General features: G+C 41.9%; 8 protein-coding genes across 12 annotated transcripts in view; 1 reads left to right on the forward strand and 7 right to left on the reverse strand.

Annotated features, from left to right (window-relative positions):
• Window positions 1-5,798: 5,798 nt before the first annotated feature.
• Window positions 5,799-11,945, reverse strand: LOC138623289 (B-cell receptor CD22-like). Its single transcript, XM_069702722.1, has 9 exons — window positions 11,768-11,945; window positions 10,570-10,917; window positions 10,210-10,470; window positions 8,608-8,844; window positions 8,313-8,400; window positions 8,129-8,183; window positions 7,706-7,833; window positions 7,560-7,613; window positions 5,799-5,908 (listed from the first exon to the last, which is right to left on the reverse strand). Exons 1-9 carry the CDS (start codon window positions 11,943-11,945, stop codon window positions 5,875-5,877), a joined length of 1,383 nt encoding a protein of 460 aa, XP_069558823.1. The 3' UTR covers window positions 5,799-5,874.
• On the forward strand, window positions 11,718-13,723 carry LOC138623280 (neuropeptide B-like). Its single transcript, XM_069702713.1, has 2 exons — window positions 11,718-12,201; window positions 13,187-13,723. The coding sequence occupies exons 1-2, from the start codon at window positions 11,944-11,946 to the stop codon at window positions 13,313-13,315; spliced, it is 387 nt and encodes a 128-aa protein (XP_069558814.1). The 5' UTR covers window positions 11,718-11,943; the 3' UTR covers window positions 13,316-13,723.
• A 329-nt stretch (window positions 13,724-14,052) lies between these two features.
• On the reverse strand, window positions 14,053-24,042 carry LOC138623281 (guanine nucleotide-binding protein G(o) subunit alpha-like). The gene is made up of 10 exons (XM_069702714.1): window positions 24,004-24,042; window positions 23,457-23,592; window positions 23,282-23,373; window positions 23,052-23,144; window positions 22,379-22,539; window positions 19,212-19,340; window positions 16,347-16,476; window positions 16,146-16,217; window positions 14,858-14,945; window positions 14,053-14,243 (listed from the first exon to the last, which is right to left on the reverse strand). Exons 1-10 carry the CDS (start codon window positions 24,040-24,042, stop codon window positions 14,053-14,055), a joined length of 1,131 nt encoding a protein of 376 aa, XP_069558815.1.
• Window positions 24,043-24,490: 448 nt separating this feature from the next.
• Window positions 24,491-34,855, reverse strand: LOC138623372 (ethanolamine-phosphate cytidylyltransferase-like). 2 transcript variants are annotated; one of them, XM_069702853.1, is made up of 13 exons: window positions 34,546-34,855; window positions 29,869-29,957; window positions 29,152-29,313; window positions 28,062-28,128; window positions 27,772-27,856; window positions 27,653-27,694; window positions 26,954-27,086; window positions 26,663-26,745; window positions 26,495-26,572; window positions 26,322-26,387; window positions 26,169-26,234; window positions 25,993-26,081; window positions 24,491-25,848 (listed from the first exon to the last, which is right to left on the reverse strand). In XM_069702853.1, exons 1-13 carry the CDS (start codon window positions 34,674-34,676, stop codon window positions 25,734-25,736), a joined length of 1,206 nt encoding a protein of 401 aa, XP_069558954.1. In that variant the 5' UTR covers window positions 34,677-34,855; the 3' UTR covers window positions 24,491-25,733. The 2 variants fall into 2 exon arrangements, with proteins under 2 accessions (XP_069558954.1, XP_069558953.1); XM_069702852.1 differs by having other exon boundaries at window positions 26,954-27,100; window positions 27,652-27,694.
• Window positions 34,856-41,774: 6,919 nt separating this feature from the next.
• mafga (v-maf avian musculoaponeurotic fibrosarcoma oncogene homolog Ga) lies at window positions 41,775-53,825 on the reverse strand. 4 transcript variants are annotated; one of them, XM_069702857.1, is made up of 3 exons: window positions 53,656-53,825; window positions 42,560-42,632; window positions 41,775-42,451 (listed from the first exon to the last, which is right to left on the reverse strand). In XM_069702857.1, the coding sequence occupies exons 2-3, from the start codon at window positions 42,593-42,595 to the stop codon at window positions 41,999-42,001; spliced, it is 489 nt and encodes a 162-aa protein (XP_069558958.1). In that variant the 5' UTR covers window positions 42,596-42,632; window positions 53,656-53,825; the 3' UTR covers window positions 41,775-41,998. The 4 variants fall into 4 exon arrangements, with proteins under 4 accessions (XP_069558958.1, XP_069558955.1, XP_069558957.1 ...); XM_069702854.1 differs by lacking the exon at window positions 53,656-53,825 and adding an exon at window positions 52,689-52,851; XM_069702856.1 differs by lacking the exon at window positions 53,656-53,825 and adding an exon at window positions 52,004-52,100.
• A 174-nt stretch (window positions 53,826-53,999) lies between these two features.
• Window positions 54,000-59,640, reverse strand: pycr1a (pyrroline-5-carboxylate reductase 1a). The gene is made up of 8 exons (XM_069702858.1): window positions 59,533-59,640; window positions 59,198-59,269; window positions 59,012-59,082; window positions 58,683-58,862; window positions 57,249-57,470; window positions 57,008-57,100; window positions 56,306-56,469; window positions 54,000-56,015 (listed from the first exon to the last, which is right to left on the reverse strand). The coding sequence occupies exons 2-8, from the start codon at window positions 59,262-59,264 to the stop codon at window positions 55,847-55,849; spliced, it is 966 nt and encodes a 321-aa protein (XP_069558959.1). The 5' UTR covers window positions 59,265-59,269; window positions 59,533-59,640; the 3' UTR covers window positions 54,000-55,846.
• Window positions 59,641-60,229: 589 nt separating this feature from the next.
• On the reverse strand, window positions 60,230-62,687 carry LOC138623286 (myeloid-associated differentiation marker-like protein 2). Its single transcript, XM_069702719.1, has one exon. It carries the CDS (start codon window positions 61,915-61,917, stop codon window positions 61,006-61,008), a length of 912 nt encoding a protein of 303 aa, XP_069558820.1. The 5' UTR covers window positions 61,918-62,687; the 3' UTR covers window positions 60,230-61,005.
• Window positions 62,688-64,618: 1,931 nt separating this feature from the next.
• notum1a (notum, palmitoleoyl-protein carboxylesterase a) overlaps window positions 64,619-69,080 on the reverse strand; it is a 7,574-nt gene continuing 3,112 nt past the window's right edge. The window contains exons 2-11 of the mRNA XM_069702859.1: window positions 68,534-68,586; window positions 68,297-68,392; window positions 67,873-67,933; window positions 67,722-67,780; window positions 67,518-67,620; window positions 67,206-67,397; window positions 67,011-67,108; window positions 66,757-66,904; window positions 66,619-66,666; window positions 64,619-66,509 (exon numbers count right to left, since the gene is read on the reverse strand). Coding sequence (XP_069558960.1) covers window positions 66,206-66,509; window positions 66,619-66,666; window positions 66,757-66,904; window positions 67,011-67,108; window positions 67,206-67,397; window positions 67,518-67,620; window positions 67,722-67,780; window positions 67,873-67,933; window positions 68,297-68,392; window positions 68,534-68,586 — 1,162 coding nt within the window. The 3' untranslated portion in view covers window positions 64,619-66,205. The remainder of the gene's footprint in view (window positions 66,510-66,618; window positions 66,667-66,756; window positions 66,905-67,010; window positions 67,109-67,205; window positions 67,398-67,517; window positions 67,621-67,721; window positions 67,781-67,872; window positions 67,934-68,296; window positions 68,393-68,533; window positions 68,587-69,080) is intronic.

Raw genomic sequence — 69,080 nt, forward strand, 5'->3', positions numbered from 1 at the left:
TTGTGTTTTATTATGAAACGTGTATTTTCAGTATTCCTGCCAAGCAAAGCAATGTCGGAAGAAGTATTTAGGTGTTTTGCTTCAGTAAAAAAAAAAAAAAAAAAAAAAAAAACCTGATACCGCACAGTGAATGGTACTCCATTACAAGTGAAAACGTTACCTAAGTAAATATGCAAGATTCATTTCAGCAAGATGTACTTAGAATATCAAAAGGAAAAGTACATATTATTTATTCTGTGATCTGTGTCAGTGCTTTACTGTCATATACGACATTTATGGATCAATATTACTGTTGCATTAGTGCACATTTTGATGATGTAGTTGGGCTGTGCTTATTTTAACTATGTATACTGTTGGTTAGTTTATTCAACAGTAAGTAATGTATCATTTTCTATGAGATTATCATATATTTGAACCGTCTCTGTTCTTATACGATTCACATCTCTAAAAAGTCAACAAGCACAGAGAAACAATCTATATTCACAGCAAATTCAAGTAGGTTTTAAAATGTATCCATTTTTAAAAAAGTAGGAACATATTCTGAAACACTAAGGGACATCTAATCCCTAAATTTATTTAAAAAAAAAAAAAAATCAACAAATTTGGAGATACATGTTTCTTTTAGGAAGGGTATGAAAAACAGTAGGCTACTATTCTGACCTTTAAGATAAGGCTATAGTAACTAAAGCTTTCAGACAAGTGGAATAAAATGTCCCACATTGAGATTTAGTGGAGTCATTGTATAAAGTTGCACGCAAAAGAAACACTCAAGTGTAAATATCTCAAATTTGTACTGAAGTACAGTACTTGAGTGAATGTACTCAGTTACATTCCACCACTGCAAGCAATAAAGTCTGTATTGTACTCTCTTCAGAAGAGTTTTCCTAAAGAGTATTTGTCATTGAGTTTGATGGTTTGTGTTGCATAAAAACACAGTGTTTGCTGCAGTTATTATACATGTTTGTATTTTAAATTTTTGCCATTTTCCAGATCTTTCTTTAACTTAACTAGGGTTGTGGGAAAAGTGAGAAAAAAAAACTATTCAACAATACATACAGAAATCCATTTAAACATTCATTGTTCAGTGCAATCACTAGTTAGACAGCATATTACATTTTACTTTACCTTTTACTTTGAGAAAACAGAGCGTTGTTCGATAGCCAACAGCAGCACATCACTGTAGGCTACTGGAATTACCCTCATGACGTGTAAAAGTGAGGGACTAAGGCATCTCTTTAAAAAAACAATAAATGCAAGGAAAAGTAAAACACTGGCAAACTTGGACAGTTGTGTGTATGACTCTTACAACAAAAAGAATGTGCAGTGAAACATGTGTTGTGTGGTTTCCTGTATAAAATTTGTTCTAAAAGGAGATCCACACCCTACTGTTCCTGTACATGTTCAACAAAGCGTAACACTCAACCTGCAGAAGTTTATTGTTGGGCATCCTGTTATGTGGCATGACCTTTTAATCCTGTAATGAACTGTGCCTCTCTATAGCTCTCATACAACACCCACTCATCTACATGAGAGTTGTATTTTGCATTTATAAGAGCGATGGAGGCTCAATACTCATTCAAATTCAATGCCATGCTCTTCAATTTTCAACAGAGGGCAGCATAATCAAGAATTTGACCAAGTGTGTAACTATGTATCATTGGGTTGTTTTTTCTTTTTCTTTTTCTTTTTTTTTTACCAGCTACTGTGGTCATTAAAAAAAAATTTTTTTTTAAAAACTCACCCAAGTTATCTTGCCAGAAACACCAATCTTGGGTGTCTCAGCAAGATAACTCCCCTTTGGCTTTTCAGTTTCACTCTGCAGGTAAATTACCATGGTAACCCGGACTGCCCCCCTCCAAGTAAGGCTACATTCAGGCTCCCACATTCAATTGTATAAGAACCTGTCTTATGCAACTTGTATAAAATATTAAATAGTGGCCCTATTAGCAAATAATAATACTAATTTTAGAAAACATGCACTGAATAAACTGCATGTATTAATCAAGTTTAAAAAATAAAACAGGAGTGAAAACTACTGAAAACAGAGGAGCAAAACTGTGGCAATTAGAGGTGCGCAGTAGAGCTGCTGCTTCCCCTGGCGGATAGTAGAGGACCTGCAAGCCCACAACTATACATAAAAAAAAAAGAAGCAATAATAATTTAAATGATGGTATTTATTTGTCCAAAAGAGCACTTCGTCGCCTTCATTAAATTAAGCTTTAAAAACATGCTGTATTCAGGAAAAAAAAATAATTGGTGGATACAGTAGGTAGTTGGGGGGCAGAGTGTCGGCCAGTTTTCTGCGCAAGCTGATTGGTTAAAATTAACCACAAGTATAGCCTACGCCCAATAGGAAGGAACTTCTCCAAACGATTCTCTATGGACCATGGCAGGACCCATATATTTACGAATAAAATTCACACCAGGCTAAGTGCAACATGGACAGGATGAAGATATCGCTAACATGGCAAGGTACGTTTATTTGTGTTGCACATTTAATACACAATTGCAATTCAAGGTTTACTTCAGGCATAAAGTGACATTTAACCCTCAGGTACCTCCCAGAACCTTCCCAATTCACACATAATGTGTCATCCCCATAACACCCCCACTAGAAACATGTTCCCTCAGCCATGAGGAGAGGGTGTTTGCAGGGTTTTTCTTCTTTTTTGAACTCTGATACAGACTAAGAAGCATTGATAACACCATTATTCCGACTTGGTGAGGTGTTACACTGCGGAACTTGCACACATTCTTGCACATGCAACACTTGTTTTGTTGCAGTTGTATGTTCTTGAAATTAATAATAAGATATCTCTAAATGTTTTCGTCCAGAATGTCATTATTACAGAAATACCCTGTAATATAGTGACATTATTTTCGGACCATGTTGCCCACCCCCTGTATCAAATCATGAATTGTTTGACCAGCATGTTGACGATTTGCATCACCTTTAAAGAACGAGCAGAAATAAAATGGGATCAGAGTTGAGGCCGATAACATACTTCCAAAAATGTGCTTTAAATCTCTTAATGTTTTTATTTCTATTAAAGTTTCAGTTATGTATCTTTAGTGCCAAAAAAATAAAGGTCTTTTAAGATTCTGCTTAATTCTGTTATGGTCGGTAACTCTTGGTGGGTTTTTTGTCTTTAGAATAACAAGTATAACTGTTGAGGAATATATGTTTGTTGTTTTTGATATTTCCTGGCTTCCTGCATTATACTCGTTATCGTCACTGCAATGTGTGAATAATACATCTTACAGATTTGTAAAAAGGAAAAAAAATAAAACAGATATAACAACATGTAACAGATATATCTTCAATTCAAATTCAAATCTACATTGTGTGTGTGTGTGTGTGTGTGTGTGTGTGTGTGTGTGTGTGTGTGTGTGTGTGTGTGTGTGTGTGTGTGTGTGTGTGTGTGTGTGTGTGTGTGTGTGTGTGTGTGTGTGTGTGTGCATTTATTATTGAGAAATGATGTTGGTTGGTGTCTGAGGTTTAGGACATGAAGGGTTTCGCAGTTATTTCCTGAAAAAGAAAAAAAAACAACAACATGTTTGCACTTTAGCTTATGTGAGCTATGAGAATATGTGTTATTCATAAAATATGTGGGTTGTTGAACCTTACCTGCACACTGTGCTGTAAATCACACTGTCTTCATTCTTAGGGGAGTCCATCTGCTGCAGCCTGCAGGTGATCCAGTTTATGAGTGACTCTAATGCGGCATAAATTATTCTATGAAAAATATGTTACAGCTGTAAAAGTTTCTCACGTGTCTGACTTTCTGTTACTGTGGAAGTCAACAGTAGCATAGCAGAGTTCTTCTGATTGGCTGGCATCAAGCACGGGCCAGTTGAGGTATGGATTCTAGACACGATCATGAAAACATATAACAAGAGAAGAACATACATCAATTTTGAGCAACTGCTTGGTGGTTTTAGCTACAACCCTGCAACAAAAACATCTGCCCTTTTATCTGATGTCAATAATATCAGAGAACCTGGATATGGCTTTTGTTTTGCTTCTGCTAACCTACTTAACAGAAAACCTCTAACAGCTTGATCCTGTTTTACAACAGCGACAATATTTGACTAACTGAAAACAATAGAAGCAGAGTTACTTGAGGCAGTAACGATAGTACCACCTGTATGTCCCCCTCACAGTCGGTATCCAGTGACTGCGTCTCTTTTTTTCTGAGTCTGGAACATATAAACAGGCTTTGTAACATCATTACATGATTGTTGTGTATGAGATGTAACAGTGTAAATAAGGTTTACCTTCTGATGGGAACAACAGCGGCCAGAATAAGAAGCGTAGCAACAGAGAAGCCTATGATAAGTCCATCTCTGGTAGCTGTTGTCTGACGTGCTGAGGATCAAAGGCACTGCATTAGCTTTGTTCGTGCACCGGGTTATTAGGATATTTTTAATGTCTCACTTCTTTTTAATCCAACTCAAAACATATAGCATAATATATTTTATTTTGCTTTATAAAAAGTGATCATTTCAAATGAACTTCTAGGTTTCTGAGTGTTCACTTTATGATGAACATCTATACATTCATATACAGTCCAATGCAGCTGTTCTCTTTCAGGATCTGCTTAAGAACTACTTTATGATGCCTTTAAAAAAAAAAAAAAAATTGTCATAAATGTATCGATTCTTATCAAATGTATCAATTTAAGATATTACTATTTTTCTTTAACATTAAGGTCACAGTGATGCATTGCACTGGACTGCATTATATTCAGAGTTGTTTCTAATATTCTGCCCCTTGATTTATGTTAAAGATAAGAACAAAAATAAGATATAATCTGTACAACGCCACCATTTACTATGACCTTAGGAAAAACTACGAAAAAATAGAATTACATTTCCTACAATGGCAACAAAACTACCATTTCAATGCTATAAAAGTACACGTTATGGCCTATGTTTTGTATTAAATCACCATTGTGTTTAAACTATAAAACCAACGTTTCAAGCAACTTTCATAGTTGTCAAGTTTCATAGTTTAATCACTGAACAACTAGTAATATAAATATGTTAATGTTCCTGTTCAATACTCACATTCAACATCAATATGTACGACTCTGGAGGTAGTTCCTGTCTGTGATTTTAGAGAACACGTGTAGTTTCCAGAGTTTGTGGCGGACATGTTTCCTAAATAAAGCACAAGTCCTTCATCTACTGGTTCTCCATTCTTAAACCAGGTGAACGCAGATGAGAGGTTATCATCGTCACAGCTGTTCACGCAGGTAAGATTCACAGAGTCGCCTTCCTTCAGTGTTTCATTTCCATCAGGTTTGATCACTGAAATGTTCAAATCTAGAAGAGCAAAGAGCAACTAATGTCTCCAACTTTGCAGGTTAAAGTCCAGATAAGATTCACTCAATCCAAAGAAAAAAACTTACCAACAATATTTACTGTTGAGCCAGAGATACCAGTCCATTTGCCACTCGTGTGGTTAGTTGTAAACCTGAAGGTGTATTTTCCTCTATCATTATGCTCCACTTGTTGCATGTTAAATGAACAGTTGTGATCTTTGTCACCAATGTACTGAAATCTTGAGGAGATATTATTAAATTGGCTGTCAAAAATAAAAGGACCATTATAAATATCAGAGCTTTCATGAGCCCACATGACTCTTTCTACTTTCCTGTCGCGTGGATGTAAAAATGAACAAAGAATGACAACAGAAGATCCTTTCACTGCGCAGATGTGTTTCTGTTGATAGTCCACTCTCCACTCACTGCAGAGAGCACCTGAAAAATATGTATTAATCTTTACTTCACGTCATTATTTTAACGTTAGCTTAAAATGAGAGATTACTGTTGTACTCACCACACAGAAACATCAGCGTCAGTGTCCATTTCAGGTTTCTGTGTTTGCCGCACATGTTGAATTTCTGTTCAAAATACATTGAAAATAAGTTGAAGACAGATTTACTGTGATTGTTCTCGTCTTCCTCTACTAAGCACTGCTCTCTGTTAAGTTTTTGATCGTGCTGAAATGAGGTCTCGCACACACACACACACACCACAGACTCAGTACAGGCTAAATTTGAATAAAGATTGTATACATGTGAAACCAAGCCCTGTTCACGAGAAACGGTGTCGCTCTTGTGTGGGCAACAGAGAATAGGAAATGTGGTGTTATGATGGTTTTTTTTTTCAATAACAACCACTTCTGTGTTCCAAATGGCTTGCTTTACCGACTACCGCTGAATATTTTGAGTGCATAGGTGCTTTCACACTGTCAAGTATGGAAACACGCAGCGCACTACAAGGACCCAGATGGTGTACTGAAGACAGGTTACTAACAGAGTGTGAAACAACGGAAACTTCTCACCCTCAATGGCCACCATTATGGTAACGTAGCGGAAACGGGGCAACTGCCGACCAAATATTATCAAATTAAGATGACTTAGTTGTTGCAGAACACAGCAAAAAAGTGTTTATTTTTTCGCTGTCCTATAAAACTGCTGCTGGACACGTTAATTTCTGGTTAAAATAATTCAAACCGGCAGATTTGTTTGTAGGTGATGGATTATAACGCCACACTTATTTTCTGTAAGTGCACAACAACAGTGTGCAGTTTGATACAACACTTACCTGTCAAAATACAAGTACTACACAAGTATGTGCACTCACATGTAAGAGTGAGAGTGTTCTAAGGGAAGTACGTCATTTGAAATACAGCCTATGTGTTACTATAGCCACTATGGGGAGTAACCGTTGTTTAAGCTTATTTATGTCTTACTCATTTTCATATATAGATAAATAAGAAATGCTTTGTTTTTGGAAACATTGTAAGGACCTCAAGTTAAACCCATCACGGTTGCAGTCACAGCTTCATGTCTTAAAATACCCAAAGTCCCAGCAGTGCTGGTTGAGTAGCTCGTTCGTGACAGAGATGATGTGACTCCACCGTTCAGGGATGGTGAGTTGCCCACACGCTCCCTTAAGTCTGACGGTGGAAACAAAGACATCCGATGATGTGTCAGTGGAGTCTCCAGCTCATCGTTGTCAGGACTGAATCAGGCGCGAGGAGAACAATTATTGGAAGTGTCGCCCTCTACGTAGAAGACGTGTTCATTATTCTCAAAGTCCACCAGCAGCAAAGTAGAATTATTGCAACAGTGGAGAAATTATGCATTTCAAAACATGTATTGCACATCTGGCATATTGAACTACATTTACCATGAGATCGTCTTTGAATGCCATATGACAGCTAACGGCGGGTTTTCTTTGATGTGCTCCAAAAAAAAAATGTGTCAGTCCTCTTAATTTACATAAAATTTCCTGTTGATTTGTCCTTAAGATGATATAATAAATTGTCGACTGCAACCTTCAGCAGTCATTGAGACAGTGTTGATCTTTTTTTGGTGATTCTTAGCGGTGGCTTTTCTCTTGTGTCACAAATAACGCACATCAGAAATTATTTATGTTTACTGCATAGCATGATTGCTGTCAAATTAGGACATACTTTTTTTTTTAATTAAACTGTACAAATTACATTAATATTCATGAATTGTGCAAGTGCTCTTTGAGCTTTACCTGTGCACTGTGCTGTAAATGACATCTTCATTTTGGGAGTCCTTCTGCTGCTCGCTGTAGGTGATATACAGTCTATTAGTATATGAGCCTCCAATGCAACATCAATTATTGTTTAAGATTTGAAAACAATCTTCAAATTATCTCACGTGTTTGACCTTCTTCGGCTGTGGAAGGAAACGGCTGTGTAGGTGATTTCGGTGGTTAATCCCTCATCCTGATCTCTCTCGTTTGATTGGTTAGTGTCACACATGAGCCAATTGACATAGTCTGTGTCCTGAATGAGAGAAATAACACAATAATGTCCTCCTCTTTTATTTCTATTATGAGCTTCTACACAATCCTGTTACCTGCAACCACGCAACAAAAACAACGCCTGCGTTCTCTTATGTTACGGGCCCACTGTAGTATCTGGTTACCACTTAGATTAAGTCCAACATGCCGTTTAAACTCACTTGCCGATAACCTCCGTACATCTGACGGCCCTGACTGTAATATAGACTAGAGTATAGTTGTGTGCCACAAAACAAAGTCACGTAACGGAATGCGGAATTGAAATTTGAGAGTGCCACCTGCACGTCTTCCTCACGGTCTGACTCTGGTGCCTTCATCCTCTTTTTGCTCAGTCTGAAATAGATAAAACAGAATTACTTTAAGATGGTTGCGGTTTGACTGTTTTAAGACACAATCATAATCATTTATTTTGACAGTCACTGATGACGTACAGTATATATACATACAGTACATACAGCTTACCTTCTGACAGCAAAGATAGGGGTCACAATTAGAATCACTGCAACGGCAGCGATGATGATAATTTCTCTTGGAAATGTTGCCCAGTATTCTGTGAAACAAAGGTAGTTTGTTGGAATTGGAAGGAAGTAGACCTTTAATGAACACTTTTTTTTTTTTTTTTTTTAAATCCATCTCAAAACATGGTTGATTTAGAAATGATTATTCTGGTTATTGTTACACATCGAGCAGTGGAACCCTGTATGCAACACAAAGCTATGAAACAAGTGGTAATTGCACCCACACTAACCAGACCTACCTTTGTCGTGTAAAGTGACCACAGAGGAGTTCTGACTCGCGTGTTTGTTGGTGGCACTGCATAAATACCGTCCAGCATCACCAGGGAGGAGCACAGGCTGATGTCCAACTTTTGTAACGTCACCAGCAGCTATTTTAAACCAGGTATAATTCTCCACTGGAGGGTTGGCATGACTCCTGCAGATCAGGGTGAGGTTGCTGCCAGCGTCTACTTCCACTGACGTGTTCTTGGGGCCATCTGCAAAAGCATTTTAGCATGTTAAGTTTTATCTCTGGAGTGCAAACATTTACAATGACAGTGGGGACTTTGGGATGAGAGAGAGAGGCTTATAATTTACTTCATATTTTACTAATATTTTACAGGCTCTGCCCTTGATTTGAAGAACAACCTGAAAACCTCTGTCCCCTAATATCCCCCCCAAAAAAACATTTAATCATTTAATTGATTCAACTCTTTTAACCAAATGAGAAACGATAACGCTTACAGATTTAAAATGATGTGGCCACTTTTTCATATTTAATATGTTAAAAGGTTTTACAATATGCTCCACCAATTTGAACAACAGAGAGAAATTAGCTATTGATGCCTTTACTGCAAACAAACAATGCCAAATATATAGTTGCCAAATATTTCAGCCACAATTACTTCTGCAAATTACAGACGATTAATAAAACAAAAACAACAACAAAATACATGTGCAGAAATGGTCATATTAGCGGTTTCATTTCACTCATTAATCAAATGTTTGGCAATTTGTGACGTATCACTTCACGCTAACATTACGTCGCACATTTTACTTAATTGTATTTCAGCCTTTTATTACTAGGAAAACTAAAGACAAGACTGAAAGGCTTTCTAAAGACAATATACAATAATCACTATTCAGATATACGTTAAATGTGTCTCTCAAAATGGCATCCTCGTCTCCAAAATGACTAAAATCACGTTCACTATAACTACATTTACCAATTTTGCTCAGGTGTGACGTAATCCACAGCTGGAGAATGTCAGGGGGCATTTTTTTGGTGTTTTTTTTGTAACTAACATTAATGAACTCCATTGGAGTCAATAGTTGGTGGTTGGGATTGATGGTGGGCACGCAAAACACACAACCCTTCCACAAAAGACTGAGGTTCAGATCTAGAATCCCATCTGTGGTTATCTTTAGGCAACAAAATCACTTCAAATAATGTTCGGAAAAAGATTACTGTTTGATGAAATATTAATACATGCGCTTGATCTCAACTCAGACGAGAACTTTCTTCTGTATTAAACTGTGCTGTGAGTGTATAAACATAGCCATAAAAAGCTAAACGATGCTGTAGTCACGAGTGAATATTGTACGGCAAGATCAGATACTTTGGCGAATGAAAAATATTTTGCCGAGTAGGCTGAAATAAAACGCAAATACTCTGCGCACTTCTCTGGTGCGCTCTTCCACAGTCACGCGGTCTCGATTTAGTCACGTAATGCATTTATCAATAAAAAAAAAAAAAATTAAAAAAAAAAAGGGCACTCAGAGACCAACGAGGAGATTTCCTCTTCTACACCGAAGACAGTTTTCAGTTACTTTAAGGTATTGATCTTGTGTCCAGTACTCACATTCAACATCAATGTGTACGACTCCTGAGGTCGCTCCGGTGTGCGTTTTCAGAGAACACGTGTAGTTTCCAGAGTTTGTGGAGGACATGTTTCTTAAATAAAGCACAAGTCCTTCATCTACTGGTTCTCCATTCTTAAACCAGGTGAACGCAGATGAGAGGTTACTACCGTCGTCACAGCTGTTCACGCAGGTAAGATTCACAGAGTCGCCTTCCTTCAGTGTTTCATTTCCATCAGGTTTGATCACTGAAATGTTCAAATCTAGAAGAACAAAGTGACGCCTTAGTTTCAGTTGCTGACAGTTGCAGGTTTATAGCTGGGTAGATGTTAAAAAAAAAAAAAAAAAAAAAAAGAACTTACCAACAACCTGTAATGTCAGGACAACCCTAGGAAACGTTATGGCTTTTGTGTTGGGATTAATTCGGACAACGTATTTCCCTGACAGATTGTGCTCCACTTGGTGTATTTTCAAAGAACAATTGTGACGCTTGTCTCCAATGTACTGAAATCTTCCGGAGACGTTTCCCACACTGCTGCAAGAAATGACCCGAGGCTTAACCTCATGAGGCTTGATGTGACCCCACACGACTCTCTCCGCTCTTTTCTTGTCAGGGTGGTCAAATGAGCAACCGATGACCACAGACGAGCCTTTCACCGCGCAGATAAGTCGCTGCTGATATTCCACTTTCCACGCCTGGCAGAGAGCAGCTGAAAGAGACGGATTCAGTCACATCCACTGAGATTTAGTACTTTAAATCCAAGTGCCACACGTACCTGCTAGAGTCAGTAGCATCAGTGTCCATGTCTGGTTTTTACGTTCAACACTCATATTAAAACTCTCTCTCCTCTTAAGAGTCAAGCCAAATCTTCAAGGTAATTCCTTTTTAAATGCTTGTAAGAAGCCGTTAAGGCGGGCGCTTATTGTGTTCTACTAAAGCAATGGGTGAAGGAGCAGTTTCTCTCATCATCTGATTTTTTTTTTTTTTTTTTTTTTTTTTTTAATCTGCATTCTGTAAGCACAGCTTCCTGTAATAAAAGAACAAGGACCGGGCGGCCCCCGAACTATCTCGACCCCTAAAATCAGGTCACACCACAGATTCGATGTGCGCTTCGGTTCTTCCTATTTGAATGCGAGGCGCAGAAAGCCTACGTAGTGTGCAATACGCTTTGCAAAGCGATACTGTCTGCTGCGGTCACAGGAGAGCACTTGTTTTGTTTTTTTGTTAGTGTGACAAACGTGTTACTGCGCTTCATTGTTTTGCATATTAACCGCTGACAGTGATACTGGAAAATAAAGTCGGGGAGTAGGGGGTTAATGTTTAATGCGAGTTTGTTATTTAACTATGGTGTGTATTTGGCTTGAGTTGACATGGTTCCGTTTACTAGATACCTGCCTTCTTCTTAAAATTAAAAAATAAATAAATGTTGCAGTGGGATTTTTCAACTTTTTTTTTTTTTTTACTAAGATCTTACAGAGTTATATCCGTGTCACTTCCACGTTTATAGCTCTAATGTTGAACATAAATATGTTTAAGCAAGCGTCTCCAGAGACACAAACACGCGGGACGCACAGGACGAGAAAGATCGCCCACCACGGAGCAGTTTTCGTTGACGAAACTGGGAGGACGATCACGGGTTCCCTTATAAGTAGACTCGGGAAAGGAGGGTACGAGCAGTGAGCGGTGCCGAGACGAGCCGTCACCAGTCGCACAGGACCAAGCTTCGCCGCTCGACATGGAGATGCCCACTAAACTCGCGTTCCCTATCGTGGTGCTGTCCGTGCTGGTCGCCTGCAGTCCGACGCTGGCATGGTACAAGCAGGTAGCCGGTCCGAGCTACTACTCGGTGGGCAGGGCGTCCGGCTTGCTGTCCGGAATCCGGAGGTCACCGTACGCGAGGAGAGAGGAGCCGCAGCCGTCAGACAGCGGAGAGTCCGCAGCCAACAGCGTGCTTTCTGATTTGACTCCGTACAATTCCATCCTGAAGACGATGGTCAGTGCTCATCGATTTTTTTTTTTTTTTTTAATTTTTTTTTTAATCAACGTGGGATTGGCTTTATACGTGAATGGGCGCACGAGCGCAAATATATCCACTTAGCCTATTAAATCTGACTTTTTTTTTTCTTTTTTTTTTTTTTTTTAAATGTCCCCTTTTTATGAACAATAGGGTTATTGACAAGTTTAGAAAATAGGCTAATACACGTGACTAGAAAGAAGGGAACTAACTAAATTTTGAATTTTTAAAGTTTAGTTTTTTTAATGGACTCGTGGTCAGTTCAGTCAGGAAGGAGCTGTCCTTTCCTCATCACTGGGACTTTTTACACTACCAGACTTTTTGAAAGGTGGTTAGATTAGAACAACTTGAATGGATTTCATGAATTGGGTTAAGATTATTGGGGAAGGACGTATTCACATCTTTTTATGTCAATGTCAAATGTAGGCTACAATGTAAAAATATTACTGCATTAGAAGTCTTACCTACAAAGTGTAATTTAAATATATAAAGTAAAGCAGCAAATTGACCTGTGTCAGTTTCACAATGCATTACTGGATTGTCATTACTGATGCACCATTAGTACAGCTGAATTTTAATATATTGTACACCTTTGGGCACATAAAACTTGATTTAGGTAATGTAATAATGCCTTTTTTTTTTTTTGGTCAAACTTTTTAACCTGCATATTAAGAAGTTGTAGCTGAGGCAAAGTATTCTAAAATGCAGATAAGTTTCAAGAACAGTATTTACGTAAATTTACTCTGTAGAATCTGGCACTCTCTGGAGGAGATACAGATAATAAAAAAAAAAACATGATTACTTTTCACCATGGATAGCCATTATTCTACGCAGAAGTATTTGTTACAACATAAAACACGGTGCCTCTCACCGTTTCATTCAAGCTTACAGAATTATAAAGGCTGTACATTCTTAGCGCACCCACTGATGTAATGTCATGATTTGTCTTTTTCTTTCCAAACAGCCCGTGTGTATCAAGGATATTACACCAAACCTGCAGAGTTGTGAAATCTTCCAGGAAATCAAGGGTTCATTTAAGTGTAAAGCAGATGTCTTCCTTTCCCTGGACTCGTCAGACTGTGCGGGAGACTAGGCAGTCAAGACGAAAGCTGGGCTGGATGATGAAGTCTACTTCTTGAAGGAGTGACATTTTAAAAAGTGTACGTTTAACTTGAGAGGTGTTGTAATAGATGGAAGATTCTACGTTTTCATGTACCACTCACCAGATAAAACATTTTATGAAACCTGTCCTAAAACTTTAAGCTGTAAAAGTAATGTATTAATGTACATATTTGCTCTGAGTTCTCATTAAATTAATCATATTGCAGCCCTTGTGGAAACTGCTAAATGCAGAACACTGTGATGTTTGTTTCTTCACTAAAATGAGTTTCTGCCTTTTTCTTTTTTCATGCAAGTATTTTGTCGTAATACCTTTGCTCATATATCAGAATGACAAATAAGTTATTGTTCTTTAAAATGCATTAAATGTTCCAAAAATGAAAATAAGACTTAAAACACTGAAAGTTTGTGTATTTTTTCCAAAGTTAATATGCTGGCATTAAAAGTATAGAGTACTTAATGCACTTTTCTAACTCGGAGGTTCTCAAGAGTGGAATTAGAGTAAAACAATAAATGCTATTAAAATGGATCATACTCAAATATTTTATTCAAAATGTTTTAAAACTAAAAGGACAAAATACATAGCTTGAACCTTATTTGCCAATTAAAAAGTATTTAAATGCTAAAAACTTATTTTAAATGCTAAAAACAAGGAAATATTTAAATAACATCAAATGACAAAAAACACACTAAGGAGTCTTTGGGAGACTTTTACAGCAGCTGGACAGCTGCGAGGTTCTTCTTGGTAATCTGATCAATGACCATTTGGAAGACCAGCTCTATGTTGGCCGTGTCTGTGGCATTGGTGAAGTGGTGGTACACCGGTTTGTCAAGACTACCGTTACATGTTGAGAACATGGCAGTGATGTGATGAGCTGCAGCATCCACATCACCATCTGCTCCTGGATGGGATCAAAAAAAAAAAAAAAAAAAAAGACAAATCAATTTGTGATGAGTCACTTCAAGTGAGAGACTATACAGAATCTGTCCAAGTCATGAAATGTTAATAAAACAAGGCACTGACTGGTTTTAATTTTCAATCCCCAGATACACCGATACAGACTCAGCTCCTGTCAATGAGCTTGAAATATGTACAACCAGAGTGACTGATATAAACAAAAGGCCTATATGTGAACACTGACGACCTCTGGCCAGAAAGAATCCTGATTACCCCAGAGACAAAAACAGCAAGAAGACAGGGGAAGAACACAAGTACGCCCTGTGGACAGTATATAGAGTGCAACAGGTTTGGGATCATTGAGGCAGTTGTAATGTAAATGAGAGATCCCCAGGGCCAATGGATTGATACTGTATGTGTTGTTAAAGATGAACTAAATATGTTTTAAATGTATCCCTGTTTATGCAGCCATTTGAACTCCTTTAATTCACAAAAAACAGAAGGTAAAAGTAAAATTTGCATGAAAGTTTGGCCGTTTTAAGTGGCTTCAAACAAAGATATTTACACAAGAAAATAATTAAGTCGAAGGGAAAAAAAAAAAAAAACAGTCCCATTTACCTTTATAATTAGACAGGTAAAATCTCAAATGTCGCCCAGACTGCAGGATCTTCTGACGGAAAAGGTCGATTTTGTTCATGAACAGAATCTGAAGGAGAGAAATGAATAAATAGTAAAAACGACAAATATTAAACGATGATGATGTTTAAACAACCATCCAGGTGATGTGTTTAAGTTCAGTTTCTCACAACATGACTCGTGGGATCAAAAATGTATCACAGCTCCACAGAAACATAAAACTTTATATTAAGTTCTCCATCCACATGAGGTGCATCGTTTTTAATCTGATAATTAAGTGCCATCTATTTAACTGCCTTGTAACATCAGTATTGTGACATGCTGTTTTGCTTGTTGTTTATAGCATTATACAGCATCAGCCTCATGAATAAAACTATCTCCATACTGTGTATAAAACACTGAATGCATGCCAACACTTTCTAATGAAATACATCTCCCTACTTAGAGGGGACACCCAAAACCAGTCAACACATTACACTGCGCATCTACAGAGCCAACGCATACAAAGTCACTACATGCGTGTCAGACAAATTCAGTCAATAAAAGACAGATAATTTGGTTATACAGAACCGAGTGGTGGAGTTTACATTAGTGCATTAAAAATATGTCAAAGTTTTACAGGAAAGTAATCTCAACATGTGGCTTCTTCTTACCATTATTAGTAGTAGTAGTATTGTGATTTGATATGGAAAAATTTCAAGGCATCCCCAGTTAATTTGCAATTCTGTCATTTGGTAACCACCTGTACAAAATCTCTTCAAACTGCTGATAAACAAGTGGCTTACCAACATTCAAAACAAGCGTTTAAAAATAATTGGAAAGGAAAAGGCTGAAATATAACCCTCGCCCCTATACGTGCTGGCTTAATTAAATCCATACTGACCAACAACAAGCGAGTATTTCGTGTCTATATAAAAAATAGTCCCCACACTGTCTGCATGAAAGAAAAACAAACCAATTACAGTGGTTGTTCATCAGTGCTCGCAGCCAACTTACTAAACAGAAATCACCTTCCCTACATCTCCGTTAGACTTTGTTTGCTGATTATGCGTGTCAGATGTAATCATAGCTCAGCTGCGCCCTGTTTGCTTGGCACGAATGATTACTAAAAAAAGATGCTCGGTGCCTCATTCAACATGCATATATTTAGATGCGCTTTAAACAGACAGCTGAGAGTCAGAGGTCTTAAAAACACAACAACAACAACAACAACAACAAAAAAAGCCATTGTACGTTTGAGAATCAGATTGTTAAGAAATTTCCAACTCACCAGGGAGCTTTTCTTGAAGACTCTGTTGGTGCAGATTGATGAAAAAAGTTCAAGACTGTCCTGCAGTCGATTCTAATGAGGGAACATGTGAAAGAAAGTTAACGGCAAAGGAAACCAAACCCAGAGTCCATTCCGCAGAGTAGGAGAAAAAAAAAAAAAAAAGGCATTACATTTGATAACAATCAGTCTTTAGCAACATACCACAGAGGAATACTCCAACAGTGACATATCATAGCTGCTGAGGGCCACAACAAACAACACGGCGTCAATACAATCGAAGCAGTTTAGCCACTTCTGCCTCTCGGTGTGCTGCCCTCCAACATCGTACAACCTGTCAAAAAAAAACAACTCAGGATTTATCCATAATATTAGATGATGAGAAACTGCAGACAAGGAAGAAAAAAAAACAACAACAACAACAACAAAAAACCACGATTCATTGCACCTAAAATTACAAATCTATCTATAAAGACATGGTATTCTTCTGTACCAAACTAGCAGGTGACTGGGCCCAAACAGTTCATATTTAGTTCTAGAAATGACATAACGCAACTTACAAGTTAAAGATATTCTATGGAAGGTAATAATTTCATTAAGTGTCATTACAGTTTATGCCAACATGCGAGGCCTTGTTCAATAAACTATAAGCCGTCTTATTTGTGTAGCAGTGTGCTTCACATAAGAAGATAGCATTGCATTGACAAATTCACACCCATTTCAAATATGGCAATCTATTTCAAATTATGATCTGGCACGAAGTGAAGCCGAGGGTCTTGGTGACACTGGTAATGAGTTCCTGTTTGGGCCAGAGAGTCTCCAGGTGCATGATTGGAGGACTCATGTCAGAGGCAATGAAGCATTTATCCCCTGGGTCAGGAGTCAGTTTTAACAAGCTGGGGGACAATAAGTGTTTGACAGCAGCACTTTACAGAGTAGAGAAAAGAAAATCATTGCTCAGGGCCGCAAGAAGGCTTTTATGGCTTTTCTCATGTAGCAAGAGAACAGGAACACACCTATAAACTGATACTACTGGCATAAATTTAAAAAAAAAAAATAAAGCTTTGAATTTAGTTTGGTACAAAAGATGTATCCCCCAAAAAATTATGAAATGGGAAACAAATTTATGAAACGCAAGGGCAAACGATAACGCACACACAAACATTGCAGTATTCAGACAACATATACAGTATTTGAATGCAGGGAACATCACATCAGCTGGCATGAGAACATTGAGCTAATTCTTTTCACAGAATTGGTTAGTTTTTAGTCACCACTGCATAGAAACGTCACAGTACAAAAGGTTTAGTAAAGACAAAAGGATTGGATCGCTGCAGTAACCAGAAACATAACGAAATGTATTTACATTTTCTATACTTTAAAAAGTGACGAATGTTGTTGGCAATCCTCAGAGAAGCTACAGTACATGCAAAATTGATGAGGTCTTGGTCTGTACGGATTCCGTTTTAGACTGACACACACACACACACACACACACACACTGAATGGCGTCGTAGCACAGGAACAGTTGACAGCGTACATGAATAGTTGGCTACTCTGAAAACAACACATCAAACGGGGAGAGGGAGTTTCAGTGACTCATTCCTATGCTTTCTAGACATTTGCGTTCATATTCCTGGAATAACTGGGCGGAGTGAAGGCATTAATATTTCATATTTGATTCATCCCTGGAAGCTGCCTCCCTCAGATCAGAAGAGTTCAGCATTTGTTACAGAGAAGTAAAGTCTCCAGGGCCTCAACAGACTGATCTCTGATGACAGCAGTACATGTTATGTATTCAACTATTATTTATTGATAATACACTTCAGTTCTATTATTGATGAATTTCTGACCTTCTCAGTGGCAATCAGATTACATGAAAATTAAGAGTTGCGGTAGATACTCCAGCACAACCATTATTTGGTAAAATTTTCTTTTGTTAAGTTGCAATATTTTGTGCTAAAATCCTTGTAATTAGTTGTCTTCTGGGGGGTTTAGAGACATACTATGACCTGGCACCGTTCACACTTAAATTCCTCATGACATGTCCTCCTGCCCCTGCTCAAGACAAAAAAAAAAAAAAAAAAAGCAAAACAATAATTTGTAGAAATATTTTTTTATATTGACAACGGGCAGACTGTATCCTAATAAACTTTTTTTGTTGTTTTATATTGACGTGTTGTGTCCAAGCGGCAACCGATACAGACGTCAACCATTGGGTTGTGAAAGGGCGGTTTGACATCTCAAGTTCAGATTTTGGCCGTCGCCTTCCTGTTATTTTGAGAGCCAGAAGTGACCATATTTGGACGAGCTGGGGAGGAGCGAGCGACGGATCCGATTGGAAACCCGGGGACACTACGCCCCTCGCTTACAATTGACTTTGTATTTAATGAGAGCTGTTGAATGGGAGTCTATAGAGCCGACCTCTAGCAGCACTCGGCGGTATTGCAGTTGAAGGCACTTCTGCGTCGGCCTCGTTTTCCAGACCCGGACGCTACATCCACTTTTATACACGGTCTTGTACATCTACATAATGAAACGTGTATTGTGTGCTATACAGTATAGCCTACAGCCTGTGTTTTCAAATAGATCTCGAGTCTTGTGTGAATGCGTTTTAAGTACATGTGGTTTTAGTATCCGTCTCTATTTGTACATATTGCAGTGAGAGCGTGTGTATGCACTGCAGTGATGTGTTCAATGCTACTTTCGGGTTTTAGATCCAGTTTATGACCAAGATTCCTTCAGTGGAATTGGAGAAGTGTTTCAGGGGAATATGATCAACACTTCAACATAACGACTGTTCATGTCAGTTAATCAAATGCAAAGAGTTCAACACTCCCTGGAAAGTGAAGGAAGGTGAAATATTGTTTTAATATTACTGCGTAAACAAAGGAATTAAACCGTGACTGACAATAAACGTTAAATGCAATACTTATTTTATTCAGAAAAACTTCAGTGGCCCAGTGTGAACCATTAAAGCACCTATCTTTATAAACTCAATACACAGCATTATGCTGGTGTTGCAGGTGCAGCTCTGCGTTGCCGAAATTAAATTATAATAAACCTTACCGATACAGCTTTTCATCAACTTCAAACTGCGTCTTGATGACTCCACAGGTTCTCACTCTGACTCTCACAACATCTGTCTCGGTGGGGACATAGGTGGGTCCGATGATTCGACTCATGTTCTCAAAGAAACTGGAGAGGGAACAGGAGGAGAACAAGAGACTCATGAACTGATGAGAGTTTAACATCTCCATAGGCGAGTGATCTCACACACGCACGCACGCACACACACACACACACACACACACACACACACACACATCTCATCTCATCTCATCTCATCTCATCTCACACACACACATCTCATCTCATCTCCTGTGATTCTCTATTGTGGATATCACTTCTAGTTTTTTTAACCAACATAAGACCAGACAGCCAGCTGCTACATTTTTGGGACAATATAAGCAATAGAGGAAATTAGGTTGAGAGGGAAAGTTATTGGGAACAAGCATCACTGGAGCTTCAGCCACACATACAACGAGGCATGGATATTTTTACTTGCAGGTTTGTTAAACGAGGCATACTGTAATAACACTATTTTCAACATTGATTTTACCCAATCAATACATGCGAAGGTGAAAATGTTTGCCAAGTTAGCTATTACAACGCGAGACATGTCTCGGGGCCAGTATAGACCGACTATAGTGTAGGTCTAACAAACGGTCAGACTTTAGATAAGACATCCAAATTCATCTGTTCAAATTCTGGGTAGACATAAACATGGCTGATTGAGCAAAAAAGTTCAAACAGAAAACATTTTCATCCTTGAAGTATTCAAGTGTTACAAGGAGATTTTAAAATGGGAAAACAAGCAGTGAATAGTGTAAAAATGGAAAGTATATTCAGCAGCAAAAAAAAAAACTTTGACAACGCAGACCTGTAGCATTACTTCCGTTAACATTGGAATAACGTTGGGTTATTGCAGAGTCTCTCCTTTCTCAATACTCACTCTGAATCATGGGCAAACCATAAGCCATTTTTTCATCATTTCATAAAACTGCTTAGCAGGTGTCACCGTTAAAACATGACTTCATGTACAGTAGAATCCGGATGTATGGTGGCCAAACGCAAAAATTGTATCCTGTCTGCGTGAATGTAAATGTGTTGCCTGGTATTTTCTCTGAAAAGACTCTATTCTTTTTTTCCCCCTTCAAACATATTTCAACATTAAATTTAAATTCACAATAATGTGCTGAACTCACGGAAAAATCATTTCCGTGTGATTCTACCTGCCGATTTCCATTTAAAAAAAAAAAAAAAATTATACACCCCTCAACAGCTGTGACTTCACGTTATTAAAGCTACTTTAAGTAGAATGGATTTCTAAAACACACCATGTCAGACAAGTCATTTCACACGTCCGGGTGCCTTCAGGTTTCTGGGGAAGTCAAGTGTGTCACGACAGTCTAAGGCAAAATTTCTGGAGGGAGAAATCAATGCAGGGTGCAGCGAAGTGAGAATACTGAACGATAGCAAGCTGGGTTTCATATCCCCCTGCAACTTTACCGAGTTCCAATAATGAAGCTGTCACATCTCCATCTTTCTCAGTCTGACCACCCGGAGTAAATTTGATCTCGACAGACCTCCTCCCCGTTGCCTCGGAGATAAGAACTTCTATTCAGACCGTTTATTCCACCTTCAAAGATAACTAGAATTACTGCCTCGTGGTTGTATGTTTCTGCCAAGCAATCAAGTTCCAGTTTACATCCATGTCTGTCCAACTCATGTAATGAAGACTTTGGCCAAGAAAGCGAAATCTGATCGAAGTATTTCATCATTAAGACCTAGTGGAGACCCGAGCTAAATTGTAAGAAATTCCCTCAAATTCCAAGAGATATCCCGTTTATGATAACGGGACGGAGGACAACCTGAAAACATAATGCATCCAGCATTCACTGGCACAGAAGCGTATATAAAAAAAAAGGAACAACACTTTACTGCTGCACAAACTCTTATTGATAGTGCTGCATTATAGCCACTAACTGGTGCAAATATTAACATCCCTGCCATGATCACCTTTCTGTGAAAAATCAAATGCAATTCAATGTGAAGAATCTAATGGGATCCAAAAAAACCCAACTGTTATGGTAAAAAGTTTCTTTATATTGTATTGTTAAAAAAAAAAAAATTGTTGACACCGACATAAAAAAAGGGGTTAATTATTGGTTTTAGCACTGTGGGTATAGTTTGTGGTAGACTGAATTATATCTAAAAAGCTCGGTGTTCAATTACAACACCACATTTTTCTTATAATCAAATATAACTTTTTACAAAACATAGAAATACTGCATCTTAAAAAAAAAGAGAATTATGCAGGCTGTCCACAGAAATATCAAACAATCAGCAGATAATGTATTACCAGTTGTATCAGGAAGTGCAACATTTATGAGGGTGATATTTGAAAAAAAAAAAAAAAACCTGCTTCATACAGTAAATGCAGTTGAAGGAAATTGTCAGCAAAAAAAATAATAATGCCATTTATTGAAATTATTCCTCACTTCAGCTAACAACACTTCAGCTGATGATGCAACATGCACTCAATAAATGATCTATGCAGAGGAGGCAGGTGTGATTTCATGCGAGCTGCTTTCTTTTTAATGTACTATTGAAAGGGCACAGTAACATGGCCGAAGGACAGCAACTGGAAAAACAAGTTCTGCCCACATAAACATAATGTCCCACACAGTGATGTGGGGAAAACACACTTGTGCACTCTAATGACTTCTGTTTCATAATTTATGCACATCATTTGCGATCACATCTATTGTTTATGAAATCCAGCTCAATTATGAGGCTACAGATTCAATCAAACCGTGATATAGAATTTCAGCGGTATAACGCCGTTTGTTTTATCATTAAACAAGGAACTAAGTCTTTAATCGTGTTCGCTTCATCTGCTCCACCTTAAGTCCCATCCTCCTGAATATCTGCAAACACTGCTTTTTTTTTTAAATTTTTAAATGTGGTCCTAATTAAGCCTCCCATTCCACAAATGTCACAGAAATCATTTCCTGAGGGCGAGTTATTCTCAAAACTCCCTTTGCTGTTGCTCTGTATTGACGAGATGTGATTACACGTTTCTTACTGGGCAATTTCCCTTCACATTTCCACTGTCAGTCGTAATTAGGGTCGTTGCGCGAAGTAAAATCACTTAAGGTCAATCTACTCACTAGAGTGCAGAGTCGTTTAGCTCAAACTCGTAACCTCTGGCTGCAGCTGCTCGCACTCCTTGGTCGGCCCAGAGCGAACAGAAGGCATGAGCCACGAAGGGAAGCAGCTCCTGGTCGTCCCCCAAACACTGGCTGCAGGACAGGATGGAGCGGGCGTGCAGCTGCTGAAACATAAGGCCGTGACACTTTGTAGATTTCAGATTGAATTAAATGAACACACCTATGAAGCAATATCCTGCAGATTGTACGGTTGGAAGGTAGAAATGGATCGGCTGAATTTATTGGCCCCATTTACACCTTAACGTATGATCTGCAGCTGGATAATGATAGAGAACAATAAAAAGATTTACACCTGGTATTAAAATGTTTCGTTATTTCGATTGTGCCCACAATTTGATCTGATCTCAACATGCAAATCAGTCTGGCAGGGCTGTGGTCTGGCTGATGCCATTGTATTCCAGATGCGCTCTGCATGCATTTACCCCTGGGATTGATATTTCTTTACCCTTATTCCATTTAATTTTTTTTTTTTTTTTTTTTTTTTAAGTGCTAATGTGTAATCATGATCAGCCATCTGGACTGATGCGGTGTTATATATGGATGAAGACTGACCTCTAGTGTAATAGAGAGGGATTGCAATAAGAAGTCAACTACCAAGACCTCTACATCTCACCTTATTCTTCTTGTTAGCAAGGTTGATCCTCAGCATGCCCATTCCTCGTAGAACAGTCTTCATAGATGTCAGGAGGTTGTCAAATAATGCAGGCTGTGAAGAACACCAACATTTTGTGATTTATTTAATGTGCTTCCAGTGATGCTGAGAAAATTGTTTTGGCCTAGGATTTAATAATTAAGGGGAGAAGTAACTAACAATGCTCCAAATGTTGCACAAGTGTCCAGTACCTTGAAGCTAATGAGCTCCTGTTTGGAGAAGCCACAACTGTGCATTATCTTTATCTGCTTTATCACTGTACTTTTTCCACTCTCTGCTGCTCCTGACACATAAACCAAAGAAAACGTTTTCAATTACAAATTCCAACACTTAAAGCGAAACAAAATGCCCCATTATAAAACATACCGAGCATAAGGACCGTGACCACGTTGCTCTCCGTCCTGGCATGTTCACAGAGGTCTTGTTCTATTTTAGAGCTCTGCAGTTTAGCCTTTTTGTCCTCCTCTGCAATGCCCTGGTGAAGGCACGTTCCCATGCAGATCTACAGCTGATTAATTCCTATATTACAAATACTGTATCATACATGATTTAGGACGCAGTGAAGAGTTTTCAAATAGAACAACTGACAAGGGTCTGCAAAGGAAGAAGGTGTAATCTGAACTGTCATGAGTACGATCTTCTTTTTTTTTTTTTTTTTTTTTAAATCAATGACAAAAGTCCATCATTAAAATAAGTCTCAAATGGCCCAGGTAAATCTTAAGGTTTGTATTTTTTTAATTAAAAAAAAAAAATAATAACTTTAAGAATTAATTAATGAATAAATTGGATTTCGGAACAAACCTGTGGCCAAAACTTCCCGAGAGCTTATATGTACTATACCTTCACACAATCCTGCCCAGAATTTATATGCTCTTTTTTTTTAGATTTTAATTAATTAATCCAATGATTGTACCTGCAGCGAGGATGGCAGTACATTTAGACAACAAAACATATTGTTGCTGTTGCTCCTCTCGTCGTGTGTGTCGTTTGGTTCCCAGTAGAAACTGCTAACAAGTCAAAGGAAGTTTTTTTTTTTTTTTTTTAATTTTTTTTTTAGTCGTTTTCGTGACGGCACGAAACGCAGGAGCTCATTTATTTAATCAGGGACAGGTGACGTGTCTTTCAAAACCAAAGCTGCTTTCGGGACATTTCAAAGAGAGACACAAAGGGATGGGCAGACTTCATCCTTTCAAAATAAAACTCCAGTTAGAACTCGCGTTGACATCGAAAGCTATTTGAAAAGATACGAGACATATTCAGTTGAATCATTATTAATCATTATAAAAAAAAAAATGTATGAAATGGTAGGAGTTTTGCTGTGTGACTTCAATTTTAACAGATTTTAGCACACACACACACACACTCTCTTCTGCTTAAGGAAAAACAAGAACACAAAAAGCTTTAGAATAAATTGTTATTATTATCAGCAATAACATACTGTAGTCCAATCGTTTCCTACAGTATATGCCAACTGAGAATTGTCAATAACATAGAGATTATAGCCTACACAGAATACATTCCAACTTGACATACAGATATATTATTATGCTTTTGAAACGATATGAAACCATCTATACAGTAGTTAATGGAGAGGAGGTGAGTAAAATATACATCTACAAAAAATATATTATTTAATCCCATTTGATATTGAGACAGGTTAAATTGTTCAGGACTCAAGTGACAGTAAAAGGTCTAGTTTATGATCAACAACACTGAGCATCTGTCCTTTAGTTATACTATGAAAACTAAAGGTAAAACAGTAGTTTTCTCTATTTTAGGATAAATTCAAGGAGTGTTAGTTTAAAAAAAAAAAAACACTATTGCACTCAAGATGCTGGACCTTCAGGTCTCGACAGTGTGCATTTTTTTTTTTGAGTTAAAAAACAACTCAGTCAGTCAGAGCTGGTATGTACATGAGGTCCCGCTAGAGTCAGAGTAAGTTTCAACAACTTCTCACTTCTAACCCGGGTTAGAACAGAGAAGCGGTGATACACCTCCCTGGACTCTTTAGTGGTTTCAGCATCCTTCAGAGTCTGCAGTCACTTTATAATATATACATACAGTATACAGTATATACAAAGATTGATTAGTTGTGAGGCTGAGCCCATTGTTGGGCAAAAAGCAGCAACAGCCCCAGGGAAATGACAAATCAAATCACTTCCTTGTTATGTAATTAAATGCCAGACCGACATCTCAAGCCTCCATGCTTCTTATCCCCCAGAGCCCCATGATAAAAGTCAACATTTTTTAAGGCAAAAAAATAAACGTACTTGAGGAATTAAAAATATCCAAAGACACAAAATAGACATTTGAAGACTTCTGACTTTTTCTTTGTTTCGGGCTTATCATATATCTTATTATACATCTGTATGTGTAATTGCTGACTGACATGAACATGTATTTGCATATTCAGAATATATTAATACACATCCTCACCCTACGCACACATTTATAGTATACCTGATGATCATACAGCAGACTACTCCACCCTGGTTAAACAACGGGCCGCTGTAAAGACTACTGTTATTAGCCAGTATCATGTGTGGAGGGTGTCAGAACACTTACAAAAGGGTTGGTTTTACTGTACACGAGTTTATATTAATTGAGCTTGTCGGTGTTATGTTGACACTCGGTTGATGATGCCTACAGCACAGCTTGGGCTCTTTCTTTAGTCTTCTCCTCTTCTTTTCTCTTCATAGCCTGGATCACAGCGATCTCTTTGGCCTCCTTCTTCTGGTTCCTCGCTTCAAATAGCAGCCTAAATATAACAACAAATAGTGTAAATGGTACACAGGGAGCACTCAGATGAATCTTGTGTATTATTTCTGACAGAATTTCTTAAAAAATACTGAGAAGGATAGAGGACATTTTATGAATTTGTATTTATTTGTTTTTTTTTTACCTGTTTTTGATTATCCTTTGTACGATGCCATACGTAGTGAGGGTGTTCCCACTGTCGACAGTACGCAGGATTCCTTTCCTCCTGGGCTCCTGGGTGGCATGAAACAATTGTGAAACAAACCACCACTGCAGACTCACAAACAGATCTGTATAATGTGACAGTGATTGCATTCTTACAGCATAAGGGTCAGATCCATCTTTGTCTGGGTATATTTCTGTCTTTCCATGGCAAACAAGATCCACCTGTGGACACAAAGTCATGTGTAAGTCAGTTTATTAATCTCTGATTGTTACCTAGTAGTGAGAGATAGCTGTATTTATTGTAGTTACCTTGAAATGGTCCAGCAAATCTTTGGTGACAGCAAAGGGTGCACCGATCACCACTTCAGACACATACTGTAAAAAAAAAAAAAAGCACATAAAAATCAATCATGGATATTAATACACCACAATAATACAGGCAATGTACTGTGTTGATTGATAAATTAAGAAGAAGTACACACTCGACAAGCAAGGACGCTGAGTGTTCTCTCGTGGACATTCATGATGGGGTAGTTTTTCCCTTTGTAACGGTTCACCTCCTGAAAACATGGACAGATAATACCAACGCTTAACTCAACAAGAAAGCAGTAAATGTGTCACACAGATAATAGAAGCACAAAAACACTCACCTGATCAAAGTGCAACCCCACTATAATGTATGGCTTTTCTGCAAGCTTATGTACTGCTTCCAGGAAGTCCACATGACCGATGTCTGACAAGACAGTCAAGGATGGCAGTGCATTTTATATACAGCGTAGCATTTTGTAGCAACATTTCACAGAATAGTAATAATACAGACCATTCTGACTGTGACCCTGCGGCTATTATATAGACACTGCTCCCTTTACAAAACTGAGCATGCTTTTTGATTCAAACCGTTACAAGTTTTCGGGGTTTTTTGTGAGGTTATAAAAGGATACGGAAAAGGTCAAAGGCTCCTGCAACATAGATGATAGTGTCTCCGGGTTGAGGCTCCTGGCCTGAGGCGAACTGGATGATCTTCTGAGAAGTCTGCAGGAACTGAGACACCCCTGTCCAGGGACTGTGGCCCTTCTGACCATGGGACCCCCGCAATCAAGAAACAGACAACATGAGTACAAAGTGATGGAGCAGCAATAAGACAGATGTAATTCAGTATAGATCTCCCATATGAGACCAGGATGAATCTTTCTGCTGCATCACTGCCTCCCAGTGATGGAAGTAGTAACGTCACCTTTGGTCAATAGCTCACTCAAAGCTGGCCCATAAATCCAGAATGCATTTATTCAACCCTCGCCAAAGTCGCAGCATTACTCTTCTTAATCTTACATGTTGAAATGTGAAGAAACCCTCCGCTGCTTTCACGCTACTTAGTGCCGCAGCATGTTGGCTCCGAGCTACTGTCCCTATTCAGGAACAGAAGTGGCATTGAGTGTTTACTGGCAAAGTCTACCACTTGATTAGAAAGTGGGTTCACAATATAAAAAAAAAAAAAGGCCTTCATTTAATAAAGGCTGACATCTGGCCCATCAGTGACTTTTGCTACTCGAATGACAAAACAGTTCATGAAGAGGAAGCAAAAGAGCCCAGATTTGGCAGCAAGCTGAGCAAATTCAGCTGGAAACCGATTTGGTACTTACCTTTCCAAAGTTGTCTGTGTGCTGCTGATAGTCTGAACTGTCCTACAAAGAAGAGAGGAGAAAATTGCAGGCTTGCACTCTGAACTGAGGGCTTACAGAGAGAACCAGGCGATACTCACAATGTTGCTGTGGTGTGTTTTGGTCATCAGCAGCATCCTGCCAACCAGGTCTGTGGTGGAAACTCCCTGGGTTCTCTTACACTCTCTGTAACAACATGAGCCACTTTGTAACTTAACACACACACACACACACACACACACACACACACACACACACACACACACACACACACACACACACACACACACACACACACACACACACACACACACACACACACACACACACACACAACATCCCACCCTGACTGTCAGCATTATCTTCTGCATATTTCAAAAGGAGAGCTCACCTGTACCGGCCTGACTTCTTCACCTCTTCATATGTGTCTTTCCCATCTACAGTTAGTGTTATATCATCTGAAACGACAGCACACATGACATGCTTCCTCTCCAAAATCAGTCATATCGAATTATTTATGACTATTAATCCATTAATCCACAGACTCATTTGTAATTTCATCTAAATTTACAATTGAGTGTGTGGAGATGCCTCGACTATCATCTACAGGATTTCTGGGAATTTTTGTTGATGAGAATTTGAGTTGGAGAGAACATATTGACTGGGTTAGCAGACAAATAAATACATCTATTGGTATAATAAACTACATATTAGACTCCTTAATATATATTATTGTCTGTCTTTCATATTGTAATACAGTTTGGACAAGTACTTTTCCTACTATTCTCAACAAAATCTTGATCCCCCAGAAATCTTTTGTTAGGATTGCAACCCGATCAGAGTCACACCTTTCATCTCTCCCTCTATTTCCAAAACTCCAGATTCTTACTAATTACGATATAAATATTTTTCAAATGTGTTTATATTTATAAAATACACTCGTAAGAAGCAAATATTCCTTAAAAGTTCAAGACTTTATGCTACTTTAAAGTAAATTCACAGGTCCATTCTTCCGTTTTAGATCTTCCCTCCCCTTAATTTCCCACCTGCGAATGTCAATTTTCAATGACAAACTATGGAATGACTTTTCCCATCTGGCAAAAGGCTGTTCCTCTATAAAAATTCTTTACAAAACATTTTACTGCTGGTTTGTAACTGTAACATACAAATCACAGGCTCATACGCACATTTTCTGCTTTTATATTGATATTATTGTTTATACATTTTGTTTTTATTTGTTTTCTTTTTTTTTTTATGTAGTCATATTATTTCTGTATGCAGACTTTGCGTTTTCTATAACCTTGTGAGCTTTTAACATGATCTATCTATATATAGGCCCAGTTGTTGTTGTTTTTTTGCCTCCCCATGCACTGTACAGTATTCGTTATCTTTGTCAATTTTGTGTTTTCAAATATGTGCAAAAATAAAACAAAACAAATTTGTTTGTCTAAAAAAGGAGAAGAGGTGTCGATAGACTGTACCTCCGTGCACACAGAAGTCACAGTTGTACTTGTCCAGGGTCTCGAGGGTGGTGACGTAAGGAGCTCCTTCCACGATCTCGTCCACCCACTTTATGGCGCGCACCATCTTGTATCTTTCATCCTGAGTGAAGACCGGCGGACCCTTGTGCTTTGCAATCTCACCTTGAAAGCAAAAGAAGAAAAACAAAACACGAAGATGACACTGCTGCCACCGAAGGATAGCGTAGACGGAGATTAACAGAACAGACAAGACAGGAAGCCTTTACATAACAGTCTGATAAGCAGCCTTTGAGTGAGTGAACGCAGCATTGCCTCTGTCACCGAGGCGTCCTCTTATTATCACCTCAGTGGAGGGAAAGGTTGCTGATATCTGTGCCGGCCCTGACGGCGAAGTCACTCCGTGTTATCGCAGATTGTCCCAGTGGGCCACAGGAGGGTGAGGGACAGCTGCGTCGCCCCACGACTGTCACAACAACCCTTCCCAAGTGTGCAGTGGACGCAGCTGGTGCCTGACTGGTAATGACGGGACTGAGGAAACTATAAAAACCCTGCAGGTGCTGTAACTCCCCACACTCAGCAGGTAAAGGTAGGATGATGCATGGTAAAGAGTGATACAGGGGAGGTAGGGCAGAAAAAGTGGGGAATAGATGGCTTCTGTTGAAAATGCATGTGTGGAGGAGATGTCTGCACCGTAAGGGTCGTGGTTTTGATGCTTACTGTCTTTGTGTACTCCAACGATGAGGTAATCGCCCATGGCCTTGGCCTGCCGCAGCTGGTTGGAGTGGCCATAATGCACCATGTCGTAGCTGTGAAGGAAAAAAACACAAGAAGAGAGAATATGAGGTACAGCAGCTGTGGCGATTGTTTTAAAAACGTACAAGATAAAGGATCACGTGAATTGCATCCCTTCTTCAAGTACAGTAATGCGGCAGCCGCTCACCAAACAGCTTCTCTCCATCATACCATTTGTGGCCATTGCAACATAGTCAGAACATTTGGTGAGTGAACTATGGTATATTGAATAACAGCTGTGTGACGTGTCTTCAGTTTGAAGCTTACACTGTTCTCACACTTAGGAATGGCACCCGGAGTGTTTGTCTGACCTTTGGTCAAAGTCAATTATTGAAAAGCTATCACCTCCCCATAAGGAGGAGATCAAAAGATTTGTTACCATTGGTTAAAACATGCACTCCTTTCATATTTATAGTGTTCTGTTAATATCAAACCGTCAATACAACCCACACACACATTATGTGATCAGTCTCAACATAAAAAAAAAAAAAAGGTCAGTGGTACAGAGTGTTTTCCTCTCCCCTCCTCTCTCCTCCCAGGCTATGATACCATCTGTAGATAATTAGATTAGCACAGATTTGAGACTTGAGATTGTAACACAGTAATCTAGCATGGTAATAGAGAACAGATGGGCTTTACCCCTCACTCGCTATCACTTCTGCCAACAGCTGACATCAGTCTGATATTCTTTTTTTTTTTTTCCTTTCTGATCCACTTTGAACATGATATTGGCAAAACGAGAAGGAACTGCACAGCAGGTATCACCGAATAATGCACTGAGTTTAATAGGAAGTGATCACAGATAGGCTGTCACAATTACTACATAATCACCTCATCCCAATTATTTGAGCTGACTGCAGTCATTTTGAATAATTGTTGCAATTTTTTCCATTCCTCCGTAAAAACTAAGAGAAATGTCTTAGTTTTACCGGTGTTCTTTAAGATCATATTTCATTGCACCCTCTTCTTCCGTCATGGTTTAATGGCACATGAGTGGAAAATTAGTGTCACCGTACTACAATGTTTATTTTGACTACAGATACCTATCATTGTCAGGCATTTGTTCATATTTGTGCATATTTCAGTAGTAGGCTTTGTACATAAGGGTTGATATTTATGTCATGGCTCAACCTGTGCAATTTTTGTTTACAAAGCCAAACAGTCAAACAGATATCAAATCTTTATATGTATATATGTTCCCATGTTCAAAGCTGGCTCTTCTTCATAAAGTGTATGTGTATTATTAAACTATGATAAGTGTTATACTATAATATTGGCCAAAAAAAACATTACCAAAAAAAAACAACCAACCACATTAATTTCACGTGTGCAAAAACTCGTGATATTATGTGACCACGTGACACATGATTGTGCACATGTGAAACACGTATTTTGCACAATGGGAAACGTGGTTTTGGAACATTTTCGTGGTCCCTATGCAGATTCCCATGTTAAAAAATGTTCACATATTTGACCCGTTTTATCATTTGTTGCAACGTGTGGTGAACATCTGTCATACATGTGATCACGTGGAAAACATGGGAAACTCATGTGTTTTTTTTCTGTAAAGGAATGAACAGTTAAAAGACAGATTGCAATTACGTTGTGTAACAATTCGTCATCAACTAAACTTGCACATCTTCATCTGGTGACAGCCGCTACTATAACTGTCATCAATTCTGTGTCACAATAAAACACTAAATTGGCATCCGAGTCCTCTAATAGATTTATCGCTGCAAGTTTACACTCTGAGGAGTAAGCTGTGGAACAGCACTATGAATAGTATCTTGTGGGAATCAATACAAACACAGCACTACCACATGACTCGCATACAGGGCAACAACAGTAACAGAATCCCTTTCTGTTTTCAGCCCTGCGGCTATGCTAATGAAAGACAGCACCTCACTGCAGTGTCACTAAACACAGCCGGGCTGCAAACGACCTCAGACGCATTTCAGCATTCAAATAAAACACATAAAGAACAAACTGCAAGTACCATTTACCAGTCAGATCACAACTCACTATCACCAAGTGCACTAGAGTAAGAGGGAGGCTGGTTGTCAAGGAAGCTCATCACAAAGAAGTTGTGTGTCTGTGTGTGACTTGTGCTGTTAATCTGTTGAAATGGGATCCACGTGTGCAGGTTTTCAGGCGACAGATCGGGCCAAGAAGAACGTAACAAGGAGGAGCGTCTGGGGGTGAATGAGATGAGATGAAAACTCTGCGACCCGGACAGAGTTACATAAAACCGGGAGACTGCTGGAACTTCGGGTGTTATACTAGCTAGATGCCCAACATGTGACCGTATTCCCGTTGTTGTTGTTGTTGTTTTTTAGCAGGGATGGATCAGGAGCGCACCACCGTGAGACGATGAAATATTAATTAGAGTAGCCTGTTAGCAGACACCCAAACAGCATCTGAGCTTCTCGAGCAAAAACGGACAGACATCAGTGCACATAGCGATAGATCTTAATGGACATGTGAAGGAAACACCAGGAAAGACCAAAAAAAAAATTGAAGGCAACAAGGAGCCCAAAACGTATAATCTTTTCATTTTGGTGAGGTTTGAATTGAATGCCATAATGTGTGAGAGATCATATTAAATCTAAAACACCTGGGAAAACAGTGTTAAACATATTTTTTTTTTTTCACTGATAAGTCGGTGGTTAACTTTCAGGACACCAGTCAGCCTGAAGTGAATGAACAACACACCGATACTTCACCGAGGCTTTCAAGAGCGGGTTCATAGTCTGTGTGTACATGCAAGTGCCTCAGCTGATAGCAGAAGTGGACTTTAACACTCCTCCTTGATGATGCTTCCCTGAGAAGCAATCTTTAACCCCTGACACCACATGTGAGGGTGACAAACAAGAACAGAAAGCCGCGCCCGCGCCCCCCCCCGTGCACGGGGAAGAAGGGGCGGGGTCACAAATGTCTCAACAATTGAACTCTTTCTTTGGAATTTTCCTCTGCTGACAAAGCGGGGTGTCAGTAAGAGCGCGGCGATGCCGAGTAGGGCTCCGGGGAACAATGTGCTCAGTGACGGTCACGGCCGCGCCAGCTACAGTGGCCTTAGCAGGTGTGGGCCGGAGGGGTTAGAGGGGTTAATGAGATGAGCTCTGTTGACATTGGCTCTCTTTGCATGCTCACCCCACCGGTTAATATTCCGGCATCCCAAATATTCTGCAACATGCCATCAAACCACAGATAGGCCAGCCTCACATAAATGGCAGGAATTTTTAATAGAGAAAGCCACCGTAATCCTGCCCGTTCATACACAGAAATTCAAAACATCTCGCTGCAGCGTGGCGCCACCAGGGCTTGGTCATCCTCCCAGTGGAGATTATCAATTAATCTGATGATCTTTTTTTTTTTTTTTTTTTTTTCAATTAATTGGTTTAATTGTTGCATCTTTAAAAAAGTTAAATACCTGCTGGAACTGCAAACAGCTGAAACAAGTGAACTAAAAAAAATAAAATGTCTCAAACTGAATAATCAATTTCCTATTAATTGACTAATCTTTCAGTCCACCCAAATTCAGGAGATATCTGCTGCAGAAGAAACTGCCGTCAGCTCAATACAATAAGGGTGAACAAAGTTATGCTTTTGATGAGCTTCAGACTTCAGTGTCAACAGATATTATTTTCTACCTTCACTGGAAAACACTCTGCTCACACAGAGGTCTGCGTGACATGAAATGAGGGGATGTTGTTGGGTTTTTCAAATGCCACGAATACCACTAACACAATTCCATTTGGGTCCATTGTTTTTTGGGGTGGAGGCAAAAGTCTGAGCCCAGGAGATGCCGAATAGAACCAAAACTTTCTGCATGGTTAAACGTACAGAAAACCTTTAACTCCACCTGAACCGGCCCATGAAACCTGTTCAGTGTGTTACATGAAGAGTGACAACAATTTACTGTGACTATCATGGCTCATAAAATAAACATGGTGAATACTGCTGCCGCCGCTCCTTCTGCTACTGTTGGGTGTCCAGCTAAGTGTTTTCCTTGGATATTGATGCGTCCCTCCTCCTCCCCCTCCTAAAATAACTTTGCTGGAATCTGTTTTTGATCAGCTCAACCCACTTCAGTCATTTTTATTGCAGCTAATTGGACCTGTCAAGCAGATATACTGAACAACACTGTCATTAAAACCTGTTTTACTGTAAATGTTTCATGAACTTGACATATTGATTTACTTATCTATATAATAAAGTATCAAAACTTGGCATGCCTGTATCAAGACACACAAAATATCGCAATAGTGTGATGGATTCCAGCAGCAAAGATCAAAATCTACTCTGATGTAATTATGTAACAGTGTGTCTACTGAGATGGACATTTAAAAACCCCACAACGGTATAAAGTAAACAGGCGATAGTAGAATATACAGTATGACAGAATATAGGCTTAAAGTTGAGCGTTTGCTGATGCCACTGGAGAATGAAGCAGCAGCTCTGTGAGAGTCCTGTAACCTGCACCAGGCCTGTTCCCTGAGGCAGGTGAAAGGTTCACGCATTCATAAACGTGCTCGATTCAAACGACGAAGACAGTGTTGCGGTATCTTCATCACAAAATCCACCAGGCGGGAAGTTACTCACCAGCCATCGCACCACACCCGGATTCTTCGCCTCCTCTTTTCGGGACTGCAAGCTGCAGCACCGGGGGTCGTCCCTGCGTCTTTCCCGGCTGTTGTGTTCACTTGGTGATGGTGATGCCCGTTCTTGATCATCGCAGAGCTGCCGAATGATCTCTATTCATGTGCAAATTACAGATACAGATTCGACTCTCTTCCGACAGAGGTGCTTGCCGGGCCGTGTCAGTTGTGTGCCCCGTCTCGGTGCAGGACAGCCGGTTTCAGTGTCAGCGGCGGCAGCAGCAGCTGCGGCGGAGGCGGCAGCAGCAGCAGTAGTAGTGCGATGCGCCAACGCCTCCTCTACCGGCGACGCAGCGACGCACGACGCACGTTCCGTCAAGCTGCTCAAAGCAAGCAGTTGAACCGCAAGGGAAGAGAGCACCCTTTCTAAAAACTCCATCCACCACATCGCTGTACACTGGTTTTATTTTGAAAAAAATGCAACCCGAGCTCCGTGTTTATTAAGATGCACTTGACGGAGTGTCGAGTCGTACGATGAAATGCCGCTGCCGACATGTTGTTACATAATAGCGGCGTTTTCCACTGTCATGTGACAATATCTGGATTCCCACAGAAAGAGCAGGCTATTCGCCAGAGACTCTGGCTTTGATTACACTCCAGGTAGTGATCCACTTCCGCTTTTCCAAGTTATCCCTGTAAAAAAAACAAAAACAAGAACGACCACTTATTTAGGCCCCTTTTTTAACAGTCAAAATGACAAGCAAAAAAAAAAAAAAGGATGTAAAATTGTAATAGTTAATAATAACAATGGTATTATTATTAATATTATTATAAATAATAATACAATCAGCAAAAGCTTCAAGAAAGAAAAAAAAAGGTCATCGGACAAAAAACTCCAGTTTCCTATGTATAAACAGAGGCACTAGCCAAATTGAATCTGAATTTATATATAAATCATATGGAAAATATAACATATTATATATAATGATGTATATTGGACTATTAATGCACATTTGCAGTGACCAACATGGGGTGGTGCAGAGGGGTTGTAACCAAGATTTTAAAAAAAAAATGTGTTCACTTTATTTAGGGTATATCTTTAATCAATAACATATATGTCGTCCCAACAACCCTGCATTAAATATTTATGCTCTTAAACATTGTACCACTTAGTTATTGTTAGCATGGTATAAGCTTGTCTGTTCATTCCTATTTGAAGTCATTAAGTGGCGTGTCGATTGCATTAAATTAAAAGTTGTGTCTAATGACTTTTTCCATTTAATTATTGAAAGAGGGACAGTATATTACACATGTCAAAAACACCTCTTAATATAATGTAATATAACCAAATACAACAATATGCCCTCAAACAGTACTTAATATCTTTCTCGTGCAGAAATACTTACAGTATAGACCTAAAGATTTGCTGTAGAAGTCGAATTAGACTGTCCCTAATAAAGGAGTAAGTTACAGCAATGCATAGGGTCAGGTGTTGTACTATAACAACAATAACAACATAATGTGTGACCTCTTGACAGTCATTAATAAGCAGTGAGTTAAGTCCCCGGGATTCTCTTAAATACTGAATGAACTTGAGCAACCTTCCATAATGTCATTATTTCAACAGGTGAGGTGAAGTCAGTAGTATGTTCTGCTCGGTAAAGGCGCAGCACTGTAGGGGGAAATCCTGGCGATCACAGAATGTGGTGTCATCTTGTGGAAAAACCCTTTTAAGTCACATAAAGGCTTTACACTACAGAGCCAGTAGAGGGAAACCCAAGCCCACATGTCGCCAAACAGGTACACCGTAACTTCCTGCCAACCGGTTATATTGAATATCCTGTTATGTGCTGCTTTGGCTCTTTAGTTTGCCCGAATCTTTCACGAGGGCAGGAATACGCTCTTGAGTTTGTTTATCTTATTGTTGTCATCATCCCTAACTCTCTTAAAAAAAAAAAAAAAAATCATGGTATATCTGAAGAGAAGAATTTCTGTTGCTCCCTCACGTGCACCATCGCACTAAGTGATTCAAATAGTTGCTGATGTGAAGAAGAGGGAAACACACCTCAGCGCAGTAGTATCTCTGAGAAACAGACGTGCCCTGTGGCCACGGTGACATTTGCAGAGCGGAGCCCCATGCCAAGCTCCGGCGGCGCAGACGTGGCAAATGAGCGGCCTCGCTGACGGGGATGGCAACATTAATTGTACGGCGGGGGTTGTGGTCTGAGAACTGGGGCAGGCACCTGCTGCAGAAGTGGGTGAAGATGAAGAATGCCGTCCTAGATTGCCCACCAGCTCACCTTAACCCAACCCACCAAATTAATCAACTCTTCGGAGGGCCACGCCGTTGTCTGGGGCAGGCGTCCGAGGAGGGAGAGAAGGAGCCCGTTTTGAGGCACAGGTCACGCAAGACCTGTAGATTGCCTCTTTCGTTTGAAGGGAAAGGGAAAGAACAATGCCGCGCCGCAGTCGTGCCGAGGCACTGGGGTTTACGCTTGCCCCGCAGGACGGAGCCGTAAGACGCGGCTCGTCTTTAGCCATCTGTCTCTCCGTCTCTGCGTGTCCTCTCCCGAGATGCGTTTTGAATTGTGCAGGGGTTGAAACGCTGCTGAGGAGGCTGATGTTTGATGAGGTGCGCCGAGACAGAGGGAGAGGAGGGGGTGGGAGGGGGGGGGGGGTTTAGGAGCTCCGTAGGGAGCAGAGATGACTAACTCACTACTCCTCCTAATCTAGGACAAGCACACCTAGACATCCTTCATGACTCTAATGTTTTACTCGTGTCGGGCCAAAAATATGTCCGCTGAGGTTAGCCAAAGTGGGTCGCCCAACGGCTTTTTTTGGATCACAGAAAAAGAAATTGTGCCATCTAAATGATCGCTGTCTTCTAAAACCCACCCTGGACTGCAAAAAGCCTTCCCCGCCAGTTTATTTTTACAAGTATCAAACTGGGTCAATGACGCCACAGAATGTGACAAAACCCCATTTCAACAGTGTTTAAAGAGCCCGAAATTGACAAGAGGAGCCGCGCCTTACATCCTTTTCCAAAACATTTTATTGGTCTTATAGAAAATAAAGTAAGCTGTATCAACAAACATACAATATATACATCAATAACTTAGACACCTCAGAGAATCACGTTTAAATCCACAGTTGTTACTGTATATATGAATACATGGTACTTATCTACAGATTGCAAAAAGTACAATAATTTAATTTATAAATAGTTACAATTAACTACCGTTTGTTTTTCATACAAAGTACTGCAATATTTTTTTATTACAACCCATACAGAAAAATAACAAAACAAATTATTAACTTTGTATTACTCGCTTTAGTCAAGATTTGTATACCTTTGAAACACAGACCCACTCCATGGAGCAAAAAAAACCTGCACAGTCAACCGTTTACAAAGCATAAGTTCATGAAAAAAAAAAAAAAAGCCAACGTCTTGAGAGCTATTAAATTCAACGGCCACACAAGTGGTGTTATGTATCCTCTCTAAACATGTCGCTTGTGTAAAAAAAAAACAACAACAAAAAAAACAACAACAACAAACAAACAAGAAAAAAAAGCCATAACCAATTAAAAAGTAAATCTGCAGAACAAATTACAGTGTTAAGATCAATTTCAAATACACGCTCGACACATGATGAGTTCAGAAGTGCTGTGGGTGATGCTACAGCAAACAGCGAGCATTAATGACTGGTGTAGCAGCAGAGGAACCTCAATCGTACAAACACGCGCACGCACGCACACACACGCAGGTATACCAAAGGAAAAAAATAAATAAATAATAATAATAATAATATTGCAAGTGGCCCTTGTGACAGAATCTATTGTAGCATCCACTTCGCTCAGTGCACAAACATCTATATGGTAGCAGTTACTTTCAGTCAATATCCAAGACCAATTTATGGATGTGTAATTCAGCTCATTTAAGAGCAGAGGAATTGAAGTAAGGCTTGAGTGCAGCTGTCCCAGGATTCCTTTGAAAACGTTGTCCACTATTACAGTTTTGACATGTTTGCCGCTATAAACAAGGGCCAATTGCTTTTCCACACAGGGGGGAGGGAGGGGGGAGAGGGAGGAACTAAAACATATCTTACAACAAAAAAAACCAAAAACCAAAACAAAATCCCTACAAAACAGCAAGAATTATTAAATAACAGACCACAGTAACTTTGACAATATTGATTACTCTTACATCGACTCTTTCACACCTTTTTCCACTGAGTTGCATAATAAGGGTCACTTTTTCACAATGGTCATTAATACCTACCGTAGCTACATACTTATACACCTGTATGTGTGAGAAAGAGAGTCGCCATCTCTCGAGGAGAGATCGGTCAACAGTGCCGCTCGGAACACCTTTTAAAAAGACACGGGGGGGAAAAAAAAAAAAAAAAAAAAAAGATTCACTCCACAAGACTGCCACAGCAATACGGACGCCAACATCAATACTGGGCTATGTCAAGAGTCAGATATATATTCTTCTTCTTTTTTTTTTTTTCTTCTTCTTCTTCTTCTTCCCACGGTTAAACCAGTCAATGCGGGATAGCGAAAGCACGTCGACAAAGTGAGGACAGGATACTTGCGACACGGACGGCGGAACACCGGCAGCCCCGAGGCCTCCGGCGCGGGGAGCGGGGAGCGGGGGAGGTTTCGCCGAGGGCGCGGTTTTGAGAGCGGCTGCGGGGTTATAACGCCTCGCCCACGACACCGTTTTGAGACGTCGCCGACCGGCAGGAGAGCGAGATCTGGGTGAAGTGCATTCTGTCGATGTCATTCCGCGACCGCTTTCACCTCGAGGTGTGGAGCTGCATCGGCGTTCAATTCCTTTCAGAGGACCGGGAGAGCGACGCAGCTCTCGGCACTGGGAGGAGCGCCGCTGGCAGCGGCTGTTGATTGTGACTCTACGTGGTCGTTTGCTTGCGTCTCTTTCCGACTGCGGATTGAAGCCCTTTGTGACATGCTTATTTTATATATATATATATATATATATATATATATATATATATATAAAAAAGAAAAATACAAATAATAATAATAATAATAATAGTAATAGTAAAACAGAGCTGCCATCCCTGCCTCCTCGCTTTTCATCTAGAACGGTCTGTTCATGTTTTAGTGACCTGTTTTGTCCTGAGCAAAACAAGCAGCAGTTTAGTGCATACAAACCCTCGGCCGGACCTCGCCGCGTCCGGTCCGACGAGCCGAAGACCGGCGGGGCCAATTTACAGGAGTGGATACCTTTCGCTGGTTAAAAAGTTCAAACGAGGCGATCTCGCCGAGGAGCGGCGAGCAGCGCGCGTCCAACGGGTAAAACTGTACAAAAAAAAAAAACCCAAACAAAAAAAACAACAACAACAACAACAACAAAAAACGGTTCGATTTAAGACAAATTTTGAAGGGTCGTCCGTCCTCCTCCCGCGATCGAACTCAGACCGGGTAAGTCGGCCGGAACGAACGTGAACTCTTCCCCGTGAAGGAAGTCGTTTACTTCCGGGTTACCGGAGGATGTACTCGGGAAAGGGGAAGGGGGAAGGGGGCGTCCGGCACCGGGCGCAAAAAAAAAACCCCCGTTGTTCGGCATCACCGCGAGCTTCAAGAGACTTCCGAGTCGACGTCCGCCGGACGCCGCTTCGCCGACAATATGATTTGTAACTAACACCGAGGAAGCGGAGGATATCACAGACGCCCAATACGCACAAAAGACAATTGACCTTGTTTACACCATCTAGTTTAGCTCTACAGATTTGTTTTAAATAGCACAGCATTGACATCTATACAGTGCACGACACTGCCGACTTTTGTCACTTACACGTCACGTCACGCGCTACCCCACAGTACGCGCCTAGTCACTAGAAAAAGCTATCAGACTTCAATAGTAAGCCACTTTCGGTACAATTGCAAAAAAAAAGATGTCACAGGATTTTTTTTTTTTTTTTTTTTTGACTTTTTTTTTGTTTGTTTGTTTGTTTTTTTTGTTTGTTTTGAACGTTTTTTTTTTTTTTTCGTTTCTGTATTTCTATAAACAATGGAAGGTAACCTACCTAGTAATAAAATCGAAGAACTCAACATTAGACAAAGTTTTTTCTACACCATAACAATTCAAAACGGTAAAGCTTGTGTAAAGATTTTTCTTTTGGAAATATCTGACGGCCCCTGTTCACAAGTAATTACAACAAAAAAAACACACACAAAAAAAACGCAATATATATCTTTTAAACAAAAAAAAACAACGTAGTTTCTCTATGAGCAAAAAAAAAAAAAAAAAAAAAAAAAAAATTAGGTTTCAAAATGTCTGTGGATTTCACTGTCCCCACAAAACACGAGGATATTACTGTAATAACATTCAGGTTTTCAGATATTGTAGAAGAATCTTGTCATATTGGAATGGCACTCAGCTCTGGAACGACAACATTAAGAACTGCTGATCATTTTTAACGTTTCCACTTAACCGCAAATACGCAAGACCTCTTTGTATTTTCAGTGCATACGTGTATTATTGCATCTACCGGTCGTACCGATTAACGACGAGTTCACTGAAGCCCGCCGCCAGGGCGTAGGCGAGAAACGGGCGCCGTCTCGGGCGGCGCCGTCTCGTGCTCGCGCCGGGCGACGGGCGACCGACGGGAATCACAAATTGAACTAATTGACTGTTTTTTTTTTGTTTTTTTTTTTTTTTTTGGGGGGGGGGGGGGGAGTCAGGTGGCTCCGGAGACATCTGTAGCATTGAGACCGAGAGTTTGTGACTATTTGTCATTTCCTACTAATTGAAGTCAGTGCATGATAACGAAGCGAGAAAAAAAGGCTTCGCCGCGTGATGCGCGCTTGGTCTCGAAGTCTGTTGGCGTGGGAGGGAGGGAGGGAGGGAGGGAGGGAGCGGTGAAAAATAGCTCCAATTTATTTGACCGGGTTTTTTTTTTTTTTTTGGGGGGGGGGGGGGGGGACCTGCGAGATTGCGAATTCCAATTCTCGGGACGGAAAAGACTTGAGAGCTCGCTCTCAAGGAGACGGGACGCAGGCGGTGTATCTCGTCGGGATCGGCGAGCGAAGCAACAGTCCGGGGGGTGGGGGGGATGGGAGGGGGTCTGTTGCCGCGTCCTCCTTTCTTTTAGACTCCCCGAACGTTTGTTTGCGCGGCTCGGCGTTTCGACGTCGCCGAAACGCTTCCCCCTCGTTTAAGCGGCCGACCGCGATAGCCTAAAATGGCGCCGACGCGTCGCCCCACCGAGCACCGACGCGTCTGTCGACGAGAGCGAGACGGCGGAGTCGCGCCCTCGAGGTGGAATTTGGGAAGCGTCCGGGCGTCGGCGCCGAGGGTACGAAGTGAGGACTTCCGCAGGTAAACCCGCGCCGTGTTAAAATGCACTGACCGGTTGTTGGTTTTTTTGTGTGTTTTTTTATTTTTTATTTATTAGTCTCGGTGAATGTTCTTCCCGCCCTTTCCGCTACTACGACCTGGCCCCCGTTTTGGATTTGACGATGGTGATGACGCTGGTGGCAGCTACTTTACCGGGGATGAGAGGCCCTATGACGGAGGCCATGGGCCCCCTTGCTGAGGTGACGGGGTTGCGGGCCACAGTCCTGGCGAAGCTCTGCAGGGCCTCGTACTTTGAGCGCAGAGCGTCCAGCTCCGCCTTCATGCTGGCGTTCTCCGTGGCCAGCTTGTCCACTTCCTGCTGCAGCTGAGCCTTTTGCTTTTCCAGCTCCTCCTTCTGGGTGACGCGCTTCACCCGGCAGCTCGCGGCGTAGCCCCGGTTCTTCAGGGTGCGCCGCCGCTGCTTCAGCTGCACGATTTCTTCTTTCGTCAGCCCCCGTAAATGCTGGTTCAGTTCCCGCACGGACATGGTCACCAGCTCGTCGTCTGTTAGGCTGGTGCCATTTTCCCCGGGCTCCCGCTTCACCTGCAGATAGAGATTACTTTAAGCGTTGGTCCTTCGGTTCTTTTCTTTTTTTTTTTTGCATATTAAGGTCCGCGCGCTTTCTTTTGTCACGCTGGCCTGCGCTTTTACCTTCAAGGCCTTGTTTCCCTTGTTTGTGGTAGTCATGCCCCGAGAGCAGCGTCCGCCCGTACTGCTGGTTGGTCTGTGAAAAGAAAAGTCACCGACAAAATATAAATGGGGGGGGGAACTAAGAGCAGCTGTCGAACAAAACATTTCTGGGGAAAACAGGAGAAAGAAAAAAAAAAAAAGAATATATTTTCTGGCAAAGAGGCTACGGCGTGACTAAATCCATAAAATATAAAGTGGGTCAAGGACAACAGACTCCCCTCTAAGTGACGCTAAATCTGCAGAACAAGTCGTACCTGGACCGTTACCGCACCTGTCACGCAAACAAAGAACTTTGCGGTACCAATGTCCGGCCCGCCCGCCCGCGGGTAAAAGAGGCGTGGCGAGTCGCGAGGGGAACGACATTTAATCGGCCGCCGGCGATTCGCGGCGATTTCTCGGAAAACAAAACTAAAAAAAAAAAGCGAAGTCGAAGATCAGTGGAAGGAGGGGTTGCGGCGCAACTGCCGCGTGGCCTCGGTTGCCATCCGGAACAACGAGGGCTGCGGTGCAGTTTGTTCACGTCGCGTCGGTGCCGAGGGAACGCCGGGAGGAGCCGGCGCAGGCGGGAAACCGAACCTACCGGTGTTGAGACCGACAGAAGGTCGGGTGCCTTCCGCCTTGCGAGCTCCGTCACAGGATAAGTACGCAGACGACGCACGCACGCACACGCGCGCACACACACACACACACAGTTGTGGCCCTGGGTGCTTTACACCACACACAGCAAACGCTGTGTCAGCGACACAGGCACCCACCACAGTCAGCCCAGCCAGCACTTTGCCTCGGTAAGCTGATTTACGCAGCCCGGCAGTGCGTGTTCCTACCGAGCACATATACAAATGCTATTTGGCTCATATAGCTTTTTTTTGTTTGTTTGTTTGTTTTGTTTTTTTTAACACGAAAGCAGGAAACAAAAGCAACACAACCCCCCCCTCCACACACACACAAAACGACGACGACGACAAAAGATTTCTAAAATAAACTACCGTCAGTGGGTGAGTTTATAGCCTCCGCGGCCGTTGAGCTAGTTATCAGGTGCATGTTTGATGTGTGCAGAGAAGCTCGGCGAGGGAAGAAAACCGATGAGTCGTAGCTCTGAAGTGTACCAAGATGGCCAGGATATTTCCATGGCAACAAAAGGGTGCTACAGGTGGACCGGTCACCTGAGCCAAACCGGGAGAGACAGACGCTTGTTAAAAATGACCTAAATACGACACTATCACACAGGCTGGGGACATAACATGAGGTCAGATTGTGACTTGAATTCTTGATGCTTTCACTTCCAACAAAAAAAAAAAAAAAAAAAACAACAACAAAAAAAAGTCCTCTGGCTCCTCATAAAGCAGCAATGTTTCTCTGTGGTGCAGATGCCCATATATAAAAAAAATAAAAAAAAAAAAAGCCTTTCACGTTCTGCGGAGGACTTTTTAAATGCGATACTTTCATCCCTGATGGGCCGGCTATGAATAGCTGTCTGATAGTAACACCTACCTTTCACCGGCCTTTGTGGTGACTCATTTCCAGTAAGCATTTGGACCACAGATGCAAAACATAATGGGATAATGGTCTGCCTGATGATGCACAGATAATGGACACATAGACAGGAAAGCACTACACTAATAGCTACCACGAAGCGAGTATACAAAAAAAAAAAAAAAAAAAAAAAAGGCTGCATCTTCCAAATTTGATATTAAGCCTATCATTCCCCCCCCTCCCCCTTCCCCTCGGCAGCCTAAATCCAACATTGTTCAAAAGACCAGTTGGAATCTTGAAAAAAAAAAAAAAAAAACGCCGCGAGATGGCACATTGTCCAGGTTGAGGAGGCGTATTCTGTCACACAGCTGTGTAGGGTAACATAGTGGGCACGGCTTGGCACGCTAAAGCCTCACCATATGACACTGTGGAAAGACCGTGGCCAGGCTGCGAGCCTCCAGCACGGGCTGCTGCCAACAGACGGCTACCAATGACAGGGCATGGCAGAACAACACAGACAAGGTCCAATGCACAGCTGCTCCCTTCCACTACCAGGCATGTCATACCTCACAGAGACAAAGAGGCATTCTCACGCAAACACACAGAGACGAAAAGGAAAGCAGCAGCAGCAGCAACAACAACAACAACAACAAAACACACACCTATAATCCTCCATGAAGATGACAGGGAAATTTACAACTTGCTGCGCCGATTTAATTGTCACAGAATGCCCTTGCATTTGACAACTTCCAACTGAAGCAGTCACAATCGAGGGCAGCGGACAAAATGTGTCTTCCGTGCACTCGTATATTACCTCCTATTAATCATTTCAGGTCTTTTGGTGTGTGTCTAGCCGGAGGAGCACGAGGCGAAAAGCTGGAGCCCGGAGCACAGGGGCATTGGAGGTAGGGAGCAAGTGCAGGGACACAGACGTCTTTTGTAGATGCTTGCTGAATTTTTATGAATCGCCTGGAAGAACGCTGACAAATCAGAGCTGATTGCTTGCGGAGGAGAGACATCACACCCACAGGAAATGGAAAACGCTGAGTGTGGTCACCCAGAGAAAGGGAATAGTGAGAGACGGACAGAGAGGCAGAGACAGAGAGGGAAAGAGAGGGTGAGATGAAAAGAAAGAGAGAGAGAGAGAGAGAGAGAGAGGAGAGAGAGCAAACAGCCTCGTGTAAAATGCACGATCGACACATTTAGAGGAGCTTGAGTAGAACAGGTTGAGAGGGGGGAAAAGAAATAAATACTGATCTCAGCAAGGACCAAAACCAAGGTGCCAATTAGGAAGTTGTGAAGTTGAACTAACGCGACGAGAACAACCCAGCCAACCTTCAAAAGCTGTCTTTGTTCATCTGAATCTATAGAGGGCAGCTCGCAAAGGTAGGGTCGACTTAGGTTGGATACTCAAGGGAGTGGGGAAAAAAAAACCAAAAAAAAAACCTCTGGTGCGATAAATGCTGATGTGACATGATAGGTCCGGCCTTGAGCCCGTGGCGCGCCTTAATGATCTCGTCCCCTCCATAGGATCTCTCCGGGGGGGGGGGGGGTGCCAAGGATGGACACCATTAGCCAGGGGACTCTTTGTTGAGGGGGGGGGGGCGCGAGGCTCCGGCTTCCACGCACTGCGTCCCCCTGATGAATATTTATCACTGTCGTTCGCCGCCTAAGGTGGGGGGGGGGGGGGGAGGGGGAGGAGGATACAGACGGGGCGGGGGCGGGAGGCTGAATAAAGATGCTCAGGAGGTTATTCTTCAAGGATACATCCAAGGGTCTTCCATCAACGGCTGTCTCAAAATGGCGGTGGGCTGGCGGCGGGGGCTGGGAGGAGGAGGAGGAGGAGGAGAAGGAGGAGGAGGGGTGGGTGGGTGGGAAAGGGGGGGGGGGGTTGGATTGGTGGTACTGGAGGTGGCACGCATGGTGGTTCAGGGCTGCAGGGAGGGCCAGCTCCACTTGACAGCAGTGTAACAAGATTATCAGGGCCATAAGAGCAAACAAAAAAAAAAAAAAAAAAAAACAGCAACCTGCCTCGGAATCCAGATTACGACAGCGGCCGCTCTCTGCATACTAAACGCGGCCGGGAAGGACTAACAGAGTACAGGGTTTCTGAGACAGGACAGTGGACTGCACGTCACGCAGCTAGTCGCGCGCACGCGTGTCCACACAGAGACGGATTACCAAAACCGCACAAGCGCACATGAATTTAACTTGTCACGATCAATTGTTGAAAAGAAGCGTCCGAGCGCTCGGCACCGGCAGCTCGCTAATGAAGTGAATAAAGCCCGACAGCGGAGGTGCATGCTGATGAAACGCCGCTTTCAGGAAAACACGGGGCAGCCTTACGGTCCCACAGCAGCAGCTCGGTTCGGCGAAACTAACGGCCGAACGACGGCGGCGCGTTTAAACCGATCTCACTCGCAGACGCACAAATGTGGCTCTTTTTTTTTTTTTTTTTAAACTCCCGCGTGTTCCAATAAAAACGTCTTCTGCGGTCGGTTCGGACACTTGTGCGAAGGGTCTGAGCGAGAGGACCCCGGAGCCCCGCGGCTGAAATACAAACCGGGCCTCACGGGCGATCGCGTGTTTGGCGCCGTTTTTGAATTTGTCGTCTTCGCGAAAAAAAACAACAACAACAACAACAACAACAACAACAAAAAACACAAATCTTAAAGACGATCAACTCGACGCAAAAGGAGAGCGCTGGATGCGAAGTCTGTACGAACCCCTCTTCAGTTTCCCCGATCAATAATGTATGAGGCTTGTAGCCTCTCGCTCTACTGCCACGACCGTTTAACAGGAAGTAGAATGATGATGACCGCAAAGATACTTAATAGCGCGTGGTTAAAAAAAAAAAAAAAAAAAAAAAGGGAAATGATTTGGCTCATCACTTCCTACTTTGTGCTTATTTGTTGTCTTGTCCACTCGCTCGGGGGGGGGGGGGGGGGGGGGGGGGGGGGGGGGGGGGGGGGGGGGGGGGGGGGGGGGGGGGGGGGGGGGGGGGGGGGGGGGGGGGGGGGGGGGGGGGGGGGGGGGGGGGGGGGGGGGGGGCGGTTGAGATGCTTAACGCAGTCAGCCAACATCCCCCCTCCCTCCCCTCCCCGTATACCCACGAACAGCCAACTCTCAACACTTCATGCCTGATCAGAGCCTCTACTTCCAAGTCCCTCCCTTCTAATTCGGAGTTGAAAAGATCGCCTGGATATTCAGATCTAATCATTCCTCCCGTCAGCTGAGCTAAGTCAATTATCAAGCAAGCTGCATGTGTCGGGCGCCATTTAACTGCAAATTAAAAAGCCGACTCGTCTGATAGCTCTGGAAGAGATCCTGGAAGGGAGGTGTAAAGTTGTGTACGGAGGAATAGCGGCGCGCGAGCGTGTCTTGTGTGGGAGAAAGGTATGACGGGAAGAGGGGAGGGAAGCTATTAACTACTAAGTATTCAGAGCGTGAAATAAGAGTGACAAAAAGAGGGAGAGGGGGAATCATTCAGCAGCTTTCAGAGGGAAATCTGATACGCTTGTAGTAGAGGGGAAATACTAAGGCAGTACTTTTGAGCAGTGGAGGTTCTGGGGCCAACCTCAAGTAGCAACAAACCAACCATTGATGTCGGTCTTCCTTTTTTTTTTTTTTCTCCAGCACTGAACCCTCGAACGAACGGTTCAACAGTAGTTAGCGAAAGTCTGTAGCTCATCCTCACATTGCACACGCTGCCACCGCTAGAACGAATCCTGAACACGACCATTAATTGGCACACGCGACGATCGAGGTTAATATAAACCGGCGAGGAGAAATGAAATGAAATATAGGAATGATGTTTTTATCCGAGGTTCACTTTTCCTTTTTCCATACCGTGAGTGAAATTTATTTTAAAAAAAATAAATAAATAAAAAAAAATTAAAAGACAGCCTGAATTTTGACCTGCTCTCTATTAAAAGCAAGAAAATTTGAATGGCTGCTTCAGATTAGACTGTCGGCTTATTTATTTTTGCACATAAACCTGGGCGAGTGGCTTTGGAAGCCTGCGCGTTTCTAATTTTACAAAGCATTGCATTTTACCCGGGACCGGGACAAATGCTACGTAATGCATGCGCTCTTATTCTTGTGTTTTCATGTAAATATTCTAAAATTATTACAAAATAATAATAGAAAAAAAAAAAAAGGAAAAACACTGGTTGGTGTTTAAATTGAAAGAATCAGAGCGATAGAAGATGTAACTAGTCTTCCGGGATTAAGGCCAAATAACTTTAGGGCAATAATTATCCCGTATCTATTGTGTCTCAGGTGCTTGAGAGAATGATGACAATGTAGCGCAGATATTTTGTTTGTGAGAAAGAGGTAAACAAATACTGACGAAATCGTGCGTCATTAAATACAAATATACTGTGACTTTATATAGTTACCGGGTAAAAAAAAAAAAGTCACATGCAGAAGCTAGAAGGTTATACCATGCAGAAATGCATGTGGCACATTTATGTCTGGAGTTTGCATCCAGTTCATGTCTGTTAAAGTGAAAACATGAATCACAGCCCTCCAGGGACTTTGTATTTTTTTGTTGTTTTTGTCGTCACTGATAATGTGAGGCTTATTTAAAGGGACTCGGGTTAGAGTGGTTTGCGTTAACCAACGTTTCGATACGTACAGAAGCTATTTCCATGCTCAGCAGCTGCTATTTACTCTGGTAGTGCAAGCATTAGGACAGGAGGAGAGACTCCGCTGGCCGTCCACAGTCTCCGCCTGGAGGACCTGATTAAACAGGAAGAGAATAGCTCTTGATACTTCAGCCTTGTACTGGCAAAGGAAGTAAGGGTTGCAGGCAACCCACACACTGGCAAAATATCGAGGAGCTTTATTACACCGGTTGCATACATATTAAATGCATATTGCGCTGACCTGAGAAACACTGCAACGCAGCCGTTGCAGAACATGGGCTAAAAACAGCCGCTCGACGCATTTATAAGGAGACACGCTAGCGAAATGAGTTACTTCTTTCATTAGTGCCGCTGCACAGCTATGATTAAAGGTGGATTCTCTTCGATAGAAACACCCCTCTGAGATACGGCCATTAAACAAACAGAGCTGAGCAGCATCATCATATTCAAATGAAAAAGAAAACAAATGTGTCATCTTTTTTTTTTTTTTTTTCCCCGTGTAGAGCTTTTTGATTCAAATGCAGTCAGTTAGCAGAGTTATTACCTGGAAATAGCAAAGATGCTAATTTCTATTAATAACGCTGACACGGCTCCCTTCGCATGAAGTGATTGATGATGTCTGCCTACGGGATATTTGATGGAGCCTCACACTCGTGTGATGTCCAGAATCTTTTTTTTTTTTTTTTGGGGGGGGGGATTATGTTACTCCAGAATACGCTGAATAAATAATAATGAATTTAGCGCGCCAAGAATTTCAAAGTCTAAGCTATCGTCGCGAAATCTGTGGTTTTTCCTTCGTGAAACCCTCCTCTCATCTCATCGCATATTTCAACCTGAACTAAAGCTTAAAGTGCTGGAACAAATTACAACGTTGCATCACAGCCAAAGAGGCAAAGACGATTGTTAAAACTATCTAATGGTCAAAAAGATGATTTAATTCGACGAAGATCCCAAGTTTGAGTCCCAAAACACACAGTGTGTTGACGCAAAGGTGAGCTGAAATACTCTTTGGTGAGCAAGACACAGACCCCCTTCCTAGTCTGTATAGGACCGGAGCGTCAGCGAAAAAAAAAAATTTTTTTAAAAAAAAAATTCAATAAATAACTGAATTCAACAACAGACACCGCCCAGCAGCGTGTTTTGTGTTGTATTTTTTTGACCCTTTCCATTAGTTAATTAGGAATATTGTCTATAAACAAAGACATCACGTTTATAAAATGAGCTCATTGTTATTTTGTCGACGGGTGTCATTTACAAGGTGCTGGCGTCACACGGCCACAAAATTAGCAAAACCTTAATCCTGGATCCAGCTGCATGTACAGCATCAATCGATCAGGTTCAGTAGACACTCATCCGAGAAACCCGCCATCATTCACAAGGAATCTGTTCATTCTATCAGGAGCTAATACAGGCAGCTCGAATGACAGTCGAACGATCTGCCCGAGCTCCTTTCTAATGTGGGTTATACGCGCCGCGCATCTTGGAACAAGGTCCCACCGTAACCTCCTTTAAAAAATAAAAATAAAAAAAAAATGATACATATCCTGCCCAGAACATATCAGAACACGGTGGGAACAGACTAATTGTGTCTCCTAAAACTCTTGAAAATGCAAAGAAACTGACCCCGAGTGATTCACTACTTCCGTTTGGACCGAGCGTCTTACAGAAGTAAATCACTTGTTCTTAATGTCAGTTTACCGCTGATGTGTCCCACGCGCAAATTAGCCAAGATAAAAAAAAAAGAAAGAAAAGGAAAGAAAAAGTAGGTTACACGAAAACCAGCAGCTAGTGAACAGCTCTGGACTTACGCTCGACATGTTCTGTCCGATATTGACCGATCTAAATAATGAACAAACAGAGGTCAGTGGTGAACATGGCAAGTCTACTCCATGTTCCGAACAGAATTCATCAAACATACTCGTGCTTCTCTGTCTGGATGAAAGTATTACTTTGAGAAGTGGAGCGGGCATATCGCAACGCTAAGCAATCATAATCCGCACTACACTTGCAAGAGGTTTCATCACCGGCTCCCTCCCTATTGCTAAAAAAAAAAAAAAAAAAAAAAAGGGGGGTAGGAGAGGGAGGGGGGTAATATATTGATCTTTTTTCTCCCTTCCTTCCAGGCATTCCCATTTCCCTGTGCAGCTTAAGCAGAACTTTTGTGGACAAATCCCCCATTTGTGTTCCTTTCTGGAGGCATTTAATTGTCCTGAATAGGCGTAACTACTCCCAAGGCACGGCTGCGTTGGCCATGCAGGAGGTGTCGGTGGCCAGACTGCACTCTGCGCCGTGCAAAGTCTTGCCCTGCGTTTCATCAACCTCGAAAATATCCCTTCCCGCCCTCCGCCCGCCCGTTCCGAGCGACGCCGCCGGGCGCGAGTTGTGCGCTCGGGTTCACCTCTGTGGTATCCAGCCTCATTTGATCTTCGCCGCCTCAATGAAAGACGCGATAAATCTAAAGGGCCGATCTCCACCACTCCCCGCCTCCACGCGCGCACGCCGTCGCCAGCCCCGTCGGGCTCTTGTAACGGACCGTCATCTGCTCTCGTTACCTGCAGAGAAAGGCAAGAGATGGGCATTACGCTTTATTGCAAAGCCGGGCTCGTGATGCGGAGCCGGTCTGTCTCGCTAAACACACTTCAGTGCCCCGCTCGCATGAACGGAGATGATGAAACAAGTTGGGATATCTGAGCAAGAATGGGCAACTTCTATCTGTTCAGCCGCGCCGATATACGCGCTCAACAGTTTCCAAGGTGACTTTTCAAATTGCACAGAGACTCTCCATGGATAATTCATTACCTGCGCCCTCCATAAGTGTGCACTCTAATAGGCAGCAAATTTCATCATGTCACACACAGGGAAACAAGAGCATCTGCCAACCCAGAATAAGAGGAAAGAAGTGTTACGTTGCGTTAAATGTCATAAGGAGGGCCAGTTCTCGCAGGGATTTAGCGACGATAGAGGGCATTTACAGCCAGCCAAATCTTTCAAAAAACAATTTAGTATTTTTTTTTTTTTTTTTACAATTACAACCTTAATCAACTGTTGCCTTTCACTTCCTATACATCCGATTATTACACATGACCCAATTTAAACATCCACTCATTACGACAACACATGCAGAATATCTGCTTATCATGCATTTTTTAAAAGGATTTGACATCTCAGTTGACACCCGAAGCACTTAGTCTAAATGTACTCGCACGCTGTCTGTTGATGTAATTCATGACAGCGCTGCAATAAAAAAAAAAAAACACACACACAAAAAAAAAAAAAAACGCACCTTCTCAGCTGAATGTAGATGAGGCTATTGATAAATGCATGATGGTCATCACTTGATGCTCACGGCTTGATGACTGACTTGCACGAAAGATCAGCGCCGTTCCGATCCATCTCTCTCACTCCCTCCCTCCCTCCCTCCTTCCCCCCCCCAATAACGGCGGCTCGGTGATAAACATCGACCCTTATCCACCGAGCAGACCTTTGTCCGGTGGTGCCATGTTTCGGGGTGGATTCTGAGAACGTCTAAAATACATCATTGTGATGATTCAGCATGATAAAAAAAAATAAAAAAAAAAATAAAAAAAAATAATACCGCTACTTGTTTTGTTGCCTCTGATTATAACGAATTAACTGAGGCTTACTTGCACGGCTGTGATATTTAAAGCCAAGGACGGCGGGGTTTGATTCGCCTCTGCCATTGTTGCAAATTGAACTATATGTATTGTCACTTCAGGTGAAGCAATTCACGATGGCTTGAAAGCGTTTCCTGGAAGATATATACACACACACACACACACACAAAAGAAAAAGAAATCCATGCAATTGCATAAAAGCTGCACACACACACACACACACACACACACACACACACACACACACACACAAAAGACAACACATAGCTTCAGACGCAAAAGCATCGCGTTCGTCTTTGACCGAAATGTCACGAGGAGAATATCGCAACCAACCTGATCACCCGCTACACCGCCCGGCTCGGCTCGGCTCGGCTCGGCTCGCGCTCGCTCCCCCTTTCACAAACGAGGTGATGAAGCAGCAGGTTTGAGCAGCAAGAAAAGCGCATGAGTTGACAAAGCACCGAGGAGCGCCGTGACACGGCGGACGCGCGGCACGTCCTGGCGAACTGTTCGTGGCAAAACCTCGCACAGGTTTCCACGGCTCTGACATTCCACGACTCCGGTCCGGTCCGGTCTCCTTCTCCTTCTTCTCCTTCTCCTTCTCCCCCTCTTCTTCTTCTTCTTTTCTCTCTCTGCCTCCTCAACGCCCGCTCGCGAAAGTGGCAAACAACTCCCCGCCTACAAAAACAAGCGAGTGAGGAAATCCCCGAGCTCAGCCTGGACGCCAGAACTGCAGCGCAACACGCGGCCGAGCGGCCCGTCGACCCCGGGGAGGGAGGAGGAGAGGAGGGGAGGAGAGGAGGGGGAGGGAGGGGGGGACCGAAAACGTCAAAACGGCCGTCCGTCCGTGGAAAAAAAAATATATATATATATATATATTTATTTTTTTTTTATCCACGGCGCGCGAGCGTGTTACAAAAGATTAGCCGCCAGCTCACCATAGTAGGAGCGCGACCTTTTGTCGGCTCTCTCCCCCCCCCCTCCCCTCCTCTCTCCCCCCCCCGACCACTTATCAAAAGCAATTCGGGTAGAAACTTTCAAAATAAACCCCTCGTTTTGCGAGCGCGTGTGCGCGGTAACGCTTCGAGTAATGGGGGCGCTTTTAGTTTGAAAACCATTCCTGGGTATAAATCAGGCTGACTTGACGAGGACGGAGATAGAAGAGGCTATGCTATGCTAAAAAAAAAAAAAAAAAAAAAAAAAAAAAAAAACCTAGCCGCGGCCAGCTTGTCAGCGGCGAGGCGAAGGCATGCACACTCAGCATAACAACACCGCCTCTGTGTTTGCTTTACGGACCCACCTGACTTTAAAGAAAACGACGCTCTCCGAACTCGCAGCTGCCGAAGTCCTCTTCTTAATCCCGCATGCGTGCGACCAGACATTAAGAGGTGCAGTTGAATTTTCGTTTTCGCCCGACAGAAAGCGACGGCGCTTTCCACAAACGCCGAGCTCGTGCTCTCCTTGTTGATTCCTTTCTCTTGTATCGAAGCCAGACGTCATCGTGTTTGGTCACGTGCCTTCATTCATGAAAGATCTTCTTTCCTCACAATAATAATAATAAAAAATTTAAAAAAAAAACACACACACACAAAAAAAACACAGAACAATTCGGGTTTTTTTTTTTTTTTACATTTTAAATTTTAAACAAAAATACACCACCTATGGTTACTTTATAGCTGGTTATATTTGTTAGGCGGTACTGACAAAAGTATTTAGATCCTTAACTTTAATAAAAGTACTGTAAAAAAAAAAAAAAAAAATACTCCCATTACATTAAAAATCTTACTATAGTAAAAGTACAGAGGTATTAGGAGAAATGTACTGGATCCGTCCGTCTGACTGATATATGATTAAAAATGTGACATCGTTAGAATATTAATAGTGAAGGGTCAATGTGTGAGCAGCTTTACTGTTGCAGCTTCTGCAGGTGGAACTAGTTTGAACAGTTTTATGTACAAGGACAGCAGATACATCTGAGGGGTTGTTAGATGATTACTGAGAAGAAAAAAAATGTAAAACAAAGTTCCGATACATAAATCTTTTTAAGGTTTTTGTACTTGTTCTTAAATCTTAGATTTCTTCATAACATATTAGATAATTTGAACATTTGTTGAAATGAAAACCATGTGAGAAGTTCAGAATAACTTTTTTTCAAACTCTTGTTATATTAACCTTTGTGTCAAATCTTAATATTCAGACTAACTCAAGACATCAAATGAATCCCAAAAAACTACAATAGTTTCTTAGTGGAGTGGAATAAAGGGACTTCAAATTGTAATACTCAAGTAAAGTACAAGTATCACATAATTGTACTTAAATACAGTGCTTGAGAAAATGAACCACCACTGCTGTTAGGTAACTTGAAAACAGTACTGCTTGCATTTACTGAATCTAAAAAAAACTGCTGCCCATGTGCATTGGCACAAATAAATCACTATAACATTTTTTTTAAAATATTTAATAATCAATGATTTTAAAAACATATTTCTATCAATGCATTTTAAAATACAGTATTTATATTTTCAGAAGAGTAAAATATTTGAACACCATGAATTTGGTATACAGTACAGTGTAAGTTGTAGTTATACCACTACCAGAAAAACCCTAGAAACTAATTTCACATATATATATATAAAAATATAAATATATATGGAAAAGGTGGTGGAGAGGAGGACGCTGAGGAAACTATTATCCATATCGGATAATCCTGACCACCCTCTCCACCACCTGCTGCAGGGACAGCGGAGCACGTTCTCCAATAGACTCCTCCAGCTCCGCTGTCACAAGGACCGATACAGGAGATCATTCCTGCCCACTGCAATAAGACTGTACAATAACTCACCTCTGGCAAAATCCATCACACAACAATAACACTGTTGGTTGTCTGTTTTCTTGTTTGTTTAACTCTTTGCACTATTGTTTAGTTAGTTTTAATTTAATTATTCTATCTTATTGTATGTACTGTGCATTTTTATATTTTATATTTTTTACTGTTTTATTGCTTTCCTGTACCTATAATGCTGCTGTAGCAAAATAAAATTCCCCTTGTGGGATTAATAAAGTATATATCTATCTATCTATCTATCTTCACACATTCACTGAACATCACAGAATCGGATTGATCATGAACTTTTTCATCAGAATGGAACACCTGGAAATAAGATTTAGAAATCCACATCAACTGCAGATACGGAAACTATTATTCTAACTTAAAATCCACGACCACAAGCAGATGAATCATACCTTAAATTGGAAGGCCACCAGCTCCAAATATAAAACATTGCCTTGTGATGGAAAGGCATTTTCTTACAAAACTAAATTATTGCTCACTCAGTTGGTTTATTTTTCTACAAAATAATCCACTAGTTTAGCTTGTGTGCTTATGTAAACAATCAACTGCCAGTAGTGGTTTATTGACAGCCTATACTGCATTATCGTTGAGGTGAAACGTCACATTATAATTCAAAATTTCTCTGCCTAACAAAAAACGATCAGGTCTTCTTGGTGCTGGGGTTACTGCTGTTGAAGATACTGATCCCCCGAGATCTGACTCCAACAGCTCCAACAGTGACTCCAGGCTGCTGCAGCACTTTGTCCAGAGTTGTCTTCTTAATGGCAGCGGGGGAGATCTTTTCTTGGTCAGCCAAAAACTGAAGCTCCCTTTGGAAAGAAGGGCAGGAAGACGGAGACATTTACAACACTGTATGCAAAATACATATTTATAAACGCCATAATACACTAGCATTATAATTTTACAAGCACGTAATAATAAACATTACCAAATTATTTGCGTATAGCTCCATCTGCTGTCTGAATTATAAACCTCAACAAACATGACTGCATAGCACCCTTTGACCATTTAAGTAAAACACTTAACTTTTCTAATGGTGTCCCTGTGACAGCCTATATAATGTGTTTGTTTGTATGCATGACAACTCTTATCAACCCACCTGGTCCGAACACAAGAGGCCTCTACTGCATCGATGAGGAGGCTGCGGAAGCCACCGCTCTCCATAACATGTAGGGCGTGGATGGTGGCGCCCCCTGGTGAGCACACATTGTCCTTGAGCTGCCCAGGGTGTTGCTCCGAGTCCAACAACATCCGAGCGGCCCCCTTTGAAGAAACGCAAAGAAAGATCCACTCGTGCGTCATATGCAGCAGCACACTGTTTTACCTTCATCTTTATCCAGATACTGAATATCCAGATTGTGTCTAGAACCTGCCAAGATAGGCTGCAGGTCACATCTGGTAGAGTAGTATCAGGTTTATTTATTTTCAGTGACAGAGCACATTCATCACCACTGGAATGTAAACTTGGGTGAGTCACGACAAAGACTACTTAAATGTCTGCAGTTTCTAGGCAGAATGTTAAAATGACCCTGTTTGAAAATATGAAACGATTTGAAATAAATCTAACTCGGCGCAAAAAAAAAAATTAAAAAAAAATAGACTTTCTAACTACTTGTACCAACGGTAAGACAATAAAACGAGACAAAAATTCAACGGGCACCATCTTTCGATGCATGATTGGATCGTCAAGGACCTGTGTATGAAATGCGTATGAATTTGAACCAAATCAAGACAACTCGGAACATTTGATCTCCTCACGTCGTTCCAGGGTGCTCCGGCAAAACAACAGCCGTGTTCCTACCAGCAATGCTTGAGCTCCAAGGCGTACAGCTAGTCTCCTGGGGAGGCCCATTTTCACTCCACCATCAGCAAGAGCATCGACAGCTGTGAATGCCTGCAAAGCCGAGATCATCAAAATTATGACGACGGAGAGAAGGCTACAATTTTTTTTTAATTTTTTTTAAAAAAAAGGACACATCTTTCACAATTACGAAGCCAGTATTGCAAAACGCACCCTTGGACACCATGTATAACTGACTCACGTAAGCAGGGCCGCTGCCACTCAGGCCAGTGACGGCATCAATCAGGTCCTCTTCCACTTCCGTGCAGTAGCCAACACTGGCCATCAGCTGTTCCAGAAGCTTTCCGTCCTCCACGTCTGCGTAGGTGCCTGTGGCGTAGACGGTGGCCCCTTCACGCACCACCACTGGAGTGTTGGTCATGCAACGCATTACTTTTGGAGCGGTGCGATACTGCTGCAGCTTCTGCGAGGGGTGACAAAGCACTCGTTTCATGGACCGGTCGGGCAAAATTAGGAAGAAGCGATCATTAGTATTTATAATTTTGAAAGAGAACGTTTAGAATTGCTCGCGGTTCTCTGACAACAACAGACAGGCGCTCGTATAAACAGCGAAACAGTTTTTGCTTACTCAAATCAAACCTTGGCTTCATTTTTAACCCCTTCCATCCCGGGGGTCCCTGTATTGATACCACGCTGTATCTGTTGTAAAAACATAACCTCGCCATTTTTTATTTTTTTTTGGAGGTTGTCGAGCAGTGGCATTTTAACTAAAGAAGCCGCCTACTACTATGACTAAAGTGGATGTTGCAGCGTTTGTTGTGCTTCATTTCTGTTGCATCAAATTTGATAGAGTTGAGAATTTTTAGAACAGGTTCAAAAACTCAGTTAGGCTTTGCAGTTCTAGAGCTCTTACTTAATTTTAGGATGCTTTTTCAAGTTAAAAAAAAAAAAAAAAGCCTTAGGCTTAAGGAGTTAATTAGTCAAATCAAGTTACTGTGTCCAAAAGTTATTCCTTTTGGTACAAAATTCACTCCTTGATTTATATCATGAATACTCCCTCTTCTCCTCAACAAAACTTAGCGCACAAATAAAAGGAAAACACAAAGCTGGAATTCTGTGCTTAGAAGCAGCCTCATACGTTTTGCATGAAAACATTTCAGGAGATTTTGTTTCCAATTTCTTACATTTAGAAGCACATTAAGAAGCGGTTATGAACATGGAGAATGGTTAGAGCAAGAAAAAAAAAAAAACATAACTAGCCACTACCATTTGAGCAAACTGTCATGTTACAACATGAGACTGTTTTTGCCTGAGGGTATGCTGAGATCACCAGACCATTAAAAACACCGAGAGACAGTGTGAGCTACCATCATTTTGGATTTGAATTATCATAATGTTGTGCTAAACTACACTTTAAAAAAAAAAAAAGCTTCCCAGGCTTTACAGGCAGGATTAAAGTTAAGTGGTCCCGTTTTTATTTCACTTTTACAGCTAACAAATAATGGATGCATCCACTCGCAGCGTACACACTGCTGTTAATTCCTCTCAGACAACATGCCACCTATAAATAGATTTTAGGAGTTTGGTTAAATATGTGCAGCTGTCATTACCACTATTATTTTTCCCATCCCCGAACCACCAATGAAATGCACAGACCGAGGACCAAATGACTTGCCTTCTCTATGGAGCTGATGGTGACACCTGCAGCACAGGACACAATAAGGTGACGGTCTTCAATATCTGGTCCGATCTCATCAAGCACAAATGGAATGATGTGGGGCTTCACAGCCAGGAAAAGAACATCACTTTTGTTCACGGTTTCCTTGTTGCTGGTGGTGAAATGTACACCCGATTTCTGTACAAATGACAGAACTCGGTACTTCTCCACTCGGAATATGTTAAACGCATATAAAGCATTTAAGAATAACAACAGATTATTCACACACACACACACACACACAAAAAAAAAAAAAAAAATCACTGACGATACAACTGTCTACCCACCCGCAGTTGCTGCACTGTGGGGAGATCTGTGTCTGGAGAACTGGCTGTGATTCTGTGGGTGGCAATCACGCCTTGTGGAGGGAGGGGGGGGGGGGTGTCCAGAAATCATTGCAATGTCTGATTGCAATCTACATTGATGAACAATTGGAAGTCAAATCAGTGCGCACACTGTGTTTCAAACCTCACCTGCAGCTGTGAAGCCTCTGACCAGAGCGTGGACCAGCTGGCCCGCTCCGATGAAACCCACACTCATTCTCCCTGTGAATACAAAACATTATTGGAGATGATGTCAGCAGAGACAGATGATCTGCTGAGTAGTAACAAGAGGAGAGCGGCGTTGTTCAGCTTCGTGGATCTGTCGCGCGGCAGTAGTAAACAAAGTCTTGCTTCCTGATATAACGAAGCCGAGGGATATTTTTTTTGAACACACGATGGCAGCAGCCATATTCCTAAAAGCAAATACGTTTACGGAGAAAAACACTTACGATTAAGTAGAAGAATCTTTAAAATTACCAATTTACCGACCAGAAGAGCGAGCGCGCGCGCGCGCGCTTCCCAGAAACACCTGAAAATACTTCACTGCCAACGTGGCCCGACTGTCTCGCGCTTAACTGTACCTGCGGAGTTAGCTTTGACTGACAGACGAGCGGGCCAATGAGCTTGCACCTTGAACCGGGGCGTGCATTTTTTTTTTTTTTTTTCTACCAATCGCGTCACGTTAGTGGCGTTAACTTTCAGGCGGGTGCTGTAAACCTGTAAAGCCAGAAAGCTGGTTGCATCAGTTTGTGCCCCGGGCAGGAAACGCTGCAGCGGTGTTTTACTATCATCTACTGGCGAAAAGCTTGAAAAGCATGGTAGAGACGAGCTGGGAATGGAAACAGACATCTTACCCTGACCCAGACTGCCCGTGGGAGTCACCTCCCAGCATGATTAACAGCCTGAGGTAAGTGGCCTAGTTTGTTTTGGTGAAGACGAGGGAATTGGTCTTTCTCTCAGTCCTCTGCTTCCTTTGGCAAACCTTTATTTCAACGACTAACTGTAGGAAACTTTTGGCCACGTGTGAAAAAGAAAGCAGGTTTAAATTAGTCTTTTAAAGTATATCGGAAAAAAAAAAAAGATGACATACATAATTTCTCTGGTAACAGCAAGTCTGAAAGCTGAGACCAAATGTTCACTACTTAATTTCAAGAAATGGCAACAGAAATTAAAACCCACAATTTGGCATTTTATTGAACTTAGAAAATACTGCAAACATAGCAATAGAAGGATTTTCACACTCATGTTTGTGCTCAACATGTAGTGTACCAACAAAATAATACATTTTAATACTGTTTTCAAACGTTTGCCTTCAAAAATGTATGTATTAAATACATGTAACATTCAGGAACAGGAAAAGCTTGCTAATTTCTCACGTGTGGAATATAATACAAATTGGCAAAAAAAAAAAAAAGAAATACAGCAAAATGGCTAGAAATCCAAACAAAGTCGATGTTCAGTGCAAATTTTAGACTTAACATATACTAGCCTATACATCTTTATGAGATATATTTTCATCCTGTTTATTGTTGAAACACAATAAAATAAGTTGCTGACAACACTGTTCTAATAATTTAAACATCCCTCGCTCCCATAGGTCCGTCCTCTTACAGACCACCGCAGCAGCATTTGGCGCGAGGATGGGCATGTTTCCCGGGGTCTTCTGGACAAAGTTGCTGGGATCAGCTCATTGATGCGCCTGGCAGCCTCTCAATGATAGGTCACTTGCAAAACTGGACAAATTCCTTTTAAGTTTGTAGCACGTGCACTACTGCCAACCACAGAGACTCAGCACTAGATACATACTGATGATTAAAAAAAAATGTCACACATATCATAGGACACCATGAAATTATGGATTCAAGGCAATTAGTCCTTCTTTACACACCTGAGTATGGAAAGCATGTTGGACGTGGCCCTATTTGGCTCTCAGGCTAAAAGGGGGTGGGGGATGTTTTTCACACGGCAGAGCTGGAGACGAAGCGAATCCTCTGGGAGTAAACGAGATCAACAAAATATAATACCAGGTTGACATTGGTGAACACCGTCACCACCAGCTTACTATCCCAGGGACACTCTCCTCGCGGGCAGTCCTCGGGACGAGTGGTGGTGCCATACTTTTTGTCAAAGCTGAAGATGGGCCAGATGAGTGCGCTGCTGAGGTAGAGGACCACAGCAAAGAAGGTGTAGACAACCACAAAGCGGTCAAACGGGAAACGCAGAGCAGAGGTCCTACCGGAGACTGTCAGTATGACCACTACTACGGTGACAGAGAAGCACAGGCTGTACACCACGACGCAGTACTGGGTCGCGATGTACAGGTTGTATTCGCTGTCATTAGCCAAGGCTCCGAAGATGATGCAGGCCGCAAAGCCCTGGACCACCTTGAGTAGACCAGACACTGTGGCCATGTAGCCCACCACGGCTCCAGGTTTAGCTCGCGTTAGAAAGACTTCGGCTCCGTAAGGGAAGCAGCAGACGCAGGAGCAGACAGTGACAGCGATGCGGTAGAATTGGACTTCGCAGCTCTCGTCAGGGCACTCTGTTTGGAGGAAGTAAACCGGGTAGACCACAGAGGCGGTGATGTACATGAGTGTTGCCAGCATGGCAAAGGCCACGGTGAAGTTATCCCAGGAAATCGGCATACAAGTGTGGAGCCGTGTAATGTCCAAGGTGAACACAACGAGTGTGACCGCAAAGCAGAAGCACCACACAAACATGCAGAAGGTTCCATAGGTGGCGCTGTAGCCTGCACTGTGGGAGACAAGGGCCATTATGGTGCAGCCAAGTAGTAGCTGGCACATTCGGGCTATGCCTAAAGGTGACAGCACAGCGTCTTTGTTAAGGTAGTGTCCTCCATGAGCGTCCATGTTGTGTCTTGTCCCCCAGAAGCAGATGTTCCTCTTGTTGAGACTAGTTTTCTGTGTTGGTGTCCTTGTGGCCGACTCGTCTTTTTCACACAGACCTCACCCTGGTTTCCTTTTATAGATGGACCTTAATTACAAATGTCTGTAATTTCTTTCCTGAGCTTGCTTTGTAATTACAGCTGTGCTGAAGATCAGGTTACATTTGTACAACGTTGTGTAGAAGTTTGAACAGGCGCTTACAACACTGAAAGATATTCTGTTGGACGCCAAGAATAAGATATATTTTTGCTGTTTTGTTTGATCGATGTGCTTCTCGTTGGCTGCATAAGTCTATAAAATCTACACAATCATTTCTGTAAATCACGTAACGCTGGTATCAGTCCACTTATAATGTTTTCAAAAGAGTTTTTCTTTTGTAGAATAACAATATGATTCTGGTCTTACTCAAGACTGCGGTGTACGTCCTTTGAAATCTCAGTTGTCCAATGTGTCAAAAGTTGAAGTAAGGTCTTCTCCAAATAGCTTTCCTTTAAAAGTCGTATCCAGAGATCAATCTTGGATCAGTAACCCTCGGAAACGAACAGGTGAACAAGTTTGTTGTCCTCTCAGTCAAATTCCACACGTCATTGACTCAGTCCTTGGAATGTCTTCACTGCAGGCCGTCAAAACAGTTGGCTCTGTCTCTTGCTCTTTGTCTCACTGCTTCTGTCTTCTTCTGCCTCCCAGATTTGGTCTGCCACACTTCTGCACTCACAGAAGCACACCCTGCTCCTCCCGTGTGCGTCAGTGTGCACTCGGTGGATTGCCAGGGGTGGCTGTTTAAATGAAAGTTTGTGCCGAGCGCAGGGTTAAAGGCCTCGCCAGCTCTATAAATAGGGGGTCTATATTCCACAGAGGGGTGGGAGGCTTCATGTGGTGGCCAGTATGGGAGTCGTATTTCTAGGGAGCACCCAGAGAGGCTGATTCAGAGCTCCCTCTGTAAGAAACTGGCATTTAGACGCATAGTAATGACAGGGAGGGAGGTTCAGACTCGCATCAGAGGCAGAAATTGCATGCAGGTTGAGAGGGATGATTATACCCAAGTGATGGCAGATTTGCCCTAAGCATGAGAGAAGGAAATGGAAATGAATTGGCAGTTACTTAAAATACTTTAACCTGTGATATTAGTGCGCTGGGGTTTTTCATTTACAGAGAAGGCGATAAGTACATGAAACCACAACCTAAAAGAGTTTGAAAAGTTGTTAAATGACACACTGTCCATACTGTGCACGCATCTCTTCATATTCCATTTTTCAATCTCGTAGTGTTTTTTGTAAATACCCTGTTGTGAGAAACATATAAGGACTGGATAGGAATGAAATAAGAATTGTCTCTAGCTTTGTATTTGTTAAATGAAGCCTTTTCGATCTTGCGGCTCAGGAGTAAGTTGCTCAAAATCGGATAAATTGCCTCAACGGATGTCACTTGAAATGGCGCCATTTGGTGCTGAAGACAAGGATATCTTGTCGGTGTGTAGTTAGAAAGAAGCTAGCTTAACATCCCCTATGTTTGAGGCTTGCAGCTTGAGGCTGCATTAGCTGCACTTAGCATAACAAAAACAAAATGCTGTGTCAACAGGTTGTATTTTGGGTAATGTAAGCACAAAGGAAAAAGAACGTGGAATAGAAATAAAGGATATCTATACTCCAGCATCATCGCTTTTTATCCTTCCTCATCCCCAGCCTTCCATAGTGGGTTCACCCATGTTATGGGAGCGCTCTAAATCAGTGGTACTTAACATCACTGAGTTGAATTACTGCGACTACAGGGTCTGATGTAGTTAGATTAAGGGTCTGGTATGTGATGGAGTCATCATGAGAGGCAAATGTCCAATCCCGCTGAAGAGAAGACGGGTGTGATCCTGACAAATGACGGATCATCTTACGGAGAGCTCGCTGTCTCGTAGCACGTTGCTGGCACTACCAACAGGCACAAACTGAGAGGCTGGCATACTTAGATCGGCAAAAAAAAAAAAAAAAACGAGAACACGATAAAGGTCTAAAAAGATGCATAGAGAAGCAGGTGGAGAAGGTTCACTGGTCTGGTGCTCAACTCCCCGTACCCACGAGTTGAAATGCCCTCGAGACACAGAACACCAAATTATTCCTGATGTTTAGATCAGCCTCTTGCGTGGTGATCTGCTGCCATCAGTGTGTGAGTGTGTGTGTGTGTGTGTGTGTCTGAATGGGTGTATGAAATGAAGTGTGCAGTCCAGTTCACATAAATACTCTGACTGCACTTGACATAAATAAGGGACACAACTTAAGAATGTGGCCATTTACATGATGCGGTGGGGGAGGGGGGGGTTCACTTTTCAATCGTTCGGACACATTTTCGTTCATGCGCCGTGGAGGCGGCTTGCTTAGCTGGTCAGACCTTCAGTACTGCAGAACCGGAACTGTATTGCGATTCAGTTATTTCATTATTCATCATGCCTCAATTTCATTTACCTCCTCTTGTTTACTTATTTGAAGACGTCACCGCATTTCTGATCAAATATCTTGAACTGCCTTCGTGAATACACCGAGCATCATGCATATTATCAAGCATGTCAAGATAGTGACAAACTGTGGAGTGCCTATTCTACCACCACCACTACTGTTAATGTTAAGAATTATTATAATAGCAATAAAAACAAGACTGCACACAAATATTTACCTTGTAGTATATGTAATTTGTCTTTTCTTTTGGGTCTGTTACAAAGACATGCAATCAACACAAAGAAAAAAAAAACAGCAATGTATTTACAATTTACAAAGAATCACTTCTCTGTGAAAATAGCACTTATAAATATGATTTACATAACAAAATAAATATGTAAATTACCAATGTAGCTTGAGTTTTTTTTTCTGTTAAAAAATATGTTACAGAATAAAATTACAATTAGTAATACTTTTCCTTTTCTGGTGTGGTGCGAAATAGAGGTCCATCATTTATAAAGACATCATTACATACAGCATTGTCATTATATTAAAAAGTGATCTCTATTATGAAATATAAGAAGGGAGTTACAATAGTGAACACTTGCAAGAACCTATACAAATACTCAAAAAAAAATATACAATACACAATATTTGTCTCCCTTTAAATGTTCATTGCATTGATTTGAGGATTGAGGTGACCTAACATGAATGTGTACCCTTTTATCAGGTTTGAACAGTCCGCCCATTACGACGTGGCCTGTTGAGAAAGAGGTATAGACGAGATGTAATGGCACTGTGGTGTGTGTATGTTAAGCGACTGATAGACGTTGAAGTGTGTCCAGGACCATTTTAGCACCGCCATTTCAGAACACGACAAAATTGGACATCGTGACGTCTTCACTAAAGTCAAAATCATCCGGTTCGATTGCATCACTGTCAGGAATGAGGGAGCTTTTCTCTTTTCATATGATCAACACAATAATACAAAGTATGGAGCTTCGTCTGCCTGTGGCACAATTATTTTCTTTTTGACCTTTTTCATTTGAAAAGAATAACATCTGACATTTGTCTGTTTTTTGTTTGATTTTTTTTGCCTTCAATTTCAGTAGCCTAACTACAGTATGTAAAAAGTGTGTTTATTTCACCAGGCATTGTCTTATTCTATGAGTATCGGTGTCAGTTGTCTCTCTCTCTCTCTTGCTTTTGTTTTAGAGGTAAAACGTTTCGTTCCTGATCCAGTGCTTTTCTCCTCTTATCACATTTCCCTGTTTCTGCCTTGATGTCGGTGATTTTGTGACGAGATATCTGTAGAACCAGTTATAAACCAGTTTGGACAAAGTTGTACCGTTATAGACTCTATATGGGCTACTTAGCAATGACAGCATCCCAATGTAATTGTGGTGTTGCTTTTTTTTTTGTATTTTCTTTCTTTTACAACGACTAAATATAATCTATACCAAAGGATGAAAATTATAAAAACAAAACATCAATGAGCATCCTTAAAACTGGATTACATTCATGATATTTTTTTTCTTTTACAAAGCAAAGGATAATTTCAATGGAGAGTAGCAGAGAGTTGTGCCTTGTCATGGTGCCCCTGTACTTGTCGCCGGTTTGGGACGAAAGGGATTGCGGGGCAAAATCGAAGCCACCTGTGTTGACTGAGGTTTGGACTAAAGTAAACAGGAGGTCAGAGGGGAAGAGATTATAGGTAGGGTGGGTTGTGAAGTGGGACAGGTAGTTGGAGGTATCAGGGTTGGGAGACTGGCCAGGGAGACCAGCCAGCTCTACTTGGGTTTAGCTTGGAGATACTGTGCATGCGTGTCCCTTTAGCTGCCGCTACTGAGCATGCCCAGTAGCTTGCTGGGGTCCATGCCCTGCTGCTGGGCCATCTTCTGCACATCGAAGCCCATGTGCATGAGGAACTGAATGACGTTCATCTCTTGGCCCGTGAACTGGTCTCGGATAGTCGGGCAGGTGGGGTTGCAGTGTGGCCACGGGCAGCTGTCAATCAGATGCACGGGGCACCCTTTGGGCGGAGCCTTGTTGTTCCTGTTGTCGTGGAGGCTGCGGTCCCAGCAGTGCAGCGCTCGGGGCAAGGAGGTGCCTTTGACCTGCACGTCAATCCAGTAGCTAGAACAGGACACAAGAGGGCGCTTTAAGCTCACGGGTTGAAGGTCTCAAACACAACGTTTACCGGTGCGCTGCAAAAGGGAAGCTTTGAAAATGAAATCAGACTCACTTTCTGGTGATAACTTCATGTGACAGGCATGCTGGAGCAAACATAGCCCTGAAGACAAAAACAAACATACATCAGCCTGAATCCAGGCAACAACCCTACTTACATTGTTCTTCCTGAAATTCAGAAACACGGCCTTACGGGACATCTTTGAGTGTGTTCCTCAGCTCAATGCCCAGATTTTGGATGTAGCGCCACTGGCCTTCCTGCACGGGCTGGCCTGTTAGCTGGATGTTGTCCACTGTCAGCTGAGCCTCATCAAACAGCCACTGCACCACAAACACAGGGCCTGGGCAGGGAAGATGGAGGTGATGAATGTAAGAGTCTATTCAGGCTCATACATGCATCACATCAATGTGCAAATTGTAATTCACCAAAGTAGTTACCAAACTCACTTTTTATTGATGGGAAGACTCTGTACCCAAAGAAACAGTTCCACTCCTCTCCCTCATGGGTCTGCCTGCACCTCTCTGGGACCACTCCTCCCCAGTATCTGATATTACAAGAGATGATACGAATATTAGCAACCCTGTACAGCTCTATCTCGATAAATCATTTCCACCATCCTGACTTTTATTATTGTCCCATACTTGATGCCTCTCTTGATGGTCTCAGTGGGGGCACAGCTTACAGTGTCCACGCAGTCAGTGCAGTGGTACTGCTTGTTGTCCAGGAACCAGCCAGAATCAGAAAGGCCTCGCACCTGTATGCCAGTATGCCCCAGTCCCTCCAGCAGCTCTGCCACACGGTCCACGTTCAGGAGAACCCCAGTACCACCCGCACTGCACACAGACATACGGCACGTTCTTATAAATACACAACAATGGGAGGGAGGAGGGAGAGGGGCGCAGAGGATTTTTGAATTTAACAACCCACATAAAATGTTTTACACGTGCACATACCTGCTTCCTGCTAAAAGGAGAACCTTGGCATTGTCCAGACCTTTGTTCAGCAGGTCTGTCACCACCTCCTGAATAATCAGTGAGCCCATAAAGGCATAACCACCTACACACAACAAAGAGACAGAAGAACTGTAGGACAACGACCTCTTTTTTTAAGGACAGATACGATATGTAACGAATCGTGAGGATTTAGTGATCTCTTACTTTGCTCTGTTTTGGCTGTGACGCCGCTCCACACGTCACTGGAGCAGTAAGGAATAAACCTGCACAGCCAACACAAGAGTTCAAGTCGCCAGCGGGGATTAAAACAAAAATTGAGCATCAAATAAACGCAAAACAATGCGAGTCAACTTACACCATGTTGGCATTCCACCAGTGAGGGTTTTCCTCAGGCAGTGGAGACAGGATCCCCGTGCCTGCAGAGACAGATCAGCATGTATCATTAGCCGTTCTGGCTCCCCCAGACACATCCTCTTCTTACTCATCATCATTACCACGTGGATTACAGTTATTACAGCGCAATGAGAGAGGGAGGCGTCTCCGTTCCTATAGCAGCGGGCGCCAGGTAGCCCCGCGCCGCAGCGACATTATAACCGGGTGTCGGTCTTAATAACACCGTAAATGAGCACAGGTATATCCGATCCTTTTAATCATTTAGGCATTAAAGGGGATGATCTGCGTGCGTTTTTGCACATCGTGATCGCGGTGTTGCTGAAGGCCACGGGGAGAGGGATGTTTGCGATGTTGGGAGGGCGGTGAACAAACTCGCTGAGGCCGACCTGTTTTTGTTTGGGGCCACTTGGATGAGCTCATCAATCTCCTCATGGTCTCGTATCGGCTGTCACAGTTCTCCTTGTTGAAGCAGTACCAGCCACCTGCACACAGATGTGGAAAAAAAAAACAAAAAAAACACACAACAGATACTGTTATTTCTCACGTAAGTTCTTTATCATTCTTAATTTTGGCATGAAATGAGAAATATAATGAATTTAGTTCAATTCGTCTTAAATACCGACCCTCTAAAAATATCAGCCACCGTCTGCTGCCCCGAGACTCCTTTAGGTAATACCTGCAAGAGCCCAAAGAAACATACAATGAGCGCATTACAGCAGGCATGTCAATTATACTTGACTTGCAGGAAAATATTAAACATGCGTGAACATAATTCGAAATTCCTCAAGGTTTTTTTTTTTTTTTTTGGCACCACCTGCATGACAACGATGAGATACAGTCTCATTCCACAGCTTAGAAATGATGTAGTTTCTTACTTTGAGAAATGCGATAAAAACTGAGAGGTCATACCCTCATTGTTTCTGCATCAGTGATGGTACCCGGGCATGACATACAAACACACATTACATCATCGGTTCATTACAAACAAGGATGCGCTGTTACTTTGTTGATTGCGATCTCTGAAAGGTGACGGGAAACGGCAACACAGAAATTTTGCCAACAGACATTTGTGTCGCACACAGAAGGGTAAAACGAGCTTGTCTGTGATTTCTGCGAACTGATATCGTGATAAACATCCTTCTTTCCCCTATCGTGTCGGTCCTGCCGATG

This window comes from Brachyistius frenatus, unplaced genomic scaffold, assembly GCF_029030835.1.
Source record: "Brachyistius frenatus isolate BFR_SWC_R1_liver_20210118 unplaced genomic scaffold, ASM2903083v1 Contig_43, whole genome shotgun sequence".
NCBI classification, from domain to species: domain Eukaryota; kingdom Metazoa; phylum Chordata; class Actinopteri; family Embiotocidae; genus Brachyistius; species Brachyistius frenatus.

Coding starts and splice junctions, on each gene's coding strand:
- LOC138623286 (XM_069702719.1), bottom strand. CDS start 61,917: ATGGACGCTCATGGAGGACACTACCTTAACAAAGACGCTGTGCTGTCA.
- LOC138623280 (XM_069702713.1), top strand. CDS start 11,944: ATGGAGATGCCCACTAAACTCGCGTTCCCTATCGTGGTGCTGTCCGTG. Junction 12,202..13,186: donor ATTCCATCCTGAAGACGATG/GTCAGTGCTCAT, acceptor CTTTCCAAACAG/CCCGTGTGTATCAAGGATAT.
- pycr1a (XM_069702858.1), bottom strand. CDS start 59,264: ATGAGTGTGGGTTTCATCGGAGCGGGCCAGCTGGTCCACGCTCTGGTC. Junction 58,863..59,011: donor CCACAGTGCAGCAACTGCGG/GTGGGTAGACAG, acceptor TCATTTGTACAG/AAATCGGGTGTACATTTCAC. Junction 57,101..57,248: donor GTGGCAGCGGCCCTGCTTAC/GTGAGTCAGTTA, acceptor TCGGCTTTGCAG/GCATTCACAGCTGTCGATGC.
- LOC138623281 (XM_069702714.1), bottom strand. CDS start 24,042: ATGTTTTGTTGTCTAAATGTACTGCCATCCTCGCTGCAG. Junction 16,477..19,211: donor GTTGATGAAAAGCTGTATCG/GTAAGGTTTATT, acceptor TTTTTTTGACAG/GTTGTACGATGTTGGAGGGC. Junction 14,244..14,857: donor TTACCTGTCTAATTATAAAG/GTAAATGGGACT, acceptor GATCCCATCCAG/GAGCAGATGGTGATGTGGAT.
- LOC138623289 (XM_069702722.1), bottom strand. CDS start 11,945: ATGTCGAGCGGCGAAGCTTGGTCCTGTGCGACTGGTGACGGCTCGTCT. Junction 7,834..8,128: donor ACCGTGAGGAAGACGTGCAG/GTGGCACTCTCA, acceptor TCTCTCATTCAG/GACACAGACTATGTCAATTG. Junction 7,614..7,705: donor AGCCGAAGAAGGTCAAACAC/GTGAGATAATTT, acceptor TATCACCTACAG/CGAGCAGCAGAAGGACTCCC.
- LOC138623372 (XM_069702852.1), bottom strand. CDS start 34,676: ATGATCAAGAACGGGCATCACCATCACCAAGTGAACACAACAGCCGGG. Junction 28,129..29,151: donor TGACTTCTGTGTGCACGGAG/GTACAGTCTATC, acceptor CTGTCGTTTCAG/ATGATATAACACTAACTGTA. Junction 26,746..26,953: donor AGGAGCCTTTGACCTTTTCC/GTATCCTTTTAT, acceptor CTGTCTTGTCAG/ACATCGGTCATGTGGACTTC.
- mafga (XM_069702857.1), bottom strand. CDS start 42,595: ATGACTACCACAAACAAGGGAAACAAGGCCTTGAAG. Junction 42,452..42,559: donor AGGGAAACAAGGCCTTGAAG/GTAAAAGCGCAG, acceptor CTCTATCTGCAG/GTGAAGCGGGAGCCCGGGGA.